The following is a 72,089-nucleotide window of genomic DNA, read 5'->3' on the forward strand; positions in this document are numbered from 1 at the left end:
TGTTACGAGACAAGTGCATATCCTTGGTCATGTAAACATGTTGCACTTTAACCAACCACCCTTCATGCGTAATTTTGAAAGTAATGGCATGTCCCTTCTAGTGAGAAGAAAATTACAACATCAAATACAAAGGAAACACTTGGAAATCCCATACAATAGCCTTCCAAAATAGCCCGTATATGCATTAAATAACTTGAAGCCACCTTAGCTCTCTTTTAAAAAAAAAACCTTTATGAGGTATCTCCAATTATAACCACACAAACACTTTCAATTCTCGCCTACAATAGTAGATAAAGACATGTTCACATCTATTCCAAAAATAACCCCCTACATGCAGGTCTTCCTAGGCTAAAGGCACTTGTAAAGAGGTAGAATCACTTGTCTTTTACTTTATCCAATATTCTTGACAGAGCAATGGATCGCTTATCTATATGCCCAAACATGTAACAATGGCTCAAATCCCTATTTATAAGAATATATAGTAGCTCAAGCTTACTTTCACAATTGATTTTCATACTTTTTGCCTTCCAAGCTCTTGCTATTTGTTTTTCCTATATTCATTTCTTATATGCTTGGTTGCAACTTGTTTAAACCATAATTTTGTCACACTGACTTAGAATAGGGTCACCTGAGTACTCAAATCAAAGCGAACAAACTTGATTAGCAAACCCATACTAGTAGAATTGTGAAACGGCCTTAGAATAGCTGAAAATACTACTTTTTGTAAACATGTCCCTTTTTGATTTTTTAAAACTTGGAAGACTTTGTTCCACTCACAATAAATCCTTGTATGTGTTTAAATCCACCCAAATATCTCATTAAGTTGTTAAAACTTAATAACAGATACTCGGATAATCTGAAAAACTAATTTTGCTCCTAGAAAACCCTGTAAAGACTCCCTACCATGTATCTTTATATAAATGGTATTTCCTATGGTTTTTCTTCATTGAACATGTAACCACATGACATCCACCCCCTCTAAACTTGCACATCCTCTAACATGTGCCACTTACTCTTTTGCAAGTTTGAGGTCTTCATCATCTTCCATAAGCTCTTAATCTTCTTCTCCTTTAATATCCTATTGTACATGTCCATCTTCAAGCTTTGGCTCTTTGTATTCCTCTAATTCTCTTCTCTTGAATATCTTCATTCTTTTACTTGCAACAATCAAAATCCTAAGCTCTATCCCATTTAGTTCACACAAGGTATATATAGCATTGTCAAAAACCTACATCACTTGTTCAGTCCAAACCACCTCTTGGATACCTTCTTGAGTGTACTATACTGATCATCTAGACTACTATCATATACCAACACCCAGTCACCCTTTTCAATATCCTTGGGTCTCAACTTGTATCTTATGTCAAATATCTTATTGTTCTTCAACCTTACATCTTTTAGTCTCTACACTACAACTTCAACATCTTCTAATCTCCTCTCTAACTATCAGATCCTCAAAGCTAAGAGCTTTTCTCTAGTCAAACATTATTTCCATGGAATCTTGCTCCATATAGTCGTCACTTTATAGGCATAGCTAGCTTCTACCCATACATGAACTCAGTCAGCATATAACTTGTGGCAGCACTATGTATGGTACCATCTGCCCACATAAAGCAAAAGGCAATAACTGTGGCTACTCTCTGACACTTCCTTTGCAAGCCTTTGCTAAGGCCTTCACTATGGGCTAATGGCCTTTCTCACACTTTCCAATACCCTTGGATTATAAACTAAAGTCAATGCTAGTTTTATACCCAATCTTAAAAACAACTATTTGGTTTCTTCTACATCTAACTCTCGTATGTTTGCACTTAGTTTTCCTATATATCCATACGTGTAAAGGGCATCTTGAAGAGGAATCTTATATACTACACTAGTAATCTTTGTCCTTAATGCTCTCCCTTTAATCTAGTTAATCAGATCTTCTCTCCTAAATGGCCATCTAACATTCACCTAAGAAGGGTCACTTTGTAAACAATTGATGCGAGTGCAGTAGCACTGCACTTGGTTTAAAGAGAGTGAGACAGGAGAGAGTGTAGCTCGATTCACCTTCCCATATGGTAAAATCTTAGCTCCAATCCCCTAAGATAGTATTAAGTTGGTTAACTATTCTACCAAATTGGGAGAGAGGGGGGTCACATTCTAATAGCTTTATCTAGTGTTTAAGAAAGTTATCTAATTGATGGGATCCACCCAACCATAGACTCTAATCATAAGGGCAGTGGCCTCCCACTTTCCTTGATGGGTTTGTTTTAGTTATCAAATTAGCAAAGCATACTACCACACTGTGAAAACATATAAAAAGAAGCTTCCTCTTGTTATCCTATTATACAAGGTTCATTGCACATAATTTAGACACAAGACATAGACCATCAAGAAGAAAAGCAATTCCTTTTAATCAAGGTTCAATTTATTTATTTTATGATCGCTACAAGCATCCCCAAAAGTTGTCTTAGTACCCGTGAGGACTCCTAACCCCTCAAGGTCATCCCACCTCTTGACTAGTATTCAAGGTTATCCTACCATCATGAAACTCTACATCCCTATCGTAGGTTTCCAAGGGATTTACTAGCTCAAAAACCCTCTGAGATCCTCTACCTAAGGTGATGTAGCAACAACATAGTTGGCCTTTTTCACCACTTAGCTCTCGGTCTTGGTTACCAACCAGTGCCGTTTGAGGTTTATTTGAATCACTTTGACATTCACATTGTACCTTAGGGCTAGTCCAAGTATAGATGGCTTTGTGTGTTCTACAAATCCAATAGCCGCATATCCTCTTTGTTTTGCTCGTGAGGATTCAACAACCACATATTTTCTTATTATTTCATAAGCAAAATCATAAAACGGACATATTGAAGTAAGGAAAATAAAATTTTACAATAAATAAACAAGGTCAACTAAAGAAATAACATTAAACTAAATAATTTAAAATAAAATATTAACAACTAAAATCTGATTATCTTAACTCGGTATGATATTATCTACATTCTTGATATCATCTTTTAAGTTCTTCATCGGAATGTCTCTCTCGAGCTCTTTAAAAGTACCTTCCCTGACTCTTGTTCTTCATGACATCTCTTAGGGGACATTGTTTATAGTAGATTTGATAGAGCTTCCACACAATTGTAGAAAAGAGAGAGAAAGCTAAGTGAATTTCAATAGAATTTTGACATGGTTTTAGAGAATAGAGAAAAAGTTGGGTGGATTTTGATAAGCTTTCGCATGATGGAGGAGGAGTAAAAAAAATCTCAATGAATTTCAACAGAGTGTTCACATATGTGTGAAGAAGAAGGGAGAAGCTCAACAAATTTTCAATAGAGGTCTTTTGTGCTCATATAGAGAAGAGAGAAGAAGCTTGTGGAGTTCCGATAGAGATCCTTCATATGTATGGAGAAGAGGGGGGGAGAGAAAAACTAAGAGAAATAGTTTCTTTAAAGCTTCATCTGCACCCACAAAGTGGCCTCTCCTCTAAGAGAGTTGCGTGTCTTTGAGGCTAGCCATAGGCTATTAATATAGAAAAAGAGGGGAGGGGGGTTATCTTGAGCTAGAAGCAAGCCATTTTGATAGCTTTTGAGTGGTTTAGCTCAAATTAGTGACCATCCATATTTTTATGAATTTAGGAGTCCAAAAAAAGAAAAAAACATTATCTTTTTGCTTTCATGCTAAAATGGCTTTAACTTTTGATTTAGAACTCAAAACTTGGATCCATTTGAATCATAATGATTGTGTATCGAGCTCTATGATTCTATGATGTCACTTTACATTTTGAGAAACTTAAAAAATGGCAAAATTCAATCTTCATGGTTTTTCATTAAAAACCCCTACTAATATCTCAAAAAAATAAATAAAGGCAAGGTCTTCAACACTCCCAAATGTTATTGCTCTTGAAGATATTGATTCACATCAAAATACATGACATCTTTTAGATAATATCTAAGATACCAAGGTTGGTACATTGCATTGGGTGAAAAGGAAAACCATCCAAAGGATCATAAAATTGTTCATTTCTATCCACAAATTCATCATCTTTGGCATGGTTATATGAATGTGGAACCTCTTTTTCATCACTTGATTCTTTGATATAATAACATTGTTATTTACTTTGCCCTTCTTATGGATGTATCTTGTTTACTATGTACTTTTCTGCATACTTGAAACAAAGGCCTTTTTCCTTTTGCTCTTTGAAAAGGTCCATAGGTATAAAGTCTATATTGACTTGAGATGAAGAGATTCTTAACTAATTTTCAACTTGTTTATTCTCTATTTTAGGGCTCATTGTAAGCCTAAATTTATTGACTTGCTTTGCATCATTAAAGGAAGAATATTGGCCTTGCTTTACAATAGTCCTTTGCTATCCAAATGACTACTTAAAATTAGTCTCTCTTCTATACTTCCTTATATAGCACTTTGCAAGATCGATTTCTTTGAAGAGGTTTGTGCAGCATTGGTCCATTACATCAATTGAAAAACTAAGCTCTAATCCATAGATCTACTTGTGGAGCTTTATCTCATTTGCTAATACTTTCAACATACACAATGAGGTTTAGGGTTTGGTTAGTATAATCACGTGTTGTGATATATCTTTGCTCCAAACCATACTACCTTTGTGCAAGCTTCTCTTTCTCAATGGGAGATACAAGTATGTGTACCCTAGGATCCTTCAAAGATTCCTAAGTCTCAATAGGCTATTTTTAAAATTATAAATACTAGCATCATGTATGCATGAATCCCTCTAAATGTAAGGTAGCAAACTGAATCTTCTACTCATCATTTCTAAGGAATATATCAAAATATGATTCTAGCTTTGATGTCTGCTTTTCTATGTTGGACAAAGATGGAACATTGCTCATATAGTATTGAGGTGGCAAGATCAATAGGTGTAGACATTGATGATGAACCGCTTGGTTAGATGAGTTGCATGTCCACACTTAGCACGTCGATAGTCATTGTGACTCTCACATGGCCATTGATTCATCACTTGTTGTATTTGAGTAGATGGGTTTGCATGCCTACACTTAGTACATTAGTGATCATTATGATTCTCATATAGCCACTGACTCATCATTTAATGTATTTGGTTAGTTAAATGTACTTACATTTTGCATAATTATATCCCCAGTTAATTAGTATAGTTGGCTATATATTATTTGCCTTAGTAGGCCACTTTCCTTTATGTTGTATTTTATCTATACTTTGTGTACATTATATAATGTGTGGAAGAAAAAGGGAAATTTAGCAAGAAAACATTTTTTTCCTCCATCACTCTTCTTGTTTTCTTGAGTGAGTTTCTCCTTGCATGTATTGTTTTTTTGGTGTAGTAGTTTGAGCAAGTTCCCTCACAATGCAATTCGTGATATGGTATTAGAGTTGTACCATTATCAAAGGTTGTTGGATAGCTAGAGTGAAGAAAGACGGAGCATAGTTGAGCAAGTAAGCAATAGATAATAAGCTTTCCCATTCTCTTACTTGCTCTCTTGGTTAGTGCCTATGAAGGCACCAAAAGCAAGGTAAAGAAAAAATCTTAGATAACTATGAGATCGGGTGTGCAAGTAGAATGGTGTATATTCTACAAATGAGCCCTTAGGGCTACCCATTGTGTTTTTTCCATCATTTGAGGGACTGTTTTGGGCCACATTCAAGCTTCACACGATTGCAAACGATAGTTTTAGGGTATGTTGTAATTTTGGTTATGTCAATTGTTTTCCAGTGCCCATGCTACAAATTTCAAATATGCAATCTTTAAGGTGTTTACTACGAAGAAAACACAATATCTATCTACAAACCAAGGCATATCATATATATTAGTGAGTAGTCAATTAAAAAGATTCTTGGTTTATTGATATATACTTCTTATATGAAAGATTATAAAAGAAATGCTTACTATGTAATACTTAGATGTGTTAATGAAAAAGGCTACCAAGTTTATTGCAATGCACTTCCTATGAAAGATTCAAAAGACGTGCTTGCTGTTTGTCTGAGAATAGTGAAAATCCTATTATTGCAAAGCTATATAAGAATAACTATCCATCATAGAAGTTTCCTGTGAGGAACTTATTAGAAAATATATGTATAAGTTTGCTTTAGGTGAAGAACAACAACCAGAGCTAAGTGATCTTCTAATTGTAGAAGAATAAAAAGAATGAAAATAATGGGATTCAAAAGATTAAAAATTGACACATTGGTTGTTTGCAATCATTTAACACTATGCTAGGGCATATAAAAAATGCAAAGAGTTCATATCTACCTTGGACTACCTTCAAAAATCAATTTTCAATAAATACAAAGGTACAAAAGGTTTACCTCAAGCTAAATAATTTTATGAAAGGCAAGATGTTTGTAAATGAGTATGTTTTGAAGGTCAAGAGCACGACAAATGCTTTGGTAGCTATTGATACAATGCTTGATGATGATGGCTTGGGCCTTCAATTTTTTATGTTCTTTGCTAAAAGAATCAACATTCTAAAATATTAGGTGTACTTTGAAATGCATTAGTGGAGAAGATTCCAAAGTTTCATGTATAAAAAGCTTTGTGTGTTTCGTTGTTGATATTCTAACATAGAGTAATCAAACTTATGAATTTATAAAGCTAGGAATTTGGGTGGCCTTAATAATGAAAAAGCCTAGAAGTCTTTTGTTCCTTCTGTATACATATGGAAGCCATTTCCAAATTTTGATGATTTGATCTCTCTTACGATTATTAGAGCACATGGGCCTTATGGGAAAGATGGGGGATGCCCAATCCACCCTCTTCTACTCAAGCAATAATGAGTATCCATGAGATAGGCTTCCACCCTCTGTGGCTAGTTTATTTTTCCCATAGCATGCCAACAAATATCATCTCTATATAAGCCTATGCAATGTGGCTAAAGTTGAGCACCATTGCCAAGAAGGTGATAGTGAAGATCAGTAAGGTCTTGATAACCGATAGTTTGGCCAAGAAGGAGAGTTGCTTTCATCTCCACATATCTACTTTAGACCTGATCCTTGACTCCATCTAATCAGACCTCTACTTTTCTAGGTATTTGAATACTTGTCCATGATTGATAAGCACAGATCCTAGGTCCATGAGCCATGAGGGGGGTTCATCACTATCCAGATGTACCATCTCAATCTTTGCTTGTGTCTCACAATCGAGTTAGAGACCTCACAAAAAGCCTCATATCTGTGAGTGGTTCTATGAGACTGACTACATCTCTACCTTCACAAATTTTAAGTTGTCATCCATGTAGAATTGTGTTACAAAGGCCCCCCCCTCTAAGGATTGGGAGAGCTTTGATAGCACCCCTTTGAACCTTCAAATCAAGACACCTTATTTAATGAAGGGAGTGAGTCGCGAGTGAAAGCCTACGAGCGGAAGTAAGAGCTATGGTGGAAGGAGCAAGAGACACAAGATGTAGAAACTCCAATAATCACCATGTGTGACCGATCTTCCCTTATTCAAATGTCACTAAAAGAATAAAGAATGAAGTGATTGTGATGGGTGTCTACAACTTGTAATGTATAGATGTGTGGGTATTGTCAATGTAACTAATACATAGGTGACTAGGCATAGGCACTTTTACCCCAAACAACCTTCCACTTAAAGGTGAATGTGCCTTGAGTGAGGAGTGAAAAGAAAAAAGAAGAAGAAGTAAAAAAGTACAACATGTACATATACTACAATAGGATAAGGAATAAACATCATCTCATCCAACACCCATCAAAATCCTAAGAATCTTCAAGATTCTAGTCAATTGAGATCTTGATAAGGTCAATAGACACATCCTCAATAACCACACATGCAATAGACATAAACATCATGTATAGGGTAGGTCTCAAGAGTAAAGGAAGAGAGCTACTAAATGCATAACCCACTAAGCAAAGCTCAATACAAGCCTAGAAGCAGATAAATACCACTAACAATACACTAATACACATAAGTACTAGGTCCAAGTCAAGAGATCAAATCAGTCCACGATAGGGTCATTGCATCCAATATATATCAAGAGAGCGTGTACATGTCGCAATGAGTCCCACCGTCTCACTATAATACACTCAAGCTCAATTGCAAATATCAAGTGCTCTATGTAACATCTAAGTGTCAAGTATAGCGGCTCCCACTGGAGAAAAAGTTGAATGCCAGACAAGCATAAGAAGCTCAAAACATCATGTGTGTGGCATCTAGACATGCAATACATCCGAAAGCATGGGATCCAAGTAGTCTACAAAGTTCTTAATATGGCATCTAGGTAGCATCCATAACAATGAATGGCAACCAATGTCAATAAAACCAAGCTCCAATCTTAGCTCAATAGCATGTTATGAGCACAACCAAGCATGTAACATCAATGGTGTACATCAGTGTAGCATCCAAAGTCGTTATAGGAAGCATCCAATGGCAATAGACATACAAAATTGTTGATAGAATAACATGTTCATTGTTATTCTAGTAACGAAACAATCTTTGCAAACTAATCCAAATGAGCTCAATGAGGCTCATAAAGCATCTCAAAGTAATAATCAAACATCTACTAGTGTGCCAACGCTAGTAGAGCAATACAAGAGCCATAATCTCTGAGTAGATAGTGTTTTGAGTCTATTATAGCAGGTGTATTGTTGTATACAATAGTAAGCAGGAAGTATGGAGCTCAAATGGTGCTCAAAAAATGCAAGACCAATGTTGAGATAGTGGCCAGAAGGATTGCCAAGTGCCAAAAGTAATGCCACAGGCTGGAATGAGGTGAGATGAGGTAGTAGAGAGAGTAGGACAACCATGCACAAAACACACTAGTTGTTCCTACTAGCTTTGCTATTACTATTAGCTTCGAGGGTGGCTTCTCAATGCTAGGAAAGATCCAATGGAGCCCTAGAATAAGTCTCAAGTGAAGGGAAGAAGCCGGGTAGAGGGTGGAGCTCAATGCATACCTTGGTGAAGGAACCATGGCTACCTTGAAAATGAACTATTGAGGTAATCAGGGGCTCAAGCAAACTAAAGGGGAGAGTTCCTTGATCTCAACTCTAATACTAGTTGAAGGGAGTGAGCCCTGAATGGAAGCGTGTGACTAGAAGCAAGAGTTATGGGGGAAGGATCAAGAGACACAAGATGTGGGATCTCCAACAATCACAATGTGTGACCAACCTTCTTTTCTTCAAATGTCATTGAAAGAATAAAGAATGAACTAACAGTGATGGTGCCTACCACGTGTAGTGTACAAATGTGAAGGTATTGTCAGTGTAATTATAACATGGACGACTTTTACCCCCAATAAGCAATGGGTTTGTGATCATAGCAAACAAGAGCAACATAATTGGGCATCCTTGCTTGACATAACTCTTTATGTTGAAAGGGCATGACAAGACGCCATTGACCTACACAATAGTTGAAGCATAGAAGAAAAGAGCACTAATCATATTGAGGAAGACTTACCAAGGCGCATTACCTCTGTAACATCCAAAATGAACGTCTAGCTAATGCGATTATATGCTTTGTCGAAATTCATGTTGATGAGGATAAAGTCTATGCTTAAGGTAAGGACATGGTCCATTAGTAGAATAAGATTTAGGGTGGCATCATGTATCCTTTACCCTTGAATGAATCTGTGCTCTTGAGGTGTAGAACACTCCTAGTCAAAAGAAGAACAAGACTCCTATTAGGATCTAAAATTTTTGCAAGCTTGTGACTATAGTTGGAAAGCTAAGCTGATTCAAAGCCCACAATAGTAGAGAGATGCTTGGGGAAGGTCTAGGTAGGGTCTGCATTGCCTTTGAGGAATTGCTTGTGGCCATCCTTGATCATCGTAATAGTCTCTTGATGTTTCTTGGTCTTCAATTCCGTGGAAAAAATAGTGTTAGGTGCATCACCCAAAACATATCACTCACTTTTTAGTTGTACCTTTGTAGCCTCAACTCTATGTTTCTACAAACTCTCAAGCAAATAATCCACCTCCTTGATAACATGATGCAATATGCCATCAGTAGAGCACACACTAAGAGTTAGTAGGACACATTTCCTTGTGTATTCATATCTAACTTGTCTTTATCTCCCAACAACATCTCAATCTACCGTGTTTCTTAGCCGCTTCAATGATTGCTTCAATGCAACAAGCCTAAGTAATAGCAAGGTACTTGCCTAGCTTCCTATTTTGACTCCAAGCCAAGGTAAGCTTATTATTGAAGCATTGCTTGCTCAGGAAAGAAACATTGAACCTAAACAATGGAGGCCATCTGTTCTCCCCATGATTTTCACCTAGCCATATTATACATAGCAGAGGAAAATGATGGGAGAGAGTATGATTAGTAAGCATCATATATTAGACATCTAGGGGAACTGATGGACTAAGTTTGGCAACCTCCACCAAATGTCATGGCAAAATCAATAAGATCTTGTGCAATCTCAAATGCATGCCAAAGGTCCCTTTCTTGGATTAGCATCATACAATCCCCCACGAGATCAATTTGATGCTCAAAGAGTCATATTTTAATCCCCCATGAATATGGCATTCTCTTCAACTTCTACTTTTGCCAATTCACTCCCAAAGGTAGACCTTTTGGTAGAAGCATTGTGCCCATAGACAGAGGCCACCACTAGCTTGCCACCTTCTATCTCAATAGAGCCTTCAACTAGGTTGCTCTCACCTTTAGCCACATATAGGTTTGGGCTTTGACAACCAAGATACCACCCCTATTGCTTTGCCTGCAAGATCCCCAAAAACCACATATCCCTTGAAAATGAGTTTCTAGCCCTTTTCAGGGCCAAGCTTCACTTCCTAAATTGCTAGGACATCCAACTTCCTTTTCGTTATTAGGGCATAAGCTGCGTATTTCTCTAAGTTCGTGCCTTAGGCATTCCATATTACTATTGTTACTCTCTACATGGTTGGTCTATTTGTAGATAAAGATTGGCCACCTTGCTCTTGTCGACTTCATCAAGCACAACATAAAAATTCCTATCCACAAGTGGGTTATGAGCCAACTTTTTGAGAGAAATCTTCTTTTTCCCAAATTTGCCCCTTTTTTCTTTGTGGAGGGATATTTTCTTTCTCATCACCATTGGACATGGAGTCTTAGGGGTTGGTGGTGGTTGGCTTGCTTTGTGCATGTCCATCTTCTCATCTTTAGTTTCCCCTCTTCCTTCCTTGAGGTGCTTGCTATCTTTCTTCTCTTTCCCAACAAGATCTGAACCAAGTTTCACTTTTGCTTTCTCTACTTGGCTAATCTTGGTATGCTCATTCCCTCTTGAGTCCTTCTTAGGGTAGTCCCTTACATAGTGACTAGATTCTTTGCAAATAAAGCATGCATTTGAAAAGGATGAGAACTTGATGTCCACCTATAAGTCTATTCTATTTGGGTCATAGAGCTCAAGAATCTCAAGAGGCTAGTTTCTTCTATCCTACATGACACAAGGCTTGTGTCCTCTCCCATAAGACACAAGCCCCCTTCTCTACTTTGATTGCTAGACGGGGTAATTGTGGGGACATGCAGGACTTTCATAGCCCTCAAAGCCCATTGTTGACACAACACAAAATCCCTTTTGAATTTTGAGGGAACCAAAGCTTAAAAAAAAAAACCCTACCCACACATGTGTATTGCACTAAATACACTTTGGCCCACTAGTTCATAGTAAACTAGCTCGCATATTCCTCTTCCAAGGGGGGCTTCCCCACAAAAAACATACACAGACCACATAGAGCATACTCAATGTGCCTTTGCTTCACCCAACACAAGGAGAAGGCCATCGAACTTGAAGTACATGCTTTTCATCTACACTAACACTTTCTTCATATGATTGATAGCTTGTTGATCCTCTCAACGCTTGTGCTCCAACTGAGTGCTATCATTCCATGTAGCCACAGTTGTGGCATAGTTTAGTTCCATGGAGTCATTAAGCTCCTACACATTAGTTGCACTCACCTGCTTGCCTTGCTTGGGGGCGGGGGGGGGGGGGGGCTTAGCTCCTTGCATGCATTCAAAGGAGTTGGACACCACGTGTTAGGGTGGTTAAGTGTTACTTAATTAAACCTAAATGCACCTTTAAAGATGCCTACCATGTTTTAGGGTATCAAGTAGATTGCAACCCAAAAACCAACTATCCTCTTCTAAGGATAATATTTTTTTGTGGAGCCATGTTGAGTCTTAGCCAAATTTCAATTGTCATATTAATATTTCCATTTTATGATGATGTTAGGATATTTTTCTTTGTAGGCTTGTTGATTGTTTATTTTTACGAAGCACCCAACCTTGGATTTTTATGTTTACTTAGCTTGTTAAATATCCATTATATTTGTTATTACTAACATCCAAACATCTAAACATTAGCTCAAGAAATTCGCATGCAACTATATTTTATTTGCATGCATTCTATGAATTTAAAGGGGCTATTTTGGGCACAAGGGTCAATCAACACACACATGTGCACACATTGTGTGTTTATACATACATACATACATACATATGCATGTAGGCACACGTGCTCATAAATAACATCAAAATTTAGATTCATAGAAATGAATGCATACATAGATATATACACATAGACATATACACGTGTGTACATAACTTGCTTGGACACATGAGTTTGTATGTTCTTAGACATGTACTTGACATGCATATATGCACATGTATACAAATAAAATTTTTACCACCACATGTCCATATTGACAAACAAACATATACTCATCACTCACATTATAATTTTTCACATACATCTAGCTTGTGGAGTACATTGCTATAAGCTTTATCACACTAGATATCAATAGTAAATCCTTATAGAGAAAACTTCTAAAAGGACAAGTTGTCAATGTGGTAGCTCAAATTGCAAGGGGTGTGTGTGTGGAGGTTGTGGTGATGAGTTCAAACTTTAGATTGAGTTGTCATTGACATTTGACCCAAATTTGGATGAAGAGATTGGACGAAGCCCAATCAATGTTTGTACAAGAATTGCATAATTAAGAAAAATTTAAAGGGCAAGTAAGTACATATATTATCATTTAACTTCTACCATAAAAACTTAAAATTGATAGGAGAGCCTTGTGCTTAATTTGAGAAAATGCATTTTGCAACTCTATCCCGAAATTGAAGGTATTATGTGTTGTTCAAAGTGCCCATTATGCTCAAAATATTAAAAGTTGTTTCTTTGTGAGTTGAGATCTATAATAGGAATTTGATGAAATTGAAGTTTTGTCCTAGCCACATTAGAGATTTAATGTGTCGTCATCTATAGCTAGTATATTCCATATTCTCTTGTGTATATGATTAGACAATTTTGTCATTTTCATCTAAATCTAGCCTATAAAAATAGTTGTTTACAAAGTGCTAGCAAAGGCATGAGAAATCAATAATCAAATTGCATTATATAATTGGAGTTGACATAAGGAGAAATATTTAATTAAGAGAAAACAACCACAATTGGAGCTCTTAGTCATCACTTGTTAAAGGAAGTTCAAAACAAAGAAAAAGCTATTAAACATCCCATAGTGTTCTTATGGAACTCCTTGCAAAATCACTAATTATTAGTAGTCCTTAACACTTGGTCTAAGTGGAACCCCTCAAAGTCCTATGGTGTGAACTTGAGTCTATTATAATAGTGGTGTTATTGAGTCACCGGTTCCCTTGGGGGTGGGAAGGCCTCGACAATGTTCAAGAACAACATTTTTTGTAGTAAATACAAGAGCTTTTAACTTGATGTTCGCTAATTAAACATAGATGAAAAAGAAGAGAAATGGATTGTTGAACGAAATTGTTAGGCAACTTTGCTTGCCACGCCTGATGACAATGTGAAAAAATTCACATTGCGAGTGGTTGTGTTGCTTACAATTATTAGTAAAAGCTGATAACCCGTACCCTATAGGGAACAAGGGAAAGGAGCCGTGTCTCACATGGGAAAATGTTAGAAAAGAACTTATTTGATCGAATTATGGCACAAAGGGCATGTAAGGATGAAACGTGTAAGGGTGCGAAGTAGGTAGATTAAGGTCGGGTGGCCAAAAGAGAAATATCTTTTTGTCCGAATGATATTTCAAAGATATTTTGCCACCTCGTCCTCTACCAGGAATTCCAGTCCCGACTCAGCCCCTCCCCTCGTATTCCAATCCTCTCTCCCGCCATGGCCGATAGCACGTCCATCTGCACCGAGAAGGGCTAGAAAGACCCGGATTCTGATCCCGCATCCAAGGTTTCCTGCAGATATTGAGAATCCAGACATACAAATTGCCTGGTCGTGCAGGAATCTCCCATCAATCCTGCGGGATGATGAGCTATGCCGACGATGAGGAAGATGCAACATCAATGGAGCTCGATGATGCCGCCACTGCTGCCACCGCCGATGACGATGAACAAGAGGAAGAGCAGCTCTGTTCTGAAGGAGAGAGCCACCCTTATCCCCCTCTGTACAATGCGCTCCTCCAGGCTAGCCCTTGCAGCTTGATTGTGTCGGATGCCATTGATTTGGATCAGCCCATCATTTACGTCAATAAAATGTTCGAATTTGCCACCGGCTACAAAGCTGAGGAGGTTCTTGGAAGGAATTGGTATGCGTCGCTTCTACTCAAATGTGTGCCTGCCTTGGTATCAAGATAGGTTTTCTGTCCCAACATTCTTGAAGCACTTCAATATGATTTGGGTGTGTGGATTGGGGAAGGTGTGAAATGGCGGGGGAGCACACAGTTATGCTTTTATAAATTCCGATTTTGACAGAAATTCTGTGAGATCTGCCTTCGTTTATGCTGTGAAGTGCAAAAAATATTGGATGCTCTATCTGACAGCTGCAAGTGAATGTTTTGTATTGAAATCATGTGTATACTCAGCAAAGATACTGAAGCCATCATGATTGGCTTGAATTGAAAATTTCCTTGATCTAAGTAACCAGGACTAATGGTTTTTTTTCATTTGAGCTGCTTCATCTAATGACTGTGTTTCTGGCTTAAGATCGCAAGGTTCTAATTTGTGTAGTTTCATGTTCCAGGTGTGATTTTCATCTTGCAAGGCATAATCACTAGTTTTCGTTGTATTGCAAAAATGCTCCAGGTGTGATTTTCATCTTGCAAGGCATAATCACTAGTTTATGTTGTATTGCAAAAGGCTGGAAAGGTGCTATTTCTGCCTATCTTTTGAACAATAGTGTTGAGATGGCATTTTCCTATCTTTTGAACAATAGTGCTGGAAAGGCGCTATTTTCCTTTCAGCCTACTTAGGCTAGCTTGCCCTTGGGTCACAAGTCTGTGTTGAGAGAGATCTCCAGCTGGTTATACTCACACATGTTTTGAACAATAGTGCCTATCTTTTGAGATGCCTATCTTTTGAACAATAGTGCTGGAAAGGCGCTATTTTCCTTTCAGCCTACTTAGGCTAGCTTGCCCTTGGGTCACAAGTCTGTGTTGAGAGAGATCTCCAGCTGGTTATACTCACACATCCCTTGTATATATCTGCCTTCAGTATTCAGCATTTATTCTTTGCAATCTCCAGCTTTCTATTGTCTCTCTCTCTCTCTCTCTCTCTCTCTCCATGTTCGCTTTTTTTTTGCAGTATGGTCATATGCTTCCACATTCGTTGCACTTTGATAGATTGGAGTGTTGAGTCAAAACATGTTTTACAGCTGATTAGCAGCTTTAAACAGCCCCAAATTATGCTTAATTAATGAGAAATGCAAAATTGGTGTGCAGTTTGAGAGAGTTTCAGTGGTTTTCCTAAATCCTAATTTTTTGGAGCACCTTTCTACATCTATAAATAAACAAGCTGACCACCATTCAACCTCGCTCTTCTTGTGCAGATTTTAGCCATCAGCATTCACCCACGTGGCGGTCTACTCTTCACAACTGCTATCACTCGTTGCTCAGCTCCTACAATGCATGGTGCCTTCTTTCTTAGGTATTGTCCATTGTCTGGCGCCCTCCCTCCAGCTGTGTTCGGCATCATTGTCATCGCCAGTCCCTTATACTACTTGCGTTTGGAATCTATAGTCCCTAGTGATAGATAGGTGGCAGCCCTTCTCCATCCATCAAGCGACCTTCTGTAGCTCACATTTGGTCTTCTCCTTGTCTAGCGGCATCTCGTGTACTTCTCCATCCTCCTAGCAGCTCCACCATTGCTGTGTTTGCAGCTTTCTGCTGTCATCTTTCTCCTTACGCACCATCTTAGCAGTTGTCTTAGTCTCCTAACTCTCCAGTGATCTGCATTTGGCGTTTTTCATTGTCTTTCGTACTGTGACTAGTGGTCAGATTTGTTGGGATCCATCTTTGGTGGACGTTACTCTTTGATACTTCATTACTCTACCCTTGGGCATTTTGTACACTCTTACATTCATTTAAAACATTCATTCACTCAAAGTTTCTTCTCTCTGTGTTTTTCTCTGTGTTTGCGTTTTACGTTTAGGATCTAAGTTTTTCTTATCATTGTTTGAGTCTTTATGTTTCAGTCTTGGTCATACATGCTATGTTTTCTCAGCACAAATCTTGGCATATCTTTATATGGTATTAGAGCTTGTGGAGGCTAGCCTTGTGTATGAGACTTACACGCGACTCGATTCTAACTTATAATGTCTTAGACACCTTCTTTTGGGGATCCTATGATGCTCTATTTGGCTTTTCCATCATTGGAGGCTTTGAGAAGGTATTATGGTCTCGAGGAGGAGGTAGATATACCTTTACCTTTACTAGCTTCTTCTCGTTTTGGTTATCTTACAGATGAAAAGTTAGAGGAGTACTTGCATATCACGTTCAGTTAGGTTTACACCCCTCCAATGGAGTCCTACTACTTTGTCTGGACTGATTGGTAAGATTGGCCATCTCTTTGATCTTGGAGGGACTACGACATTCGATACCTTTGATGATCTATCTCCTTCATCTCATCCAGGCCCTATGACAAGTTCGTATAATCCTTTTGAGTTGTATGAGCCAAAACCCTCTCTTGTTTTTTCTTTTGTTGTATAGGAGCCGGATAATTTTTAGTATGTTAACTGTAGTAGAGGAGACTCTCAAAGCAGATACCCTTCACTAGGTGTATCTTTACTATCTCTTTCATTTGAGTAAGTAAACCATACTTCTCAACTCCTCCTCATCGTTGTTTAGAAACCACTTCTTCAATTCAAACCCTTCATTTAGGGTTTCACTCTGACAGCCCAATAAGAGCTAGTGTCCACATGTTAGTTACTTTTTCAGTGGGTGCTCACATACTGTTGTGCTACCCTAGACGAGTTATGTCTATAAGTAGGCAGTCACTTCATTCATTTTTTACCACTCTTTTTAGTCATTTTTCACCACTTTTTGGTCACCACAATTTCTCTTCTCTCACCAATCCCTTCCACTGCCCTCACACTCCTTCAGGAGGACATTGCGGTTCATGGCTTATGGCTATTTTCACCCTTCCTTTCCTGCTTCAGGCGTCCTCTTCCATCATCGGGCCTTGCGTTTGGCCCATCCTCCACTTGGCGTCACCATCATTTGCTTGGCGTCAGTACTCCTCCTTCAGGCTCGATCTTCATCTGCGTTTTTTAGTTTGGAGGTCTTCTTCTTGCTTCACATCAGCATCCTAGTCCCTAGTAATAGTCTCCATCACCAAGCATTAGTGATTTCATCACTCGTCTATCATAGGGGCTGTTGGGACTTATGTTTTTGCAACGTGACTCCTTCTCCATCACTTGGTATCACTCGTCTATTACAAAGGCCACTAGGACTTGTGTTTTTGTAGCACGACTCATTTTTCATCATCTGGTGTCATCATTATCCACCAAGCGTCAGCATTTGGGCTGCTCTTTTTGTGTTGACAGCTCCGACACTTTGGGATTTGCGTTTTGCTGTCCAGGTCACTCCCCAACTTTAGAGGACTATGCTACACTCCCTCGATAGTCGGTGATTATCTTTCACATCTCTAACGGCATCACAAGATTGCAGTCTGCGCTCCCTTGATAGCTATCTTTCACCTTTCAGCGATCACTTCGATAGCCCACTGCTTCAAGGACTGTCTTTTGCTCCCTTGACTACGCAAAATTCCCATATGTGCTGCTGTCCGATTTAAACAAGACGGTGCTGTTATCTTTTGAGATTTGGCTTTGTTGTATTAGCTTTTCTTCTTAGAGCATGATTTAGTGCATCGTCACTGTGTTCTTATGTTTCTAAGTTTCTCTTCTCTCTCAGTGTCTACCATACACACTGTGTTACTCCTTGTAAATCCTCCTATCTCTTTGCAGTATTACTTATTTTGACATGGTATCAGAGCGCAAGAGCTTAGAGAGCTAAAGACCCTATTCATTAGAGAAGGCAAAGACATGTTGCAGGTTCGGTATCATCTACTGATTTCCCCCTTCGTTTTTGTTGCGCTACCAAGAGACAAAGGTACTTTTCCCTTGCTCTCCCACCCACCCATCCTTTTATAGGTTGACACTGTGGTGCTATGACTTCTCCATAGGTAGATGGATAGACCATTGGGTGCTCCTCTTTTGGCATCAGCCGCACCCCCGTTGTTGCTTACCACCATGGACCTTTGTAAACGCTCCGAACAATGTAGTATGGTTAACAAGTATGATATTCGCTTGTTTTCGAGATTTAATATAAAAGAGAATGAACACTTAAAGCTGAAAATGAAAATTACTCACAAAATTACAGCCATGAAAATGTAAAAGTAATGGAGACAAGATTGAGGGTTGAAGATGGGCAACCCCCCCCCCCCCCCCGGAAGGAATGTATTTCTGCTCAACCCAAGTCTCTTAGGGAAGAGCTCAGTTACAATCAACTTGAGAGTGAGGAGAAGTAATTCTCACTCTCACAAGATTATGCAAAGATGTACAAACACACATGCATTATCTATTATGCAATGATAAGAACTGATTTCTTTACAGTATGAGAGAAGAAAGAGGGAAAATCAGCCTTTGTTCATCGTTGATCAGCAGTACATGGATAGGGTTTGCTTCTTGTTGCTAAAATGGAAGAAAGAGTTTAAGAAGGAGATGCTGTAATGAATTTACAGGCTTGCTGTCCTGCAAAACAACAGTGATAGAAGAGGGAATATGAAGGAATTTGATAATGGAGAAGTGGGGGATGATGATGGGGATGGATGGGGCCAGTTTCTGGCTATCTGTGGGTGTTGTACATGAGTTTACAGCAAAGAAAAATGATGCTGAATGAAGAAAAACGAGCTCTTATTTATAGGAGAGGGAAGAGCTAGTACAAAAGGGGAAAGTGGAGTAGCACAAGACAAGTGTTCAGCCCTATGTCATGAGATGTGACAAGTGGTGGGACACTTGGAAACTTGTGTGACAAGTGTCTTGACACTTGTCTCTTCTCTATGGCCTTCCTTTTTGGGCTGAATATTGTCAAGAATAGAAACAACCAAATTTAGTAAGCACAGTCAGAGTACAGAATTTACTATTTTTAGAATAACATCCCTATTTTTTAGGACTAGCATTTTTAGACTAATTCGAGGCTTCTAAAATTTAGGGATCCCCCCAATATGGGTGTCATATGAAAGCTTTTTCCATGTACATCGCAAAAACGGTATCAGAATCTTCATGTGACTTTCCTATGCAAAGAAATGTGCATTTCAAGCTTTCAGCCCAGACATGCACATTGTACAAGCATTTCATGATCATGCCATCTTGTTGATTGTAAATGTCTGTTCTGGCAGATCTAGCCCAAACTTTAAGGCATCTATCCTTTCTGTGTGCGAGTCTAATCCTGATATGCGTGAGTTCTGGTCATAGGCGCCCAATCGGGCCATATAGGTGGAAGTGTGAACTATCTTTTCTCTAACCCACTGCGTGGGTCCACCATAACCTGTGACCACTCTCATCAATGGCCAGCTCAAATGCACTTTTCTTTATATCTAATTAGTGCAAAGGAAACAAATTTAATAAATCATTATATAGACAAATTAATGAAAAAGGATACAAATTCTGTTTCTACAGAGTTGTGACGGCTCTTTGGCTTTTATTCAGTTGTCCTCAGCTGAAAAGCTTATTGATATGGCTGAAGAATGTTTGGGTAATCCTTCATGAATTTTTCATCTATCCATTGTGCATCTGTTGTGGGTAGATTCTTGAATTTTAGTAAGAATTTTCGTGTCACAAGGCCACTTCTCGTGGTTCGATCCTTGTGAAACAAAATCTGTTCAGGTTCCAAGAGTTGCTCTGTTTCTTCAACTTCTGGGGATCTTCAGTAATGGGTTCATTTGGTTCTGGTCCTATGTAAGGTTTTAGCAAACTTACATGAAAAGCATTGTGTATTTTCCAATGAGCAGGAACCTCAAGTCGATAAGAAACTTCATTTATTTTCTCAATCACTTTGAAGGGTCCAAAGTATCTACTGGAGAGCTTTGGAAAATATGAAATTTGACCGAAACCTTGTTTGAGCTTGCTTTTATCAAACTTTAGTAAGACATATTGACATTTTTCAAAAGCCAAAGGTTTTTTTCGTTTATCTGCTTGCTTCTTTTGTCGCTCTTGGGCAACTTTAATAGTGGCTCGAACTTGATCCATTGCTGTTTTTAAATCTGAAGTAAACTCATCAGCAGCAAAAATCTTATCTTTAGTGTGAATAATTGGAGGAGGAATCACTTTACCATGTACTATTTCATTTGGAGCTTTGCTTGTGGATGAGTGCATTGTATTGTTGTAAGCAAACTCCAATAATGGAAGATATTTCTTTCATTGTGACTTATGTTCACTAACATAAGCTTTCAATATATCCAAAAGAGTGAGATTCATCACCACTGTTTGGTCGTCAGTTTAAGGATGAAAAGCTGAGGAGAACTCTAAAGTGGTTCCCAAATTCTCAAATAAAGCACGCCAAAAGTTACTTGTGAATTTGGAGTCTCTATCTGAAATGATCTCAGAAGGCATACCATGTAATCTAAAGATATGTTGAATGAAAAGTCTTGCAACTTGTGCGGATTTCAATGTTTTATGACATGGAATAAAATGTGATTGCTTGTTGAATCGATCAATTATGACCCAAATCATATCATGACCTTGAGGCGTTCTTGGAATACCTGAGATGAAATCCATTGTGATAGATTCCCATGGATCTTTGGGCACTAGAAGAGATTGCAACAATCCTGTAGTCTTCTGTCTATCATACTTGGATTTTTGGCATACTAGACAAGCCTCAATAAAGTTATGTGTATTTCTTCGTAATGTTGGCCAATAAAAGTAGCGCTCAATTGCACTTAGAGTGGCTGCCCTCCCTCTATGCCTTGCATAAGGGGGTTCATGACTTTCTTTAAGCACCTTTTGTCGAACAGGAAGAGTGACACAAAGGCGATTGGTCATGAGAAGGTAACCGTCTTTGATGGAATAATCTGGATGAGAACCTCCTTGCTGTAAATTTGACCAAATTGCTGCAAAATCAGTATCTTCATCATAAGTATTCTTCATCGTCTGAAAATCTTCATGATGAGCCACTGTAATAGTTGCAATGCGAGGCACTCTAGAAAATGCATCAGCAATTACATTTTGTTTCCTTGAAGTGTACATAATTTGAAAATGAAACATAGACAAGAAATTTTCCCATCTTGCATGCTTCTCTTGCAAATGCTTTTGAGTCTTGAAATACTTCAAGCTCTGATGATTAGTTTTAATAAGGAATTCATTGCCTAAAAGATAATGTTTCCATATCGTCAAAGCATGAACCACTGCTAAGAGCTCCTTTTCATAAATGTCATACCTTTTCTCCACATCATTTAGACGGCGGCTTTCAAAGGCTACGGCATGGCCTTCTTGATTTAGCACTGCACCAATACAATCACCGCAAGCATCTGCTTCCACCACAAATGGTTTTACCAAATCTGGAATGATAAGAACAGGTCCAAAAGTAAGAGCTGTTTTCAGCCTTGTGAAGGCTGCCTTCTTTTTTTCCTTCCATTGGAAAGAGGTCTTCTTCTTTGTAAGGTCATGAAGTGGAGAAGCCATATGTGCAAAATGCTTGATGAAGCGGCGGTAATAAGAGCATAAGCCAAGAAACGATCTCACCTCATGTACATCATGAAGATGAGGCCATTCTTGGATTATCTTGATATTTTCAGGATCCATCTGAATCCCTTCAGAAGAGATGACATGCCCAAGGTAATTTATTTTATGCATGAAAAATTCACTCTTTTTACCATTTACCAAGAGTTGATTTTGTTGAAGTAATTGTAGAACAATCTCCAAGTGCTGATGATGCTTCTCTTCATTCTTGCTAATGACAAGAATATCATCAAAGAAAGTACCGACATATTGTGGATGCTCTCTAAAAATGCACTCCATCATTCGATTAAAAGTGGCTGGTGCATTGGTTAATCCGAAAGGAACCACCAAGAATTCATAAAGACCGTATGAAGTGTGGAAAGCAGTTTTGTGTACATCTTGTGGTATTACCCTAATTTGATGATAACCACTCTTTAGATCAATGCGGCTGAAAACCTTTGAGTCTCCTAGACGATCCAAAATGTCGTCAATTCTGGGAATAGGAAACCGATTCTTCACAATGATTTTGTTGAGGGCTCGATAATCAATGCACATCCTGAATGTGCCATCTTTCTTTTGAACAAGAAGAACCGGTGAACAAAATGGTGAGCTACTTGGCCTAATTAGCCCACGGTTGAGTAGGTCTTCGACTTGCTTTCTGATTTCTTCTTGTTGAGAACGGCTCACACGGTATGGTGCTATATTAGAAGGAGAACTGCCCGGAATAATATCAATATGATGGTTTTCTGGCCTTTTTGGGGGAAGCTGATAAGGAAGATCTTCCGAAAAACAATCTTTATATTTTTCCAAGAGCTGAAGTCTCTCTTGGTTTTCAGCATTCATATTATCTTTTACATCAGTGACATAAAACAAACCACATTGAACACAATCCTTAATTGCTCTAAAGACTTGCATATGGCTTACCATAGGTATGGTGTCTCCAGAAACTCCAGCTTGGATCTCGTACTTCTTGCCTTTGTTGGTGAGTTCTACCTTCTTTTTCTGAGAGAGGATGGTTGAATCTACTCTATGATTCCAGGGCATGCCAATAATCACATCGCAACCATCAAGGTCTCTGAAACAGAAGGTATCTTCGTCTCACTGTAGCCTTGAATTTGAAACTTGAGCTTGCCAATGTAGGGTGTCACAGTCTTCATTGTGTCACCTTCATCGGCATTTAAAGCTTGGCGAACTTCTGCCGGAGTGTCCATCTCTTCATTCTTTAATCCAAGCTCTTTAGCTAATTGCAAGGAAATGACATTTTCATTCGCCCCAAGCTCTATCAAGAATAGTGCTTGCTTACCTTGCAATTGTCCCCAAGCTTTTAATAATTTGCGCATCTTTGGAGTGTGAGTTGTGTTTGCAACTACATCATTGATAGCATTGATTTTCACTGGCGACTTAGGTTGTTGTCAGAAACCTTGCTTTGTCCTTTGTTTGGACATTGCTTCGCTATGTGGCCTGTTTGTCCACATTTAAATCACTTCCCTTCTTTCATGAAGCGCTACTTTTCTTCTTCGGAAAGTTGCTTTGCTTGTGGGTATAGATTGGAGCGAAATTGAGGAGCATTAGGAGGTGCATAGGGCTTCATCTTCTTTTGATTTGATGGCTGCTTTTGCCGCTGTTTTTGTCCTTCATTTGGGGCTGAATACTCCTCCTCATCAGCTACTCTCTTCTTATCATTCTTTTGGAATGATTTGTTGCCATTGTGCTCCATTTCCCATGTCTCAGCATGGTCAATGAGTTCCCTGAGACTAGAACAATGATAATGATTAAGAGCAGTACGAAGTTTAAAATGCAAACCTCCTTGAAACTTCCTAAGCTTTTCCGAACTGCTGATCTTCTTGAAATGTTGGACCTTCAAAAGTAGCTCCCAAAATCTCTTGGTATAGTCACCAAGTGACTCATTTTTCCTTTGCTAAAGCCGATCCCACTCCATTTTTACATCTCTTTTGAAATGAACAAGAAGAAATTGGCTTTGTATCATGCGAACAAAGGACCGCCTTGATTTTGGGGCCGCATGATCATATTCCAACCCCGTCCACCAAGTATGGGTTAAGTCGGTCAAATATTAAGTTGTAAACTTAATCTTTTCTTTTTCTTTATACTTGTCACGACCATACAAAATTTGAAATTGACGAATAAACTTTAGAAGAAGATCAGGATTTTAGGAATCATCATACATACTGAACTTGATCTTCTTTTCAAGTTGAGATAGTGACTTAGTTTTCTTCTTCTTCTTATGCCTTCGTCCATGCCTGGATCTTGAGGTTGAAGATGATGAAGTGCTTGATGGGGATGAAGATGGAGACAAGGGTGAAGAATGTCGACACTTTTGAGGATGATGAGGTCTTCCACGAGAAGGGTGTGACTCTTCGTCACTAGAAGAGGGTCCATCAGAGTAGGCGCCAGATGACTTTGAAAAAGAGGATGAGCTTCGACGCGATCTCTTTCTTCGTCTTGAAGTAGAATGGGACTACCTCTTAGAAGTAGTTGGACTTCTTGATCGGCTCCTTTCATTGGTATGGCTTTGTCTCCTTGAAGCAGATGGGCTTCTTTCCTTGAATTCTTTGGGATTCTCAACTTTTTTTAGTTTGAGAAGTTGCTCACGAATTTGCTGATTCTCCTCTCTAAGACTTTGAATGGCTTGCAGGATAGCACTTGACTGATCCATTGAGACTCTAAGAAAAATATGCTCAAGCACTCAATGCAAGGGCTGAAAACAAACAAACTTATAATTGTAAGCACTACCAGTGTTGGGGTGAGGACCGAGCCAAAGCTCTGATACCACTGTAAACGCCCCGAACAACGTAGTATGCTTAACAATTATGATATTCGCTTATTTTCGAGATTTAATATAAAAGAGAATGAACACTTAAAGCTGAAAATGAAAATTACTCACAAAATTACAGCCATGAAAAATGTAAAAGTAATGGAGACAAGATTGAGGGTTGAAGATGGGCAAACCCCCCCCCTCCCCCTGAAGGAATGTATTTCTGCTCAACCCAAGTCTCTTAGGGAGAAGCTCAGTTACAATCAACTTGAGAGTGAGGAGAAGTAATTCTCACTCTCACAAGATCATGCAAAGATGCACAAACACACATGCATTATCTATTATGCAATGATAAGAACTGATTTCTTTACAGGATGAGAGAAGAAAGAGGGGAAATCAGCCTTTCTTCATTGTTGATCAGCAGTACATGGATAGGGCTTGCTTCTTGTTGCTAAAATGGAAGAAAGAGCTCGAGAAGGAGGTGCTGTAATGAATTTACAGGCTTGCTATCTTGTAAAACAGCAGTGATAGAAGAGGAAACATGGAGGAATTTGATAATGGAGAAGTTGGAGATGATGATGAGGATGGATGGGGCCAGTTTCTGGCTATCTGTGGGTGCTGTACATGAGTTTACAGCAAAGAAAAATGATGTTGAATGAAGAAAAACGAGCTCTTATTTATAGGAGAGGGAAGAGCTAGTACAAAAGGGGAAAGTGGAGTAGCACAAGACAAGTGTCCAGCCACATGTTATGAGATGTGACAAGTGGTGGGACACTTGGAAACTTGTGTAACAAGTGTCTTGACACTTGTCTCTTCTCTATGGCTTTCCTTTTTGGGCTGAATACTGTCAAGAATAGAAACAACTAAATTTAGTAAGCACAGTCAGAGTATTTACTATTTTTAGAATGACATTCCTATTTTTTAGGACTAGCATTTTTAGGCTAATTCGAGGCTCCTAAAATTTAGGGACCCCTCCCAATATGGGTGTTATATAAAAGCTTTTTCCATGTACATCGCAAAAACGGTATCTGAATCTTCATGTGACTTTTCTATGCAAAGAAATGTGCATTTTAAGCTCATGCACATTGTACAAGCATTTCATGATCATGCCATCTTGTTGATTGTAACTGTCTGTTCTGGCAGATCTAGCCCACACTTCAAGGCATCAATCCTTTCTGTGTGCGAGTCTAACCTTGATATGCGTGCGTTCTGGTCACAAGCGCCCAATCGGGCCATATAGGTGGAAGTGTGAACTATCTTTTCTCTAACCCACCGCGTGGGTCCACTATAACCTGTGACCACTCATCAGTGGCCAGCTCCAATGTACTTTTCTTTATATCTAATTAGTGCAAAGGAAACAAATTTAATAAATCATTATATAGACAAATTAATGAAAAGGATACAAATTCTGTTTCTATAGAGTTGTGACAATCTTTGCTCCCTACCCTATTGAAGTATATACGTCCACCCTCGACACTTCCCTTTTGGGCCACATAGTTTATTTTGCACCATCTTTCAGATGTTTATGCTCAAGGCAATAAGACGCATCCAATGCGTACTAAGCTCTTTCTAGCCACAGGAGGATGGATTGGTACCACGGCCTCCTTGCGACCACTTGAATGCGCCATGGAGATTGCTTCTACCTTTTCTAGGGTTTCAAGAATGCCATCCGATAACCCACGGTTCTGTAGTCCCCTCCCTTGAGAGACAATGATTGTTGGCTACCATTCCCTTAGTAGTCCTCTCCTTCAAGAGCGAGATTGTTCAACATCTTTCATTACTTTGGCTCTATAGTCTGCTCCATTCAGAGACAACAATTGCTGCCCATCAGCCCGAGTCTCCCTTTTTCCCATCCTCGACTACTCAGGTTCAAGAGGCCACGTATGGGAGTTTTTCAATATCTTCGATGCCCTAGATACCTTCTTTGGCATAGTCGGCGGTACTCCCTTTGTCATCGGATTCGGAGTCTGTGATCCATAAGTTTTTAGACTTATTTTCTCTCATAGAGGGGGATTCAGAGGGGGCTATACTCTTTGCCCTCAAAAGGAGTTTCTATTTGTTCGGCTTCAGAGGGGCCCCTTATACCTCCACTTTGAGAGGGGGTATCTCCTCATCATGAAGTTTGTCAGCTACCCTTTACTTTTTTGGGATGGCTATTCTCGAGTAGCCATTTCTCCTCCTGATACCCAAGATATTTAGAGACTACCTAGATTAGGGCTTTGGAGATTCTGTTGCAACTCGGTGAGGAGACCTTTAAATTTCTTTTAGCATGAAGTTACGGAGCTAGTGGCTTCTCTCTTGAGGTGGAGTCAGGTTCTACAATTCATCCCATCTCCTCTGATTCCATACCACAAGTTACATTTTAGGTGGAAATCTTGGATCTTCGGGATCCTCTACCTCTTCATCGAATCTCTCTTCGCTTCTCTTTCTTTATTCCTTTGGCTTGAGAGGGGTGTTGAGAAACCACTTCTCTAGTTTAAACACTTCATTTAGGGCTTTGCTCTAATAGCCCCAAAAAGGGCTAGTGTCCACATTTCAGTTACTTTTTCAATGGGCGGCCACACATTGATGAACCACCCTAGATAGCTTATGCCTAAATATGGGCAATCACTTCATTTATTCTTTACCACTCTCTTCAATCATTCTTCATCACCTTCTTGGGTCACCACCACTTCTCTTGTCTCATTAACCCCTTTCATTGCCCTCACACCCCTTCAAGAGAACATTGCAATTCATGGCTCATGGCTGCCTTCACCCTTCCTTTTCTGCTTTAGTCGCCTTGTTCCATCATCAAGCCTTGCGTTCGGAGCATCTTCCATTTGGTGTCACCATCATGTGCTCAGCGTCAGCACCCTTGTTCTTCGGGCTCCACCTTCACCTACGTTTTTCGATTTGGAGGCCTCTTCGCCTTGCCTGGTGTCATCATCTCCAAATTCACATCAGCATCCTAGCCTCTGGTGACAGTCTCCATCATCAAGCATTAGTGATCTCATCACTCTTCTATCATAGGGGCTATTGGGACCTACGTTTTTGCAGCTTGGCTCCTACTCCATCACCTGATGTCACTGGTCTATCAAAAGGGTGCTAGGACTTGCATTTTTGTAGCTCGGCTCATCCTCCTGTTAGCAGTCATGTTTGTCATGCCTTGTCATCTCTTGCCTGTGAGCCTCAGTCTGAGTCAGATGAGGACATTAGGAGCTCTGACATGTCTGTCATATGTTATGACGGGGGAGGCTAGTCACTCTTGACTGGTTGTCTTAGGATGTGTATTTTTTTTTTTGCCTCTTTTAGTGGGCAGCCATTGGCTGCCTGGTTTTGGTCACTGTTGTGGGGCGCCATTTTAGGGCATTTTTAGGGTTTGTGCCCATTTTAGGGTTAGGGTTAGGGTTTGTCCTTTTGCCTATTTATAGGCAGCCCCCCTCCCCATTTGATCACTTGTCTTCTTGTAGATTCCGACACTCCTTCTCCCCCGTGGTGGTGCTGCCATCATCATCAGTCTGATCTAGTGCCCTCATTGATGTTGTGGGCTGCGTGCAGGGACTGATTAGTCTCCTTCCGCCTTCCCGTTTGTATTCAGCATTCATTTCAGTCAGTGCAGATTTCTCTTCCTTATTTTCTGCTCTCTCTCTCTCTCTCTCCCTCCGTGTTCGTATTCCCTCTTCTGTAGCGCACTCTCACATGGTATCAGAGCCGAAGGAGAGTACACGGAGCTGAGATTTACGCGGGAGAACACCCACAATCTTTGTGTATGCTGCTGGTCTCTTCCCCAACAGCCAAAGTGGCCCTTCCAGGAGGTCACCAACCTTGCGTTTGCTGCAGGCAACCCCTCCAGAGGCTGCCACGTCATCAACCACCACTTCCTGCTTGCGTTTTTAGTCAGGGCGGCTACTCCTACAGCTGGGCGACATTCCTCCAGTCTGCGTTTTGCTGATTTGGCTGTCGTTCCATCTCCAGGCGGCTCTTCTCCTGCTGGAGACCTACTCCCAGGCTGCGTTTTTGGTGCTGGCGGCTTCTGTCTTGGTGATATTCATCAGATAACCTTGTGTTTTGCAGCTGCAGGTGTCTGTAGGCCTCCCCCGCCTGCGTTTTGGTGATTGGTGACCATACTGCTGGTCATTATTCGGCATCGGCAAAGTTTGCTTTGGTGTTTTGCAGATTGGAAGATGTCTTCTCATCAGTTTACGGGCTTTGATGACTCAGATGACGAGCTTTTGTCTCGACACTCATCTGAACGGAGGCGTGATTTCTATCACGAGGACCGTCGTCCGGAGTCTATTCCTCTTTCCCGTCCCCCTTCTATTCATGTATCTCGGCGAGCCCCTTCCAGTGGGCCGAAGATGCAGCCTTTGGTACCTCCTGTATAGGTATCCATACTTCCTCAGCTGCCCAAAGAGTACCGGTTGGATGGCTCCAACTTTTCTCTATGGTCCTGCAAGGTGGAGTGTATCTTGGACTCCTTCGATCTTTGGGAGCTTGTTTCTGTTTCTATTCCCCGGCCTAAGGTGGATCCCGCAGATGGGACATCTATGGATCGTGCAGCCTTATGGAATCGGCTCAATTCTAGAGCCAGATCTTTCCTCTTTCTGAGTTTGCAGGATTCTGTCCTTGTTCATGTTCACAGGTTGAAGACTGCAGCAGACGTGTGGAGAAAGCTCGCGTCTCTCTATCAACAGAAGACGTTTGCCCACCGGATATCTCTCAAAAAGAAGTTGCGGACGCTCGCTATTGATGATAGTCCTTCCATGAAGGACCGCATCAACAGATTACAGGATATGAGGGATGAGCTTGCATCCCTCGGTCGGACGATATCTTCTGAAGACATGGCTATGATTCTCTTGACTCAGCTGCCATCACCTCGGTTTGATGTCTTCTACACCAGCCTTCTTATATTGAGGACTCGTGAGAAGCTTCTATGGGAGGAGCTATCCCCGCTTGTCTTGGAGCATGACGAGCGACTCAGAGAGGTCAGTGCTAGTGGATCCGACTCCATAGAGCCTTTGTTGCAGGTTCGGGAGGACAGAAGAAGAAGAAGAAGAAGTCAAAGGCTAAGAAGAAGGACAGTTCTTTAGGCTCTGACTCAGATTCAGAGAGATCGAAGTGCCCACACTGTGGGAAAGGGACACATCCCGAGGAGAAATGCTGAAAGAAGTACCCTCACCTTCGTCCAGGAGCGACGGGTGGATCTACATCGAAGCCTTTTTCTACCTCTACACTAGCTGTTACCCATGAGTCTGTGTTCCTTCATATCCATGCTTTGGAGGAGGATCCTTCTTCCATGGCTGCAGTGTCTTCTGCGCAGCCTTGGTTAGTGGACAGTGGTGCTTCGAGTCATATGACTCCCCGAGGTGATTTGTTACAGGATCTCCGTCCATCAGAGGGTTCAGTCACTGTTGGTGACATTTTATCGATGCCTATTAGTGGTGTTGTCACATTGCCTTTGTTTACCGTCCGACCTTCGAGCTCCTTTTCACAGGCCCTACATGTTCCAGATTTGGGCCTTCCCCTCCTCTCAGTTTATGGCCTTACAAGGCTTGGCACACGAGTGATCTTCACAGAGCATGCCGTTGTTATTGAGAATTCTTTTACAGGAGCTGTCTTATCTATAGGTTGGCAGGGGAGCGGGCTTTACAGGCTCCATTCCCCTTCTCTGATGCAGGGTCCTCCCCGCGGCAGTCTATTGCTACACCCGTTCCCGCTTGTGCACCTTCTATTCCACAGGTTCCTTCCCATCCCCCACCTTCTCCTCCGGTGGTTCCCTCGTACCCCCCATCCCTTTCAGCGGGGGACGATCTCGGTGATGCGGCTGTGGATTCCCTGGTCCCTAGTGTTTTAGAGGGGGATTCCCAAGATCATGAGGAGCTTCTTCAGCCGGCAGTCTACATCGACGGACTTCATCGACATTGGCATTCCTCTTGCCACCCCAGGATCTATTTCCTCTTCGGCCTTCGGCCACATCCAGGATCTGAGAGGGGGTGTTAGCAGTCATGTTTGTCATGCCTTGTCATCTCCTGCCTGTGAGCCTCAGTCTGAGTCAGACGAGGACATTAGGAGCTCTGACATGTCTGTCATATGTTATGATGGGGGAGGCTAGTCACTCTTGACTGGCTGTCTTAGGATGTGTATTTTTTTTTTTGGGCCTCTTTTAGTGGGCAGCCAACTGGCTGCCCGGCCACTTTTTGGTCACTGTTGTGGGGCGCCCATTTTTTAGGGCATTTTTAGGGTTTGCGTCCATTTTAGGGTTAGGGTTAGGGTTTGTCCTTTTGCCTATTTATAGGCAGCCCCCCTCCCCATTTGATCACTTGTCTTCTTGCAGATTCCGACACTCCTTCTCCTCCGTGGTGGTGCTGCCATCATCATCAGCCTGATTTGGTGCCCTCATTGATGTTGTGGGCTGCGTGCAGGGACTGATCAATCTCCTTCCGCCTTCCCGTTTGTATTCAACATTCATTTCAGTCAGTGCAGATTTCTCTTCCTTATTTTTTGCTCTCTCTCTCTCTCTCTCTCTCTCCCTCCATGTTCGTATTCCCTCTTCCCGCAGCGCACTCTCACACCTCCATCATTTGGCATGATCATTATCAACCTAGTGTGAAACTCAGAAACACAAGAACATGATGATGATGCACTGAATTTTTCTATGAGAAAAAAAGTTGATATAACGGAGCTGAAGCTCAAGAGATAACTGCATTGTCCTATCTAAATTAGGTGGCAAAACCTATGGGAAATCTGCACAGTGAAGGGAGTGAAACACAATCCTTCAGGCAATAGGCTATTGAAATAATCACCGAAAGGTGAAAGACAATTGTCGAGGGAGCGGATCACAATCCCATGATGCTGTCAAAGATGTGAAAGATGATCACCAATTGTCAAGAGAGTGCAACCCAGTCCTCTAATGCGGAGGAGTGATCTGTGCAGCAAAATACAAATCCCAGAGTGTCGAAGCTATCAATGCAAGGAAAGCAGCCAAGTGTTTGCCGTATATACTTTGTGTTACTCCTCGCAAACCCTATTGTCTCTCCGCACTGTCGCTTATTTTGACTCCATCCCACCGTTATCTTCTCCATATTCTGATCTCGTTCCATCTTCATCCCAAAACCTTGAATTACACTCCACTTCCGCTCAAAGTATACTAGGGCTGGGATCTTTCATCTCAGCTCCTAGCACTTTCTCATTTCCCATCCCATGATCTGCTTTGCCTCCATTCACTCCACCTCTTGGTGCATCGTTAGAGGCAATGCTACCCTTTATACCGTACCTTCCACATGCCACCACTTTTTCACATCCTTACACTTTGGAACGATTGTGATGGGCATCCCCCTTAGTACCCCCAGATACTCAACCAAACCCAAATCCAACCCCTCTCGCCAAGCATACAACCTTTCAGACGCAAGGATTTCTATTCGTTGCTTATAGATTGTCGTCACATATTCCTTGGGTTACTCCTATGCAGGGATTTCCATCCTATATTCTACGTGTCCTTATCCCTCCACCATGGGCTCCTCAAGCGGCTACCATGCCCATACCTAGTTTGCCCATGCCCAAATTTGGATCCATTGATATCACTTCTCATATGTATGATGGGCACTATGGGATTACTTTCCAAGTGTACTCCTCTCCTCCACTCTATTTTCCCTATCCCCTCTATCCACCCTATCTCCATTACACTCTTGTATCTCCTAGTGCTTCTACTCTTGTTGCAACGGCCAAGAATGCCTTGATGGATAAGACTCGTTTTAACGGGTCAAATTTCACCACTTGGTCTAACTTCATGCAATAAGTGCTTGAATCTCAAGGACTTTGAGGCATTGTCATTGGTATCGAGCTCACCATGATCACATTTGTCAATGGAGTGTCTGCAATGTCACGGCCAATGTCAAGTTAATGCAGGGATTGCTCAGTGAGTTTCACTCTCAATTACAATATTTTTCCCTCACATTTGAGCGTTGGAGTCATCTCATTGACCAATGTCACACTTGACATATCAATCTCAATTTTGAGCTTCAAAAGTTTTTCATTAAGGAAGGGGATGATCTAAAAGTCAAGTTGGACGAATATTGGTAGTTACTCTCTGAGTTTGCCACTACTGGCTCCCCGAAGTTAAACAACAGGTCACATTTTTCTTGAACAAGTTGCTCGATAAATACTTCCATTTTATCCAGCACATTGTCTCACTATCTAGATTGTTGATTTTCTATGAGTTGGAGTGCTAGTTTTTGCATCATGTGAGGCCGCATGATTAAGTCCACAAGTCCTCCACACACATTTCTTCAGAGGAGCGAGGGTTGGTTGCCTCATCTTCGGGAGGGAAACCAATATTGGCAAGAACTTGCAAGATGTGAAGGTAAGCCAACACAATGGTGACACCCTCCTTTCTTTGACGGAATCAACCAAACATGACCCCTTTACTAGCAATTTCCTAAAAAAAAAAGGTTTTGCACACATCGTCAGAGGTCGGGCCATGTGGATGATGAGTGTCATACCAAGGCTCAAGGTCTCCCATCTAGAAAACCATAGCAGATTGTTGTGTTTGCCTCCACTTCGGCTAGCCAATCTAGTGGTGCTACACCTTCCATTGTTGCACCATTTGCTCCATCTGTCCCATTGGATATTGGATATGTGGCACGGAGACAGCCTCAACAGTCTATCTCCTTCACTACTCTTGACGGCTTAGTTGATTAGTCTATTAGTGGCCTACCTATTGCACTTTAGGCATCCATTCCTAAGTCATCCATTGCATCTTCTAAGACCACTTTCCCACCTCGCCATACATGATGGTGGCCACACCCTTCGTCTTTTCCTTTTTAGATTTCTGCTACATATCTACATACTCATTGCATTGCACTTAGATCTGCTTTCCTTTATTTTTGGTTTTGTTTTTTCGAGCATCTTACTACACACCTCTATGCTTGTAGATTTTGATCTCTTTTGTAGGGTTTTGTATTTCAGTGTAGGGCTCATATGCACATTTGCACCGGTCCTTCCTATGTTGGGGATAGGAGCCGTGCACCATTTCTTTCATGGTTCCATCTACTTGGAGTTTTGCTCTTCTTACAGCATGGAGGCTTCCCCCCTTGTCAGGGATCATGCAACATCTCTCTTGATGCTATCATGGCGGTGTCTTCTATCCTTGCTCTTCGAGTAGTGATGCTTCATTATCTTCATCCACATGGCTCTTAGCGCCACGTAAAGACGACATCTTGAGGCTCTTCTTCCGTCTTCGGTCTTGCTATCCAGGTTGAGAGGGGATTTCTACCCTTCTTGTATTCAGTAGGTTTCGGCACTTGTCTTTGACATTGGCCTTTCTCCTTGTTGTACCTTTTCTGATGCATTGCATGGTTTCATCATCTTTGTACTAGGGCGTTTGGGCAAGTGAATAATTTTTCCATGAGGGACACTGTCCACGTGGCACTTGTTACATGAGCATTCTTTAGTATGTAGTATACTATGCATCCCATTGTGTAGAGTACCATTGGACGGATCCTAAGTTGTTTTCCCTAGCGGATTATACCACCATCCTTCTTCACATGATACTTCATCACCTTTTCCTTCTCATCAACATCCTTGAGTGGTTGGGTTAGCTTGTACTGTTTTGTGATGTGTTGGGTGTACCATCTCTACTCCCGTCTTCTAAGTCATTGCTACTTAATCGGTTGCCACCTAATAAATGAACTCTCAACCCACAAAAGAAAAGAGGAAAAACACAAATTTCAATGTGGCTCCATCTAACTTTGTAGGGCTTGGTAGGTTACTGAGCAATCGACGAGCACCCTTTGTCCGATGTCCTGTCCTCTTTGGGGTGACTACTTGAACTTGGTAAAATTCATCTCCGGTAGATGTCATTCTTTGACACTTCATTGCTCTACCCTTGGGTATTTTGTACACTCTTACATTCATTTATAGTATTTATTCACTTTAGAGTTTCTTCTCTTTGTGTTTGTGTCTATGTTTGATCTTTACATTTTGCATTTTGGGTTTTGTAACAAGCGGGATACGTAGGAACTAGGGGTTAGACATCCAGTCACACTGATCGGGGTATATAAGGTGTAAGAGTCCCAGTTTAGGGCAACCAATTATTATGAAGAACATACTCTTCACCTTCATCTCCAGCTTCCATGGCTTCCTCCTCCTTTCTTTCCTCTTTTTTGTCTCTCTCTCCTCTTTTAGTCTTTCTTTCTCTTTTTCTCTCTCTTTTTTTCCCTTCAGCTTATTCTTCTGTCTCCCCTTAGCTTCATTCATTACAAGTGGTATCAAAGTATTAGGCTCTGGTTCTTTTTTTCTTTCCTCTTTTTCCCTTTTTAAATCCCAAACTCTAGTGACTCAGGTTATGGGTACAGGTATAGCAGGAAGAACCACATTTAGTCTCAGCTTTTTTGGAGCAAGCAAGAGCTATGGCTAGAGACTCAGACACATCTAGAGGTAAATTGGCTAACTTAGTATGTCGTCACTTTTTTTCATGCAAAATTTGGGGATTTTAAATCAAGTTTAGAGACTCAAGAGTTAGAAGAGGGTAAAAATCTCAGTTACTTTTTTGTCCCAGTCCTCTTTCTCTCTCTTCTCCTACAAGATGCCATGGCTGCGAGCCCCAAAAATCTCCAAGAACTTGCTCCAGCCTCTGCCCCAAACCACCATCCAGCATTGAAACATTGTCCTCGGCACCCTCAGCTTGCATGCAATTTTCGGCGCATTTTGTGCTGGCTGTCTTTGCCTGCCCCATCCCTCTTGTTGCCTTCTTGTTGCTCTTTGGCACTCTTGGCCACCCTAGGGCTCTCCTTTAGCACTCTCTCCTTTGCCCTCTTGGCATTCTTGGCCTTGGAACAAACCGTGGACAGCAACTGGACAGTCGGACAGCCATGGATTCTTCACTGGAGCTATCTCAACTATTAAAACTCACCCCAAGCCCTCCCACTGTTGAAATCTTAGCCTCCAGGAGCTCCTTCAGCCATTCTTGACCTCTCTTACCGGATTGAAGACATGGAGATTAGCAAGCAAAGATTTCTTGGGGATAGCCATGAAAGCTCTCTTCGAAGCTTTCCATCATTGAAGGTTAAGCTTGGTACAAGCTCGGGAGCCCCCATTATTAGTGGAAGCATTCGAATGCTTGAAGGCTTCATCCATTGGAGTGCTCTAATCAATCGGGCTTGGTTGATGGAGCAATTGGCATCATGGTGGAGTATGCTTCAATTATCTTTCCTCCATCACTGAAGAGATATGTCAATCTGATCTTAATCCACTCGTTGAGCTTAATTTCTTTTGTTGGAGAGATTAAGGTTGCATAGGCTTCACTAGTTCAATCCATTATTGTATACATGAGTCATTGAAATTAATACTCCGTTTGCCTTCTAATGTATCATGACGAATCCCAAATTAATTGCATTTGTTGACATTAACTCTTTCTTGATCTTGTGTGCTTTGGATTAATCTCAAGTGAGTAATAAGCCTTTGTAAACGGGTAAGCAGTAGCCAGTGAGTCACTGGACTGCCAAGTTTATCCCTATCCAAGCTCTTGTTCATCCTTGCATCTTATGAAACGACCCAATGCTTCCTTTCCAATGCATCTCGTGGTGATTGCTTAATAAAATATCTGCCATGTATATTCCAGTTGAGGAAAAGGTCGATGCTAGGCGAGGTGGTAAGCTAAAAGAGAGGTGACCCTCCCTTATCACTTAAGATCTTGAAGGGGTGCACAACCCGGCTCGGAGGAAACTTTGCCCACCTCTCGGTGATCCGGAGCTCGATACTTGTATGTAGGTGTATGTACTCTCCTATGGTCACCACCACTCTTGATGAAATAATCCCCTTTGGACACCCTCTCAATGCTTATAGTGCCCTTGTATGACACTTGAAGTGTATGCAGTGAGAAGTGATGTATGGCATTAAGCTCCACTTATGTAGTGATGACAGAGCAGATGGTCATGTAAATGTGCTTGGGATTGTGATCAGTATGCTTAGGATGCTATTTATGATGTTGCTCAAGTCCCTCAATCTATAAGCCATTCATACAGTGCATTTGCATCAAGGGATAGATAGTGTTTTTAGTCATTGTCAATCAGGATAGTCATAAAGATTCAATTACAAGAAATTTTGTATTACACCTAGGAGTGAACCCTACAGCTCATCTTGAAGAAGGCTTCGTCCCCTCCAATTTGAATAAAAAATCTCCCCAATCGGAGCTACGATCTGAAAGTTATAGCCATTTTTGTGCACCGAAGTTACTATGGACAGGGTGCAAACCACTCTAGAACAGACACAGAAATTCAATTTCGAAAATTTTGATTATTTTTTGTCACAAAGCTTAATAGTTCGCTGCTCGTCTCAAAGAGGGCTTCCTTTTCTTTGATTTGAATAAAAAATCTCACCGATCAGAGTTTCTCACCAAAAGTTACACCCTATTTATTGACAGAGGGTCTTGTGGACTGCATCTTGATGGCTGGCTAGAAAGGCAAAAGTGAGGCCCATGAAAAACTCCAGAGGGAGATTAGAGACTCTTGAATCTCCATGAAGGATGAACCTAGCTCGGCACAAGATTACCATGGTGATATGCATGAGGAAGTGCCCAATATGGATTCCTACAGTTTGATCAAACACACTTTATGTTAGCATGAGCTTCGTCACATGGAGAGGCATAATGTCATTGTCACCAACCACTGCTAAATGATGCTCAAATTCGATGAACCAATTGAGCAAATGGCTCTCTCAAACTCTAGGACTCAGCAAACCTTGGAGTAGCTCACCACTCTCGTAGCTCAGCTGGCTACAACTTCATTCCAAGAGAATGCAAATGAATCCAAGCGTGAGTCTTGACGGCCCCTCCACTAGAGCCACTGCATGGTCGACAGGGCATTCTTGGATCCAAGGGTATTCCCCCCTCTAACTATGAAGTTGGTGAACCCTCTAATGCTCATGATGAGTCTTTGTTGAGATCCCCCATCAACCATGTAGCCAACTCTTCAGTGAGGCCCTCTCCCACCATTGGTAGAAGCTTCCCTACTCTCCCTCGGGGCTCCAATGGAACTTATTTGAATCAACCCCATCATGGATAGTATGGTATTAATGGCCATCATGGCAATCATGGGCAGCATGGCTATAATGGGTAGCATGGGATAAATGCACAACATGGTATGTATGGGCAGCAAGGTATGTATGGCCATGATGGTATGTATGGATAGCAAGGGTTTCATCGGCAACAAGGCCCTTCTGATCTCTATGACAAAATTCTACTCACTAAGTATAATGGGCAATCTCCCTCCCCATCAAACTTGGAGAAATGGACCTCCAAACTAGAGTCCTACTTCAATATCTACCCTCGCATTGATGATGAGAAAATTATCTTTGCTTCTCTCCACTTGGAAGGATTTGCCCACACATGGTGATGCTATATCAATCGAGAGAATCATTAGTTCATTGATTGGGAAGATGTTAAAATTCATATGGTTTAAGTATTTGTATCCCCATTCCCCATGGAAAAAGAGTGGTTGGCAAGCCGATGGTACACTCTTGACCAATGTAATCTCACTGTTCAAGAGTACACAAATCAGTTTATGAACTTGACCATGTATATGGAGAGTGTTAGTGATGATGCCAAATTGCATAAGTATATCTATGGGTTTGAACTGAACCTATTGACGGATATCATGGCTCAAAAGCCTACCACATTATTTGATGCAATTGAATTGGCTGAAAGATATGCAAGGAAGTATCATAAGAATAAAAGTTTTCAGCAAGCTTATGGACAGCCCTGTACCGAGATCAGCCCCATAAGAAGGTGGTTTTAGAGGCAATTCCATGCCTAATAGCAACCCTAAAATACCCACTTATCCCCTCTTCCATGCTAAAAGAAAACATGGCACTTTTGGGATAGCATTTGGCTCTAATACTGAGAGTAAGTATGCTGAAAATAGACGCTTCACTGCATCACCCTCCAATGGCTCTAGTGGCCAATAGTTCATTTAACCGGATGTTGTGAAGGAAGGGAAGGAAAAATGCCTATGTTTTAAATGTGGGGATAAGTATATTGTTGACCATGCCTCCAAGTGCCCTTACAAGACAGCCAAGGTCAAGGTTTGTAGTATGTATGCAATGGAAGATTGGCACAATGATTAGCATGACTTACCTGTTGACAATGATGAGCATGTTGAGGATGTGGATCACGAGCAGTTCTATGACTTGGAGGATGGGTTTCCCTTTGACCTGGGCGGTTGTCCATCCTAGGCATTTGAATTGACATCTCACCTAACTACCACCTCCCTTTGTTCCATCTCCTTGGATGCTTTGATGAGTTCTCGGAACCCCAACACCTCGCGCATTCAAGGCATTATTCATGGGAAGCATGTCTTTATCCTTGGATAGTGGTAATACTCACAGTTTTGTCAATAAATCAGCCATTGATTGGTTGAATGCACCCCTATGGAATCACAACACCCCTTGAAAGCTCTAGTAGCAAATGGAGAGGAAGAAATCAGCACACGTATGTCGTGCAATTTCCCTATGCTTGGCTGAAAATTATGTGGCATTGGTTGTCCTAATTGCCTTAGATATGGGCCCCATTAATGTATTGTGTTGTGATTGGTTGAAACAATTGGCCAAAATTGCTATGGATTTCTCTTAGCTCTATATGGAGTTTTTGATGCATGGACTACTCATCTGCTTAGAGGGAATTCAAGATAATGCTGATTTTCTGCTCATTACAGCAAAGCAACTTAAACGGGAGTTTAAGAAATGCTCACATATCTTTGTCTTGCATTTGAATAAGGAAAATTCAGATTAGCCCTCCAAAGCATCTAAGGATTCAGTCTTGCAGGCCGCCTTACTTGAGGAGTGTAATGATTTATTTCAGATGCTTATAACCCTCCCCCCTAAGAGGCAAGTGGACCACCCACTTGATTTAGAGCGCCATTCCAGGCCAGTGAACAAGCCACCTTATAGACTCTCCAAGTGCGAACATGAAGAGGTTGCAAAGCAAGTCAAGGAGTTGCTTGAGATGGGTTTCATTGATCTGAGTTCTTCCCCTTATGTATCCTGTAACCTGTTAGTAAAAAAGAAAGATGGTTCTTTTCGCATGTGCATCGACTATAGAGACTTGAACAAAATCAGAGTGAAGAATCGCAATTCCATCCCATGGATTGATGACTTGCTGGATGAGTTGAAAGGGACATGCTTTTTTACTAAGATTGATTTGCAGTCAGGTTACTATTAGATCCGTGTGAGAGAGGGTGATGAGATTAAAATGGCTTTCAGGACTGATCATGGACTTTATCATTTTCTAGTGATGCCTTTTGGGTTAACTAATGCCCCTACCACATTTTAGAGCCTTATGAATAAAATTCTTAGTTTGTGCTCGTTTTCTTTGACAACATCCTCATTTACAGCAAGTCACAAGAGGAGCACTTAGCACATGTCGGAACAGTCTTTGATATATTGGGAGAGCATTGACTCTTTGCTAAGGAAAGTAAGTGTATCTTCATGGACACATTGTTAATAAAAATGGCATATAGGCTGATCCCTAGAAGGTGCAATGTGTCAAGGACTGGCCCACTCCATCCACCACTACTTCATTACGTGGTTTCATTGGTCTCTCCTCATTTTGTAGATGCTTCATTAAGCATTATGCTACCATTGCAGCACCTTTGATTGATTGACTAAAAAATGAATTTTTCTTTTCGGATGCCACTATTGATCATAGCTTCAAATAGTTGAAGAAAATGCTTATTTTGAACCCCATCCTCGTGTATGCCCTGATTTCTCCAAGATGTTTACCATTCAGTGCGATGCTAGTGGCAGGGGTATTGGTGCCATCTTGTTGCAAGAGCATGGTGTGATTGCTTTTGAGATCCGCAAGCTTGACGACAAGGTATATGACTAGGAGATGTTGGCTATTCTCCAGACTATTAAGAAATGACACCACTATTTGTATGGGAGTCACTTTCAAGTAAAGAGTGACCATTGAGTCCTCCAGTACTTTCTGACTCAGTCTACTTTAACTCCTAAGCAAAGGAGATGGGTGATGACATTGCAAAACTATGATTTTGACATTTCTCACACTCAAGGCAAAGATAATATCGTGGTGGCTGATTCATTCTCTTGGATGTGGGCATGCAGAGTATCCTCCATTTTAGAGTTGCATAGTGATTGGATTGAGGATCTTCAAGAAGCTTATCTATTGGATGAGGACTTCAGCCACATCTTCCAGAAATTACAGTATGGGGTAATGATTGAAAACTCCCAATATGAGCTCAAGCATGGCCTTATTTGGTCCCATGGCAAGATTGTCACCCCCCGCACTTCTCCTTTCAAACAAAAGATCATGGAAGAGATGCATTTTTGCCCCACTGTTGGTCACTTGGGTGTTTTCAAAACATATGATAGGATTTCCAAGAGCTTTCATTGGAAAGGCTTACGGAGGGATGTTAAGGATTTTGTGACCAAATGTGTTTCATGCCAATAGAATAAGGACAATATGCTTCGGCCCCTTGGCCTCTTGCAGCTCCTTTCTATTCTTGAAGGGAAATGGGTACATATCACCATGGACTTCATTACGGGCCTCCTTGTTACCAAGAAAGGATAGAACAGTATATACGTGGTAGTTGATTGTCTCACCAAAGCTGCCCACTTTATCCCCACTAAGACACAATACACTGCCTCTCAGGTGGCCACTTAGTTTATGGAGTATGTCTTTAAGTTGCATGGCTTACCACAAGTCATAGTGCACAATCGAGATGCTAAGTTTATGAGTAACTTTTGGTAGACATTTTCATATCTATGGGTACTAAGCTTGCTCTATCCATTGTATACTATACCCAGACAGATAGACAGATTGAAAGAGTAAAAAAATGGCTTGAGACGTACTTACGACACTTTTGTCATGATGTACAACACAGTTGGGATATGTGGCTCCACTTGGCTGAGTTTACATATAACAATTCCACCCACTCTAGCATTGGGGTTTTTTCTTTTGAGGCATTATACGGGTATAAGGTGATCCTTTCTATAGTCTTATTCAATGATAAGATCAACCCTCAGAGCAAAGCCGAGTTGGATCGGCGATCGCATGCAAGCCTTGCTTAAGCAATGCAAAGTGAATCTTCAAAAGGCACAAACTCACATGAAACTCTATGCTGATGAGAAAAGAAGGCATTTGGAATTCCAAGAAGGGGAGTTGGTCCACTTGAAAGTACCTAAGTCCCGTTACTCCACTCTCAAAGAGAGTAGCAGTAACAAGCTGACCCACCGTTTCTATGGTTCCTATCGAATCCTTAAGAGAGTTGGTGAATTGGCTTACTGATTAGAGCTTCCCCCTACCATGAAGATTCACAATGTGTTTCATGTCAGCCAATTGAAGCCCTTCATTGGCACCTTAGTGGACTATGTGGAAGAACTTCCCCCCCATAGATGAATAAGGTATCATTTAGTATATCCTTGAGGCAATCATCGGGCAATGAGATAAGCACTTAAGATCTCGATCCATCAAGGAGTACCTCATCAAATGGCAAGGCCTAACCCAAGAAGAAGCCTCTTGGCACCCAACCACTATTGTCATTGAATTTCCTCACCTCCAAGATGCCCAATGGGCTAAAGACTAGCTAGTTGCCCCCTTTTGAGCACATCCTGCTTGTAGACTGCACACTGTTTTAGAACAGTTTTGTACTTGCCCAAATCTTAACAATGTACTTCCTACATGAGCTGAAAGTACACATCATAAGCTCCATTTAGACATGTGGCACGTCCCATTTGGAGCAGCCTATCAAAAGTTATGACAAATTTACCTCAACAAGCTTGTCATGGACAGCATGCTGTCCCTAGTCTTTACCCACCTATTTTCATTGTAATGTGGCTCAGAGTAGTACTTTGCATCCCACTTCTTAAGCCCATCTATCACTCCCCTCCAATTGTCTTCGTTTTTGAGGGCAAAAACTTTCAGGGTGGGGATGGATTGTAACGAGTGGGATTCATAGGAACGAGGGGTTAGACATCCAGTCACATTGATTGGGGTATATAAGGCGTAAAAGGCCTAGTTTAGGGCAACCCGTTATTATCAAGAACACTCTTCACCTTCATCTCCAACTTCCATGGCTTCCTCCTCCTTTCTTCCCTCTTTTTTGTGTGTCTCTCTCTCCTCTTCTAGTCTTTCTTTCTCTTCTTTTTTCTCTCTTTCTCTCCCTTCAGCTCATTCTCCTCTCTTTCCTTAGCTTCATGCATTACAAGTTTGAGTTTTGCTTGCCACTATTTCAGTCTTTGTGTTCCAGACTTGGTCTTACATGCTATGTTTTCTTAGTGTAAACCCTAGTATATCTTCACATTGATTGCATCCTACTTGTGTGGATAATATTTCAGGAAAAAAGAACAGTGTGTGCACTTATTGAAACCACTTTTATTGTGATAAGGCTTAGTAGTCTGTTTTTGCGTATTTTCTAATTATTTGCATAGAAACACCCTTTATTTCACACCCCACCCACAAAATTGTGGCATACTGATGCATGTACTACCAAAAACTCAAACTAACACTTCGACACATAACATATATTCTTTACAAAGTATTTCTTTCCATACAAACACCAAAAACACCCTTTTGTATGTTTCTTTGTTTTTAGGTACTATGGACTTCGTGTATCATCTTTCTTAATACTTTTTATATATTGTTTTCTGATTTTTAAAAATATTTTCCACAATTTTTGTGCACAACAAATAACAATTATTTGGAAACAAACCAATGAAAACTACAGAAACCAAGCATGTGTGCAAGAAGAGGGTGAGGAGAGAGAAATGAAAGGATGAATGAATTGGAGAAAATGCAGACAGCTGGTTTTACAGTGGTCAAAACTGATTGTTATGGTCAAGGAAGAGCACAAGAAAATCAGTGCATCTCTCATTCTCACAACAATGCAAATTCAAGGAGGCACTAGTCACTTTTTAAAGAGAAGTGTGGCTTCTTTAAGCCTTACCAAGGCTGTACAACAACCACCATTTAAATCCTTCTCTTTTCCCAAGGTTTGTTAGCCTTATACTAAATTCCTCCAAAGCTTTCACACTCAGCTTCACGTTCTTCTGTTTGATCTTTTGCCATCTGATCTGACTGTTGGAAAATGACAGCCAGTTATGGAGGAGAGAAGAGAGAATGAGAGTGTGCTGAAGCAAAAAGAGTAGGGTGTACTTGCTGAATTGAAAGAATGAGAATGAACCTAGCTCTAACTCAACTAGAGTTAATTGACTCTTACTACTCTAAGAGTGGTGACACAACTTATAACTTAAGTTGCGTTCACACTAAGAACTGAAAAAGAACTAAAGACTAAAACATCGGGCACTACCTATAGAATTGGCAAATTCTAACACCCCCCTGCAACGTCAATGTGGTAAGGTACATGAATGATCAATCACGAAGGGTAGCAAGTTTAAGGACTTGCGAAAAGCCTCAAACTTCACGAGATAGTGCCTTGGTGAAAATGTTTGCAACATGTTTCGTGCGAGCATGAAATATAGGATTTCGTGCCATTGCAATAGCACTTTGACTGTCAGAAAGAATGGGTGTAGGACCCTCCAATGGTAAATGTAGATCAACCAACAATTTGCGCAATCATACACATTCCACTGTTGTTGTGAAAGTTGCCTTGTACTTAGTCTCATAGGATGAGGTAGCCACTGGAGGTTGTTTCTTGATTAGCCATGAAATGCATGAATGGCCTAGAAAGAAATAGTGTCCACTAGTAGACTGCCTAGTGTCTATATTACCAACCCAATTTGAATCACTGTAAGCTTGTAAGTGCAAGTCTTGCCTCCCCAGGAAATAATAATGCATATGATTGAGTACCTTGCAAGTATTTGAATATCCACTTAACAGCTTGCCAATGTATAGTCTGTGGGCTATGCATATACCTGCTCACCTAAGATGCTGCAGATTAAATGTCAGGGCGTGTGTTGTAAAGATAAATAAGACAACTAATAGCTTGGCTGTAAATTGCAAGATCAGATATCTCTTCATCATTATGCATAGACAGCTTTAAGCTTTGGCTCCATAAGAGTGCACATAGGTTTGCTATCTTGTATATTAAACCTATGTAACAGCTTATCCACATACTGTGATTGTGACATGATGATACCATGCTGATTTTGGGTGAACTGAATCCCCAAATAATAGTGTATTAAACCTATGTAATAGCTTATTCACATACTGTGATTGTGACATGATGATACCATGCTGATTTTGGGTGAACTGAATCTCCAAATAATAGTGTAGATAGCCCATATGTGACATAGCAAATGCACGTTTTAATTTAGCCTTGAAATCTGCAATTTTTGCTTTTGAAGGGTCTAGTGAGCAGCATGCCATCTATATAAAGAATGATAATCAGCAAGTCCTCCCCTTCATTCTTAATGTGTAGAGTGAGAGTAGTTTGTGCTTGAACCCTTCGCTGGCCAAATATGCATCAATTTTAGAGTACCATGCACAAGGAGCCTATTTGAGACCATAAAGAGCTTTGTTTGGCTTGCATACCATGTGCTATTTCCCCTTAACCACAAATCTTGGAGGTTGTGACACATAAACATCCTCATGCAAATTCCCATTCAAGAATGTTGTCTTAATGTTCAACTCGTGTACTTTCCAACCATAATTTGGAGCCACAACAATTACATATCTCACCGTACTCATACAGGATGTAGAAGCAAAAGTCTCTTCATAATCTATGTCCTTCTTTTGTGCGTAGCCTTTTTTTTACTGATCGTGCTATATACTTGTCAATGGTACCATTAGCCTTGTATTTGAGTTTAAAAACCTATTTTGTGCTAATGGCCTTCTTGCCAAGTGGTAAATCCACAAGACTCTATGTAGGGTTAGTGGCAATAGAGTCTAACTTATCCTGCATGGGCTAGATCCAATGTACATCTTGTTGAGCTTTATCCAAGGAAGTAGGCTTATCATTATTCAACAGTGAGCTCATAAATACATGCTCATCACAATCATCTACTTCTGTAAAATCAGCCAAATGGGCTCCCCTTGCATCATGTGCTACATGTCTAGCAACCCTTCTAGTGCGTTGAGCTAAAGAAGTAGCTATTTTACTCTCCTGGAGAGTTTGTAACTGCCATCTCGGGATTGTTTTTGCTGCATTTATAGTAGCCCTTTCATGTTGTGTTGCATCTTCCATTGTATGCGGCAAACCATCATCAATACCCTATTGCTTAGGCGCATATGGTGCAACAACAGCTTACTATATTATATCTGTCAAGCCATTTACAGCAAGCACAGACTCCAAAGAAAGTGGCAAGAGACCCTCAAATGGTACAGCAACAGCTTGCTGTATTATGTTTGTCCAGCCATTTACAACAAGCATAGACTTCAAAGAAAGTGGCAAGAGACCTTCAAAGACATCACCAATGTCATGGGTGGTTTCAAATGCCAACCACCAATGTCATGGGTGGTTGGCATTTGAAACCGATCATGTGAAAATGCAGCATTTTCAGCCAATGTAACATCCCTATTGACAAAAACTTTCTTTGTGCGTGGGTCATACAAGCGATGGCCCTTGCTTTCCGAATTGTAGCCAGTAAATATTCATTGTACAGCCTTGTCATCAAGCTTTGCACGAAGCTCTTTTGGAACATGTGTATAGGCTATGCGACCAAACACTTGAAAGTAGTCAACCTTGGGTTTCTTGCCATGCCAAGCTTCAAATGGGGTGATAATCTTCAGTGCTTTAGTGGGTGCACGATTCAACACATGATTTGCACATTGAAGGCCTTCTAACCAAAATTTATGAGGGTGCCCCTTGCTTTTGAGCATACAATGAGTCATCTCCATAAGAGTGTGATTCTTCCTTTCGGCAATACCATTCTGTTGAGGAGTCATTCTAACAGTGCCTTGATGCGTAATGCCATGATCAAGCAAATATGTCTCTAATGCATAAGACATATACTCCCCCTCTCTATTTGTGCAAAGTGTCTTCATTTTCAAGCCAATTTCAGCCTCAAGCTTGCAACAAGATGTTTAAAATGCATAAACACATCAGATTTTGCTTTCAGCCCATATACCCATGTATATCGAGAGTAGTCATCAATAAATGTAACAAAGTAAAGATGACCTCCGAGTGCACATGTTCTCATGGAACCACAAACATCAGAGTGAATAAGCGATAATTTTCGGACAACATGCATTGCACCATCCTTTTGGAAGGTAAATCTGTGCATCTTGCCCAAGATGTAACCGGCCTGTTCACTGGAAAGGGCGGTAGTGTACAACCAAAATACAGAAATGCTTTCACCCAATTTACAGTCGTCCACTTTACCTAAACTTAAAGACACAGAAGCAAGAAATACAGGAAGCTAGAATGCTCCTGTTGCATCATAGACACCCTGTTGGCCCCTAAGTTAGGCACCCCTTGCGGTATTTCTTTATTCATTAATAAAGGGATAATCCCACAATAACCTGCCTACAAGCTGTCCCTGTACAAAGTGGAGAAGGAAACACAGTTCCAACCCGATTTTGACACCATAACGGCAGTACAACTTGACCTGGTCATTATCCCTACTCAATTGGTGCCTCCATACACCTAAACACACTCAATGAAGTGCTTGGTAAGAAATTCAGCACGCTGCATTTTCTGGTTTTTGTCTTTTAACTGCTCCAAAATACATGTACAGTCCCTGGAGCTTCCTTGAAGCTTCTGGAGCAAATAGACACCAAAAATGTCCAAAAACCCAAACCTGCAAAAATATACAGCAGGCTGTAATTTCCTGTTTTGGGCCCTGTTTTACTTGCCAATCACTTGCATGCGTAGCTAGCGGGCTCCCGCACCTTATGGGCCACTTGCCCTTTGAATCCTGCGAGATTTCACGCGAGAAATCTTAGGAAAACAGCGTTTTCCACACAAGTATCTGCTTGGGAATGCAATTAGACCTGTACCTGTTCAAGAGGCTCTTGCCTCGGCAATTATGCATAACAATACAATTATTGACCCAAAACAAGTTGACCAAGAGGGGAAACTCTGCCCAAGTCTGAAACTTCTGATTGGAGTGCAGAATTGACCATTTCAGCCTGCTGAAATTACTGGTTCAGACCTGCAACTCTGCTGTAATCACTGGTTCAGACCTGCAATTCTGCTGTAATTACTGGTTCAGACCTGTTCTGAAACCTGATTACAACTCTTACTGTTCCCTGTACTATTCAGCCCTCTGTAATTACTGGTTCAGACCTGTTCTGAATCCTGTTTTCAGTTCATACTGCTCCCTGCACTGTCCTGCATCATCTGGGCCAAATGCCCCTTGATTCTGGCATCAATTGGGCTCTGAAATTGCCTCTGAACAGTCCAAAAACAGTACTGATTCAGTGCTGTTTCAGACACTTACTTGGTGAGATTACCACCCTTACCTGTCCCTGTTGGGACAACATACAACTGCTCCTGTTCCTGGAGAAAGGAGGCTCTTGCCTCATGCAAAAACAACATATTCCACACAACTGTACGTGAATTAGAAGAAAAGCCCTTGATTCTGCAACATAACCATACTGTCAGGGAGAGAGAGAGAGAGTAGAGAGCAGGCTCAAGCCTCTGTGCATCATTGACAAGGAAGACCATCTCTCAAGAGCTCTCCATCTGCAGCTGTCCTCCAATGAGCCCCCAATCTGCCCCTCATGCATTGAAACTCGTTTTTGTGCTGCTCTTTCTCTCTCTTTTGGGAATTTATCCCCAAATTGTGACACATGGCATACATGTAGCAATTTTCCTGTTTAAACCTTTCGGTCTAAAATTCTCTATGATTGGTGCAAAATTTGACCTCGGCACAGACCAGAGAATTAATCATCGTGCAAAAACGAAGATAATGACGCGAACAGATTCTGTGGTCCAAAAATAGTAACTCCCTAAATTTTAGGAGTTGCTTCCATTGCATCCCCACTAGTCTTCTGACCATCTTTGCAGACTATGGCTACATCCAAATTTGTAATGTAGCTCAATTGAAAGTGAATTTCCACTGATGACCCCACATGGGCTAATCTCTTGCAGATTTGTCCATCTTCCCTTTGAACTAGTCTCTTCCAGACTTGTCAATCTACAGTGCCAACAGTTTCTTCCAGACTTATACTGGATCTTAACTGTCCAGTCTTGACTCACTAGACATTCCTGTCCGTTTCACATACTGGCCATGCAACTCAGACATTTAGATTTCAAGAGGGATCCTTCCAAAAAGAAAAACCAAATAAAATATGTAATAAAGAAATCAACAAAAAGGTACTAGTTGTCACAGTCTTGTGACATACCTTCCTCTCGAAATCGCAAACGTTCTTGTTTGCATGAATGTTATACATGCTATCAGCTAACCCTGTGAACTTACACCGGGTAGCACATGTACAACACATACATGCTATTAGTCAACATTGTGTACTGAACACACTGTTAACACATGTATGTTCTAATTGTGAAACATGGCAGACTATCATCATGTGACTCCACATCACTGTTTCCAGATATAGTGGCCGGTATATCACAATGATATTCCCATAGTGGCAGATTCTCATTTGATGACTCCACATCACCCTGACTAGAGATCTAGTGGCCATGCTTATTAAAAGCCATGCTTATTAAAAGCAGAGATAAATAATAAGTTCTTTGTAATGCCAAGCACAAACAAGACACCTAGAAGCATGAAGGTAGAACCATCTGCAGTAGTAATAGTGAATGTCCCAATGCCATAAACATCATAATTGCTATTGTTCGTATATGTAACACTTTCTAGAAGCGATGTGCTTTGAAGCTCCATTGTGAAAATACCATGTTTGTTGCGTTTCAATATAGCATTAAATGCTGGATCAGCCATTGAAGAATCGTAACTACAAGTAAAAAATGCATAGTTTTTCCCCACAAAGTTGGCTAAAACATCACCATCAGTAGATTTGCTGGCTGATGTCTCTTGATTAGCTGAATCGAAGTCTTTTTTCTTCTTTTGGCGAAGCTCTTACGGCATTCATCAATGTAGTAACTTGGCTTTTTGCAATAATGACATTTTTCCTTCTTTTTAGACTTTTCTATGTCTTGGACAGCCTTATTTGATGGCTTTCTAGCATCACCCTTTTGCTGATTTTTTGCATTTTGCTTGACTTTTCCTTTACCTTTGAACTTGGAAAGCATAGCCACATCTCTTAAATGTAATGCAACATTCTTCGGAGTCTGTTTCTCTTGCAATAAGAGATCTTCCAACTCCACAAAAAGACAATATCAAAGAGGTGTGGAAACCAATATACGACTTTGGAAGAGAGTTCAGTGTGATGTTTACTAGTTCAACATTCTGAATGATTTCATCCACATTGAGTAGCTGCTCATGCAAATCTTGTACGTGAGTAAGGTGATCATGCTATCACTCATCTATGTTTACATTGGCCAACTCTCTACGGAGAGAAGATGTTTTGGCCTTGTTACGTGCTATAAACATACGCTCAAGTATATCCCATGCTGATTTTGAGGTCTTACAAGACTAGATGCTCGGAATGATCGATCTTTTCACTGACAAGGCAATCAAAGAAAGTTCCTGTGTATCGTTTGAGATCCCATCTCCTCTGATTCTCAGTAGGGGGAGGAGGCACTAGCACTAGTAGCCTGTCCTTTAGCATTATGCTGAGGTATTTGAGGTGTAAGACCTCCTAGTCGTTGCAAATCACTTGTAACATAGTTCCACAAGTTCTTTACTACAAGAAGGTTGTGGACCATAAAACTCCACAATGGGTAGTTTGATCCAACAAGTTTGTCCTCGTGAGTGAGGATACCAAGGGTGTTGCTCTGATCATTAGTCCCTTGACGTGCTATGCTGTCAATAATGGACAAAAATTTGCAGCCAAATATTTCTCTATTGAAGTATAGATTGTACTCCTCAGAGCATCAAATATCCCCTCAGGATTATGCAACAAGTATCAAACTGTCACACAAATGCCAAAGTGTGTCCAATTTGACCAGAATTAGCACTCAATCAAGAAATAACAGCAATGCACTAGTGTACCACACCTGCCTCGTAATGTGCGTCCTCAAAAGTACAAGTTACAGCAACTTAATGCCGACTCTTATCAAAATCTAACGAATTTTTTCAAAATTTTTGCTCAATCTAACTATAACAACAATTAAATATTGCAATACTGCTTGTTTGCTGCCTTGGAATGCGTGTAAGGAAAAATGCCCAAATTTCTTTCTAAAATCTCAAAGAAATTGAAGAAATTTGTATCTTACAGCTTGAATTTTTGCAGTAGTGTTACCTTTGGGTGCATGTCAACCGCGGATAGCAGTCGAAATCTACCTCATGATGCGTGCCAGAGTCTCTAGGACAAAAAGCCCCAAATTTCTTGCACAAATATCAATGAAATTGTGTAATGTTGGCATTTCCAACAAAGATTCACACATGGAACTGCAAATCTTGCAAAAGCCCCAAAATTTTTGGCTGGAATGTTAAAGAAATTGTGAAATTTCTTCGAATTGGTTGTCAATTTGAATTCCGGGAGCGAAAATTGACAAAAGCCCCAAATTTTGGGTAGCACGAATTGAGATTCGGAAAGAGATGGTCAAAATGGATGGGAAATTGCAGAAATTTTGAAAAAACCCCAAATTTGAAAATTAGGGTTTTGCACTTTTTAGGATCTGCAGAAAATTGCAGGCAGGGTTGAGATTACGGCAAGCAGAGGTGAGAAAATAAGGGGCAGAGCTGAAGATAGCAGCAGCTCCTCCAAAATAGTAGCTCGTTGGGCTTCGCACGGGCTGTGTACAGGACTGTGCGTAGCGCTGCACGGCGCACACGGGCTGAAAATAGTAGCAGCTCGGCCTTCTCTTCCTCAGGCAGAGAGCTGGTTGATAGCAACAAGACCTTAGGCAGGGCGGTACCGGCTGACAATGGCTAAATTGAATCCGCGCGTAGAACCTTGCTTTGATACCAAATGTTGGAAAATGATAGCCAGCTATGGAGGAGAGAAAAGAGAGACAATGTGAGTGTGCTGAAAGAGTAAAATATACTTGCTGAACTGAAAGAATGAGAATGAAAGGTACAAGATAGGTCTAAGATAGACCTAGTTCTAACTCAACCAGAATTAACAGACTCTAACTCAACTCTAAGAGTGGCGACACAACTCATAACTTTAGTTGTGTTCACATTAAGAACTGACAAAGAACTAAAGATTGAAACATTGGGCATTGCCCATACAATTGGCAAATTCTAACACTGACCTAGAAAATTGGCATCAACGGGCTTCTTCACATCTTAGAAAATCATCAAAATTAAGTTCGGACTTTTGTAAAGTGCAGAAAATCTTCGAAACAAGGTGGATAAATTTTCCCTTCATTGAACATTGACGAACCTTGCAAAACCTTCCAATATGTCATCGGTTTTCAGAATGTAAAATTGATTCTTGATGGTGTTCTTGTTATGTGCACGGTGATTAATATATGTGTGCCAAGATCCATCCTAGAGAAAGGGAATGAACTGGGCTGAATCAGCCCCTTCTCCAGCCCTATAAGGTGGTCTATGTTGTGGTGTACTAGTAGGCACTAGATCTATAGCATCATCCTCATGCCTCTCAGGTGGCAAGGACCCAAAAAAACAGTCCTTAAACTCAGTAAAGAAATCTGTCCGCTCTTTATTCAACATATTCGCATGAGAGTTCAGGTTATCATTACTAACATCTTTTGCAAAACCAAGTACACAGAAAGATGATTCTTCATTATTGATGCATAGGTGAAGCAAAAAAAAGAGGGACGTATTCGGCCCTTTGGCTTTACATCTAATATATGGGTCTACCCTTTTTGTCAAAAGAAATTTTCCTGTTGTAAGCATCCACCATTGCATAAACTTTGTGACACAAAAGCATTTTCAATAGTGTGTCACAACCCTCAAGTGGCATGATGTGAAACTCAACTGTATCCAAAAAACCTTGAATATGCTGTGCTGCTTACAAATGAAACACTTGTTTGCATCCTTAAAAGCAATGCAGCTGCCACTATAGATTATGACTAGTAGAGGAGAAGGCAGGACAAACCAAAACATAACCACTGGATGATGTGAGAGGGGGCAAGCACCAGTGTGGATAAAGGCCAAGATGAACATGTAGTTGTTTTGAGTGATGGTGATAGCAACAGGAGGTTGGTAATGACTGGGAGAGGTCAAATACCAGCAGTGTTACCAGCACCTGTAGGCCGTGGACAGCAAGGCCACAGCAGAAAAGTGATGGTGATGATAGTGAGAGTGAATGTTGATCATGATGGTGATGAGCATGACAGCAGGAAGAGCTAGGAGAGTTGGCACTGATGTGACATGGATAGGGATGAAAGTGGCAATGTTATTGATTCCCTTTTATAGAACTTTGAGAGCAGGAAGAGCTAGGAGAGTTGGCACTGATGTGACATGGATAGGGATGAAAGTGGCAATGTTATTTATTCCCTATTATAGAACTTTGAGAGCTAGTTGTCGTACCAAAGTCCTAGAAATTTGTAGTCAATAAAATAATTATTTTTGGGATTGTTCTGAGAGCTAGAAAGATGTGTCAATTCAAGGCAATTTCAGTCTCTTAAAAAGTGGGACTGAGAGAAATATTTGACTTGCAAAATTGATTCAATTAAAACTAAAAAATTAATTCATGATTGGACACTCAGCAGCTGCAAAACTTCGAAAGATGACGTAAGTCATGAATGCAGGTCTATGCACCATTCATAATTTGCATGGCTGTCTTACAAGAAATGTAATCTTTGATGGCCTGAAAAATTCAGGCAATGTCCACATCTCGAGGCAAATACACAGAGATCTTGTGTGTTATTGCTGAGTGCATGAAGCTATCAAAACCGTACTGACAGATTTTGGATGGGGTTTCCAGGATCTAACAACATTTTAGATCCATCGATAATGCTTGTAACTTGTTTTTCAACAAATCGGGAATAAGCAAACATTTTTTGTGAGCATATTTCTTTGGATCCACACAGAAATTGTGTTGTAACGCTGTATCTCATTAGTTCATGAAGACTGATTTTGTTGATTCATGAATATAAATGTATGGATTGTACACTGTAACTGCTGTTATAATCTTACAGTGTGTAGTTTAAAAATGTTCATGAGCAGCTGATCATTGATTATTTTGATGCTTGAATAGAATTTGAGAATATGGTACATGCTTGATTTGCTTGATTGTCACTTTTAAAAGTTTAATCTGACTCCATAAAACCCTATCGATTCTAAGGTGCTACTTAACAAAAATAGTTGTCATTGTTCTTTATAAAGCCAATTTCAGGAATGGTTTTTCTGAAGAAATCTGAGGTTTTGGGAGGCCTTTTCCTTCTTCAGTTACTAGTTCTTTGTGTGTTGCCATTTTTTCAGTCGCTTTCTCCAATATAGAGGGCCTTTTGCAAAAAGAAGGCACCCATTAGTGGACACAACAGTCGTGAGTGAAATCCGAAGGTGTCTTGAGTATGGTTTGGAATTTCAAGGAGAGCTACTTAATTTCAGAAAAGACGGTACACCAGTGATGAATAGGTTGTGTCTAACTCCTATTCAAAGTGAAGATGGAACTATTTCTCATGTTATTGGTATACAAACATTCATAGAAGCAAAAATTGACCTGGGATTGTTGGCTTACTCATCATTGAAAGAGTCATTCCGTACCCTGGATTGGCCCACTGAAGAATTCAACCCTCACAGAGTGAAATCATTGGGAGCTGACCACTCTTTCAGGCATCGTTGTGGACTTCTTGATCTCAGTGATGAAGTTTTGGGTCAGAAAATCCTGGCACGCTTATCACCAAGGGACGTTGCATCACTAGGATCTGTCTGCAGACGATTTTTTCAGCTGACCAAAAATGAAGACCTGTGGAAATCTGTCTGTGAGAATGCATGGGGTGTGGAAACAACATCAATTCTTGAAGCGGCTCCAGGTACCAAAAAGTTGGGCTGGGTAAGACTTGCAAGGGAGCTGACTACACTTGAAAGAGCTGCCTGGAGGAAGCTGGTTGTTGGTGGGGCAGTTGAGCCTTCTAGGTGCAATTTCAGTGCTTGTGCTGTTGGTAACCGGTTGGTGCTGTTTGGTGGGGAAGGCATAAATATGCAACCTATGAATGACACATTTGTTCTAGATTTGGGTGCAGCATGTCCTGAATGGAGGCACATGCAAGCAAGGTCTCCTCCTCCTGGTAGGTGGGGGCACACTCTAACTTGTCTAAATGGATCTTGGTTAGTGGTCTTTGGTGGCTGTGGTCGTGAAGGGCTTCTCAATGATGTGTTTGTGTTGGATTTGGATGCCCAGCAGCTGGTGTGGCGAGAAGTTTCAGGAGGGGCACCTCCTCTTCCTAGATCCTGGCATAGCTCATGCACTCTTGATGGGACAAAGCTAGTGGTATCTGGAGGCTGTGCAGATTCAGGTGTTCTTTTGAGTGATACGTTTCTGTTGGACTTGAAAATGGATGAGCCGATGTGGAGAGAGATTCCAGTCACTTGGACTCCACCTTCTCGACTAGGTCATTCTCTATCCGTATACGAGGGCTGTAAGATTCTCATGTTTGGAGGTTTTGCAAAAAGTGGATCCCTTAGGCTGAGGTCAAGTGATGTGTATACTATAGATCTCAGTGAGGAAGAGCCTTATTGGAGATATTTGAGCAGCAATCCTGGAGGTTGTGTTCCCCCTCCAAGACTGGACCATGTAGCTGTGAGCCTTCCAGGAGGTCGAGTGCTCATCTTTGGAGGCTCAATGGCTGGGCTGCATTCAGCCTCTCAGCTCTACTTGTTGGATGCAACAGAGGAAAAGCCAACCTGGAGGAAACTTGAAGTTCCTGGTGAAAAACCCAAGTTTGCATGGGGACACAGCACATGTGTTGTTGGTGGAACCAGAGCTGTTGTCCTCGGGGGTGAGACAGGTGAAGAGTGGATTTTAAACGAGCTTCATGAGCTGTCACTTGCAAATGAGGCAGAAACTTAGAGAGAGTACACTATCATAGTACTTGGGTGTGACTGTCAAGTGTGGGACTTCATGTGTGCTTATACGAATACTGCAGCACTGACTGAACATATGAAACTTTTAGGATGCAACAAAAGGATATGTTTTACATGTCAGTTCAATATTTTAGCCTTTAGTGATACACAGCTTAGCCCTTCACGCTTGGGTGGGCTGGTTCTTCAGGCTTTTATCTTTCGTGGTACGTTTGTTGGATGAAATTTGGGAGCTAAAGGACATAATTTAATAGGTCATGTCTAGATAGTGTCATATGCATCATTCAGTTTAGATTCAACAAAATTGACGTTAATCAGCCATGATGAATCCTCTATGATGCCTTAAAAGACTGACTAAAGACTGTTCTGAGCAAAGAACATGGGGGAATGGCCACTGTTTTGGTGAAATAGTTTCCAATGGTTCATGCTGCAGCTCATCTACTATGCTAATGCAATGCAGAAAAACTTTGTAGTTCAAGACCAGCTGTAAGCATTTGGTTAGTTACTCGTAAGATTATCATCTCTTTTGAAAAGAGTAAAGAATGAGGTGAGAACCAAACAGTCTGATGTTACACTCTCATAGGACTTTATCAGCTCTACTGAAGGCATACTTTGTTTTTTTTAAAATCTTATTGAGAGTTTGCAATCTCAAAACTACTTAACTGCACTTAAGAGTACAGTTTGCAGGCACCTCGTTTGGAATGGGTGCATATCAGTTTTATTTTGAGCCAATTGGACATCAGAATCATGGCAACCAAAGTTGAAGCATGATGATTTTGTTGATTTCAAGGAAATGTGTGTTTCCCAATGAGGAATTCTGCTGGCACAATCTGCAGCATGGAAAATGTTCATCTTCCCTCGCAGGGTCAACTGAGGAAGAGTCAGGGAAGGAAGGAGAACAGAGAACCTGGTGTTCTAAGCCTGATGTTTGATGGGAATCAAGCAGGTCTTTTTACCTTCTTGCACATCAATCACATGTAAAAACGTCTGATATCCCATGAATTGCTTGTGAAAATTTGTTAGCCTATCAAAATGTACACCAAACACTCAGTGAAAACTTGTAGATTTTGGTTTCTTCTGTTCAGCGGTAGCAGTCACCAGTGGTGTTGTTCCACAGTGCATTTAAATCCTTACAGGAGACATTGAATATTACTTTCCATCATCTCTTAAAAACAACAGAAATGCATGGACATGCTTACAGAGCATGTCTAATGTTTTACACAATATCCATCAACTGCATGGATACCCTTAGAGCATGTCCAGACTGTACCCAAAAACTTTTGAAGAACAAAAACTGGTTAGGGCCCAGGTAGTTGATGGACAAGTTACCCTTTCAACTTGTTGACAGTATCCAGATTTCATTAGCAGGGACCTCAATACCTCCTGTATCCAGATTGAGGACTTAGAATCTGCAGATGCATTGTGTATTCAACTCAACCTGGAGATGCATCTTGTTCCTTAAACAACAAGGGAACGAGGCAGTTTCCTGATATCATCGGAATGGAAACCGGGTAGGCCCCATTCTGGGAATGCAGGCAGGAAACAAAATAGGTCATGTTAAGAATTTTTCCTTGCTTTGAAATAAACACTGAGCACGTGTGCAAAGATTCTTTCTTTTCTGTGAAAGAGGCAGTTAATTTGGAAAAAAAAAGAGAAAGTTACAGTGCTGTAGAGTGGATATGGTTCGGTGTGAACCAGAAACCACTTTTTAAAAACAGCCATGCCCATGTTTTATCTATCCATGTCCTCAGCTATCAACTCCATAGTTGACTTCTTGAATTTTATACTTCTTTACATCAATTTTCAAGTTCAGATATGTACAAAAGCTTAATGTGGGAACCCCCAGCAGCCCAGATATTGGCATGGAACAACTGATAACTATGAGAGTAAGATTGTTGGGCCTTAGTATCTAGCTGCAGCATTTTGTGACGTTGGAGAATGTTAGAAATCTCTTTATCCATGTCAGCAGGGACCTCTTTGTGTTGTTTGCCAGCTTCACTCCCGGGCTTTAGCTTCTGCCTCTTTCTCAGCTTCATGGTTTAGTTCACCAGCCCTTGCTCCACATTCTCCATCTGCTACAGAAAATTCCACTCAGACTTTGTAGAGAGAGAGATAACCAGCCATTGACCAGATCTTCATAATTCTCTGTATCCCAATACACCCTAGTATGTGAGCCTTTAACCGAACCCATATTTTAGTGTTGGCTTTCACCAAGGAGTTCTTTCCATGTAATGCTGAAGCGTTGGGAGTCTCTGATTAGAAGTTCAGTATATCTGCACTACTTGAAAATGTGAGAAAGAGATTCGTTGTATCCTTCCCATCTTGGACACAACTCATTGCCTATTCTTAGCGTCTGTGCCTTTTCCCCTGTCCAAGGTGCTTTATATAAGATGAGCCAGAGGAGGGTGGACCAGTTAGGGAATAGCGGCACGGTTCAAGAAAGTGTAGGTAGCTATGTGAGAGTGAGTGATGCTGTGGTAGATCAAAGCTCTTGAAAATAGAAGTGTGCTATCAAATGTCCCACTATTGCGCTCATGAGACAACATTTTGTTTCTGTTTTGCCAAGACCACGGAGCAATTTGATCACCAAAGTCCTTTCTTGCTGTGTGACGGAATAGGAGCTTCCACTCCCAAACTGTACATGGTTAGATTTGGAAAAACAGATCAAGAGGGTATTATTTCATTTGTTTGTGACCCAAAGGCTCCTAAATATAGATTCCAACTAGTCAAGATCCCTTGGCAATTAACTTGTTAGTAGGAGGAGAGGAGTTTGGCAATGGAAGCAATGGCTGATCAAATTCCCATACGAAAGATCTAGTATTCAACTGTCCTCTAATCTCAGTGGCTTTAGTAAGATTTGGGTTGCATTTGTTGATTGTTTCCATAACTGAATCAAGTTCTCTTGAGCTAACTGAAACTTCATTTTGATGTTGTGAAGGCTTAGCCAGCATACACCTCGGAAGTCCAAAGGTCTCCTCACCCTTTTTGGAAGATCTTGTATCCCTCTTGCATTAGGTTTTCAAGGGGATTATCGCATATGAAGTTGAACCACACAAAATCTTGAAAGTATCATGGTGTTGTGACATTCATCTTCCTAGTTTTGTCCTTCAATTTGAACCATGCATTCCAAATGTTTTTGCCTTGGTTAGAGACCTTATCTAGATAGATTTGAGTCTTGGAAAAGGTTGCAATTAGAACATTATTTTTTCCACATTTATGGCCTTTAACATGGAAATTTATTTCTCCTCTTTACCATAGAATAGTCCAATCTTTTTTCTAATGTGTGTTATGAAGAGAGAGAACTTTTAACCCTTTCAAAACTATGAGTATCTTCTCCCTAAGTTTTAGCCACGAGTCCTTGGGTGTAAGTGCTAGTTTTGTTCTAGCAACAATATAGGCATTCTTGCTATTTCCAATTCTAGGCAATAGCAATTGCTCTTATGACGCTTTAAGCCTTGATAAAAATTTCATCAAGTTTTCCCCCTCTCAAAATTTTGATGCTTCCAAATCCAAGCAATAACCGATTGCTCTTATGGCATTCCAAGCCTTTGATGTTTCTTCAAGTTTCCCCTCTCTCAAAAGAGAGCTAATTTTAACATTAATTCCATAATCAAAACTTGCTCTTTTTGACCCATTCTTGAACTTGCCTCTGGACTAGCTTCACTTCTCTAGACCTCCATACTATTATGTTTTAACTTATTGGTCTTCTCTCTTGCAAAACACACATATGGAAGAAGCTCCCATTGTCTTCCCAAGCCTTCCTTTTTGTGGGGAGCTTATTCATTATTACTCTCTAGAGCATTAGGCTTAGCTTGAAGGAGGGAGTAGCTCTTGACACCCCTATAATCCCCCTTTTCTAGGTCCTCATCTTAGAGCATGGGTACTACATCCTCTAGTGTACCATAACTTTACATATGTGGATTGTGTCCTTGTAATAGTCACCTTTTTTTGCATTTCCTCCATAGCTAGACTCGTTAGAGACTCCAGGTCTCTCATTATATTGTCTTTGTTAGCCCACCATGATACAATGGGTTAGTTTTGTTGGCTTTTGCCACTTACTTACTACATAAAGGTTCCCTCTTCATTAGATGGGGCTCTATCTTAATCTAGGCTTGATGTTAGTAACCTCTAGGTAGTTAGGTTTCCATATCTCACACCATCTCAAGCTACTCTTCATAACAATGCTCTTTACCAATTTTTGACTTTCATTTAGTGGCCTACAAGGAGCGTAAAATGAATGCTTGAAGCACTACATTACATACAACAATGATTTGGTATCAAGTAGAATGCCTTGTCGTGCTACAGGCAACCTCTTCATAGTAGATGTTTGCCAGAACTTAATCCATTGCCTTGCATAGAGAACATCCAAAGAGTTCAACCTTGTGAGGTTGTCTTTTTTAAACTTCACTTTTTCTAGCAAGGCTTTGATGAGTAGAACCCATGACTGATTACATTGCACATGCTTAAACAAACACAAGATTTGTAATTATGCTTTCTAGGTCAACTTTGTGACATTGAGGGGCCCCTTCATCCCTCCTTGCAATGATTATTAGCCAATAGATAGACCTCTAGCCTTTTATCACATCTCTTGGTTCCAAAGGAAGGCAACTAACTCCTTGTTAGTGGGCTACCCAAGTTGACCCATTGAAATTTAGAACCATTGCTAAGAATACAAACAGAGATGTTAGGATGACTTTTATCACTACAACTCTACAATTTGCCTAGAAAAATTGAGTGATTGCCCTTTCCATACCCTTGTCTTATCCTTCATTTTGCATTCCATCCATTCAACTTTATAGTTCATAGTAACTCCTCCCATTGGGTACCTTGTTGAGCTAAAAATATTACCCATTGATTAGATCTTTAAAACAACCCCAAAATGGTAAATTACCAGAAGTTTCATTAAATGCGGAGTAGTTCTAGAGAGTTTCCGTGCTCCACATGCAAAATCTTAGTTTGATAGGATCCTTCCACATCTACAAATAGATAGGCTGCCCACCATTCAACCCCATTCTTGTGTGTACATTTCTCACTTCCATGTGCAGATTTTAGCCCCCATCAACCTTCGACTTAGGGGTGGTGGATGTCCAACCGTTGCGATTGTTGCCGCCTCTCCATCAACCCTCCCAACACTTGGTGATAGCTCTCTAGCTACCACCTTGTTGCTTTGCGACTTCCCTCTATTGTACTTGGTGTCGTCTTACCATTGCCAACTCCTTGAGCATCCGTTTCTACTTGCGTTTGTTGCCCCAACACTTGGTGTTACATTTTGTTGGGGGGAAAGGCGCTTGTGCCTAGTCGCCTATGTATTAGTTACACTGATAGTACTCACATACATGTACACCTGTACACTGCAGGTGGCAGGTGCCCATCACTACCACTTCATTTTTTATTCTTTCAGTGACATTTAAATAAAAGGGAAGGCCGATCACACATTGCGATTGTTGAAGTTCCCATATCTTGTGTGTGTCTCTCTCTTGCTCTTGCTTCTTCCACCCTAGCTCTTGCTTCTGCTCCGTCCTTTCACTTTAGGGTTCACTCCCTTCAACTAGTATTGGAGACATCTTCCCGAAGAGCTCAAGCCTGAGTTGGCATTGCTTCAGCTTGTGGAGAAAAGCTTTAGCTCACAATTTTAATGGCAGCCATGGATTCTTCATCTCGAGGTATGCATTGAACTCCATCATCTTCCTAGTTTCTTTCCTCCTCTTAAGGCTTGATCTAGGGTCTTGCTAGAGACCATTGAGCATTCCCCCAAGACCTATTGAGACCACAACACCTGAGGCAACTTCTTTAGCAACATCCCAGGTGATTGTGCTTGTTGGGTTGCCCACTCCCTGAGAGTCTCAACTCCATCCTCTAGCTCCTAGCCTTGCTCTTGGCACTTGGTAACCTTTGGAATCTTCCCCGATATTGGTCTTGTCATCTTACACATCATTTGAAGCTCTCAAGGTCAGCCATTGATTCATAATTTGTGACAGTTTTCTGTCATATAGTTCATGACAACATTTCACTCATTGTCTGGAGGTCACTTTCCAAGATGTCTATTTGATGCCTGATCATCTGGGGATGTTATGCCAATGTATTGGAATGCTATGGGACTGATTTGAGCACTCTTTTGCTAAGTTTTACAAAGGTTTTTCATTGTTGTAATAAGAAACACTGAAGCTAATTTGGTTAGTGGAATACATATCTATTGCTTCTTAGGTGCTTACCGACTACTTGGGTTGATATATTGATGCTTATGGTTTGTGTTACATGCTTTGTCATGCTTCCGACTTGCTTTTGAGTGGAGATTGGAGCTTTGAATCTTGATATTGGTTTTCATTCCTTGTTATTTATGGCTATTTGATGCTCCAATAAGAGCTTTGCAAGTTACATAGGTCGGATGCTCTTGGATATATGCTACTTGGATCTTGGATGTATGGATGCCTTTCACATGATGTTTTGAGCTTTGTTTGCTCATATGGCATTCAAATTTTTTTCTAGTGGGAGCCACTACTTGACACATGGATATTACATTGAGCATTTAGTTACATAGTGAGCTTGAGGGTCTTCTAGTAAGACCGTGGCACTTGGTGACATGTACATGCCCTTGTCATGCTTTATGTACACAATTGATTCTTAGTGGGCTTATCTGGCATTCCTCTTGGACTGGCACCTATCTCTGTCATGATATTTTCAGTGATGTATGCATCTTGGTTGGTTATGTATTGAGCTTCTGATACATTGCTCAATCCGTCGTGCCTTTAGCTGGTTCCTTCTGTTACTAGTGAGATCCACTCCATGCATGATGGTTATGCCTATGGGATGTATCTCAGTTTGACACATTGATTCTTTGATAGTTCTCGGTGCTAGTTGCATATTCACTCCTCATTGCCAGTTCACCTATTTCCTAGTAGTTGCAATTTGTCTTATATCAGTGATTGCCCATCTTTGGCATTGATCTTACTATTATACTTCATTTTCAACATGTTGTAATTGTAGTTTATTGCACTGTTTATACAAGTAGTCATCTCTATTTGATAATTCTTTGCATTGAGTTTGTGGACAGTTCATTACTTGGTCAATACCCCTTGTTTTTAGCCTAATTTAGGAATGGTTTTAGGATTGTATTATGTAGTAATTATAACAGCATGCTTTGACAATTTGTGCACTTGTTTGCCTTCATTATGGCTGGTGGCTCGAGTGATACTGCTATAATATTGAGAAAATGGATGGAAAAAACTACAGCTACTAGAAGGTCCAAATTTGGTAAGTTTTAGTGTAGAAAATGCAAGTTAGGCCTTTGAAACATAAGGATATTGAGCTCGAACCTGTTGATACAAAGGATTGGGTTAAATTAGATGAGCTAGTAAATCCACCATCCTATTATCCCTCTCTAAGAACGTGTTCTATAATGTTGTCTCTAATGATGGGCAGTTTGCACTGGACTTATGGAAAAATATTCACAATGTTTATGACCAACAAAACCCTGCTTCTCAGATATATTGGTTGAAGCAACTCATGGACCTTTGTTTGAAGGAGGACACTTTTATGTCCGGTCACTTAAATGAGTTTCATTCCATTACTAGTCATTTGTCTTTGTAGGGGATTGAATTCAAGGATACTCTACTTCCCTTGTTCCTCTTAGTTATCCTACTTGAGTCATGGGATACATTTCATACTGCTATATATGTCAATATGCCTATTGATGGGATACATTTGCAAGATGTAGAGGATGTAGTCTTGACTGAAGAGGTTAACAAAAAGAATGTCAATGCTTCCCGTACCTCTCATGCTTGATGGTAGGGGCAGTAATGCCCGCCATGGGAGAGACTATCAAGAGTCTCGCTCTCAGTTATGTGGACAATCTCATAGTAAGAACCATAGCTGTCAATCCTCATTGACTTGTCATTATTGTGGGAAAGCATGACATATTCGACCATAATGCCATAAAATGCACGAAGACACGCACAAAGAAAATGACAAAGATAAAGTATATGATAAATATGATTATTGCAACATTGTTCATAGCAATTCATCGTAGCAAGTCATCCATTAATATTAAAGAGAGTAATGTTGTGCACGCTGATTCTTTTGATGATTTCATACTTGCAACTTCTTCTCTCTTAATACTTCACAGCTGACTAATGCTTTGTCAGGCTATACTCAATGTTGCTGATATATTCAAGGGCTTCCTCTCATGTGACCCCTCATCACAGAGAGTGGTTTCATTCCTATCATAGTATGACTAGACCTATTCCTTTGGGTAATAACCAGGCATTGGCAATCGTTGGTATTGGTGATGTCTAGCTACTTGGTTTAGGTTGCATGTTTACTCTTCATGACGTACATCATGTACCGGCTCTCACGAAGAGTCTCAACTTTGATGGCACTTTGTATGATGCAAGTTGTGTAGTTTGCTTTGGTGATTCCTCATGGAAGATTATCTATGGAAATCTTGTCATTGTACGTAAAACTAAGTCTAATACTCTCTACCCCTTGCTTGTATTTGGGTTAGTTGACCATATTTTGGTAGTGGATGTAGTTCCACATGTATCTTTGTGGTATCATTGCCCTGGCCATATGTTCTTGAAAGAAATGAAAATGCTTACCCATTTGTAGTATCTTTCACTCCTTGACTATAAGTACTTTGAGTCTTGTGATCATTGTTTATATGGTACATAGACACATAATACTCATAGAAAGTTTGGTATGGCACGCATGGGTGAGTCATTGGTTCTTGTTCATTTGGATGCATGTGGTCCCATGCCCTACTAGTCTTCATGTATGAAGTATTTCGTTACTTTCATTGATAACTATATGCATAAGGTCTGGGCATATTCTATTAAGTAGAAATTGAAAGTCTCGACTACATTTTAGCATTGGATTGCTTTGGTCGAGAACCAATCTAGGTATAGGAAAAAATGCATAAGGTTAGATAATGGGGGTGATTATGTCTCTAAAACCTTTGAGTAGTTTTGTGATGAGAGGGGTATTAAGCATCACTTGATCGCCTTATACAGCCCACCCTAGAATGATATGGCTAAGCACATGAAGAGGACAATTCAGGAGTGAGTTTGCAGTATGCTTAGCTAAGCAGGCTTACCACAATATTTTTGGGATGAGGCAGTTAGTACTACTATCCACTTGATAAATCGGTCTCCATGTACTGCTCTTGACTATCAGATTGCAAAGGAGGTATGGTCTAGAAAACCTCCCTCATATGCTCATTTGCATGCCTTTGGTTGTGAGGCTTTCTCCCATGTATCCAAGGACAAGCACAATAAGCTGGATCCTAAGTCTAGGAAATTCCCCTTTCTTGGTTATGAGAATGTAGGTGAGATAGGCTATTGCCTATGGGATTTGTAGGCTCGGAAGGTTATTCCCCTGCCCCCCCTTTGCCCTCGCCCCCAAGCCATGATATTTTTTTCCACGAGGAGAAAATGCATAAGTAGCCTAAGCATGTTGTTGAGGCACACAAGGTGATATTTTAGGAGGCCTTGCTATTGTATAGCCAGCTAGATAGCTTGCAACAATGTGGCTGATGCTCTATTGGTCCAGGTTCTTGATGCTTCATAGGATGTATAGACCCCACATCCTAGCCTTGAGGCGATCTACTAGAGATAGACGACAGCCTATGTAGTTTCAGCCCTCTATGGATTATGTTATGGTGATAGATGGTAGTAAGCCTTTTACTTATGATGAGGCAATGCATAGAGGTGATAGCCGTTCTTGGGAGAGGGCCATGCAGTTAGAGTATGACTCATTGCAGAAAAATCATATGTGGGATTTGGTTCATTTGCCTAGTGGCATGTATGCTTTGCCATGTAAGTGAATGCATAAGTTGAAAAGTATCCATAGATGCCCCAAGCTAGGATACAAGGCCAGATTGGTTGCCAAGGGCTTCAAGCAGGAACATGGTGTGGACTTTGATGAAGTCTTTTCTCCTATTGCGAAGATGACTACCCTATGCTTGATAGTAGCTTTGGTTGCTCTTAGCTTGAGTTGGATCTTTATCAATTGGATGTTAAGACAACTTTTCTTCATGGGGACTTGCATGATGAGATTTACATGGAGCAACCTAAGGGCTTTATAGACATTGGCAGCAGGGAACACTTAGTGTGCAGATTGCAAAAGAGTCTTTATGGCCATAAGCAAGAATGGTATCACAAGTTTGATACCTTTATGCATTCACATGGATTTTTTCGCAGTGATATGGATTCGTGTTTATATATGAAGAAGGCTCGTGATGGTAGCCTTATGATTTTGATCCTCTATGTGGATGATATGTTGATTGCTGGGAGTACTCATGATGAGTTGTATACCTTGAAAGGTTAGTTCAAGAAGAGCTTTGAGAGGGAGGATATGGGACATGTCTCACATATTCTTGGGATGCGCATTACACGCAATTTATTTAAGATACTTCTCTACTTATCACACAAGAAGTATATCTCAAAGGTCCTTGAGCAGCTTCATTTGCAGGATGTTAAGTCTATTGATTGTCCTTTACCTTTTCAAGTAAAGGTTAGCTAGGATGATTGTCCATAGTTTGATGAGCAGAAGGCCGAGATGGCCAAGGTCCCTTATGCATTCGTAGTGGGCCACTTGTCCTAACATAGCATTTGTAGTGGGAGTTGTGGCATGCTATATGGCTATACCTGGCAGACGACATTGGGATACCGTCAAGGGTATCATGAGGTACCTGAAGGGCACAACAACTATGTGTATATGTTATGGTGGCTAGGATATAGGAGTCGTGGGATACATTGACTTTGATTATGTAAGACATATAGGTAGTAGGAAGTCCACCTTTGGCTGTGTCTTCATCTTTGTTAGAGAGGTATTGTCTTTTGGATATCCAAGGTGCAGAAATGCATGGCCCTATCTACTACTACAAAGGTAGAGTATGTTCTAGCCACTGAGGCTTGCAAGGAGGATCTATGGTTAGGACATTTGGCGGTAGACCTTGGCATCATTGATGTGGTTCCTACACTGCATTCGAAATGTATGAGTTCTATTCAATTGGCCAAGAATCCGGTCTTCCATGTGAAGACGAAGCACATTGAGGTACGTTACTACTTTATATAAGAGGTCATTGAGGAAAAGTCCAATGAGCTTGTCAAGATCTCAACTGATTAAAATCCTGTAGATCTGCTCACTAAAAGCCTCTCAACAGAGCGCTTTGCATTCCTTAGAAAGTTGATGGGTGTTAGATGAGGTGATGTCTTTCCTTATCCTGTTGTACTTATGTACATTTGTACTTTGTAACTTTTTCTTGTTCTCTCCTCACTAGGGGCACATTCACCTTTAAGTGGGAGGTCGTTGGGTGTAAAGGTGCCAACGCCTAGTTGCATGTATGTTAGTTACACTGACAATACCCGCATACTCATGCACCTGTACATTGCAGGTGATGAGCGTCCATCGTTATCACTTCATTCTTTATTCTTTCAGTGGCATTTGAATAAAGGGAAGGCTAGTCACACATTGTGACTGTTGGAGTTTCCACATCTTCTCTCTCTCTCTCTCTCTCTCTCCTTCCACCATAGCTCTTGCTTCCACTTTTCATGAAATTTTAGTCATTAATGCTTCATCAATACTCCTAGATCATTGATCCAGCTATTCTCTTCAGTATTAGCACTCCATTGGTCAAGTAAGAACTCCATTTGCTCTCCATTTAGAGATTAACAATCAATATAGAGGCCTTTAGTTTGTTGAAGCTTGAAGATCAATATATAGAAGTTTACTTGTTTGTAATGCTTGGAAGCATTGCAATAGACCGTTGATCTTCAAGCGCATTGTAGACTCTTGATAACATGAATGTATAAGTGATATAAATAATAATTTTTAATTTTCTGAGTCCTTCTTAAACTTGATCACATATGATCTCAAGTTATATCAAGTGAATACAAACAAACAGGTGGAGAAGGATATGCTTAAATAGTAACAAAGAAGTGGCAAGTCAACGAGCTATTGAAGACCTAAATGACATAAGTGAGACAAAACTATAGGATTCTTAACAAACTCCAAGGGAATGCAAGAAGAAAAGCCATGCTTCCACTTTAGGGCTTACTTCCTTCACTTTCTCTCTCTAGCGGCCCTCCACAACTACATTTTGCAGTGTGAGATACTGCCTTCATCATCTTCCATCACCCCTATTGTCACTTAGTGCTCCATAGCCTCTAGTGATCATGGTTTTCATCTTCTCTACACTCCAATAGCTCCTATTGTTGGTTACAATACTCATGAATTGTCTTTGTAGATGACATACCCCGACACTTATTGCTCTCTCCTTGAGCATTCTATACCCTCTTAAATTTATTTATTACATTGATCCTTTCACTTCAAAGTTATCTTCTTTCTCTGTCAGTATTTGTGTTTTTGCATTTTGAGTTTTGAGTTTTGCAGATCACTATTTGAGCCATTGTGTTTGAATCTTGGTTGTATATTTAGTGTTTCCTCAATGCAAACCTTGAGATGGTAAGCTCAATACGTATGGATATTGATGATGGACCACCTAGTTAGATAGGTCTACACATCTATACTTAGCACGTCAATAGTAATTATGATCCTCACATAGCGCCATTGACTTATCACTTATTATGTTTGGTTTGTTGCACCTACCTACAGTTGGCATAGTTATAGTGCCGGTTGATTAGTATAGTCAATTATACTCTATTTGACAAGTAGACCACTTTCCTTTATATTCTATCTTATTTATACTTTGTGTATATTATATTGTGTGAAAGAAGAATAAGAAACCAATAAAAAAACGTTTTGGTCTGCACCTCTTTTCTTGCATTCGTTAATGAGCTCTCTCTTGTGTATATTATGTGTGTTTGGCATAGTATCTCAAGAAAGTCTCCCCACCATGCGATTCGTGATATAGTATCAAAGCGGTACCACTAAGAGAGGCTGGTTTTGAAGGTTGAAGTGAAGGAGAAGAAGCAAGGATTCAGGCAAGCAAGCAATGGGTAAAAACCCTTCCATTTTTTTACTCTTTCTCTTGGATAGTACATGTGGAGGCATTGGAAGTAGGGCAGAGCAAAAATCTCAAATTGCTGCGAGATTTGGTGTGTGGAAAAAGCATTGTATATTCTATAGACCCCCTAAAAGGATTACTTATTACTTTTTTGGCCATCTGAGATCATTTTGAGCCATGTTTTAGACTCGCAAGGTTACAGATAGTAGCTTCAGAGTATACTGCAATTTTAGTCGTACTGATTGAAAGTGGATACATATGTTATATATTTTGACGAATATGTAAGTTCTGAGATATTTTCTTGAAAGCAAATACATGTTTCAGTTGCTAACAGGTTGTAGATTGTATATAGTATTGACAATCAGTTAAAAAAAAAAGGATACTTGGTGTATTGTTGTGCACTTGTTGTGAAAGATTATAGAAGATTTGCTTGCTATTTTATATCAATTTTGTGATAATGCCAGAGAACAATGGAAACCCCATCATTGAGAAGTTAGACAATGATAACTATCTAGTATGGAAGCTTCATGTGACAAACTTCCTTATTAAAAATGGCATTTATGAGTTTGTTTCAAATGAAGAAAAGAAGCCATAGCTAAGTAATCGTGTGCAATTGAAGAATAATTAATGGCATGGAAAGAATGGAATGTAAAAGTAAAAAATGTGATATATTGGCTATCTATAGTCATTAATAATACTATGTTGGGACATATTAGAAATGAAAAAACTTCACATGCAACTTGGTCAATTTTGGAGAACATGCTTTTAGTGAATACAAAGACATAGAAGATTGAACTTAAGCAAGAAGAAAGGAAAGATGTCTGTAAATGAGTATATTTTGAAATTGAGAATTATTGCAAATGGCTTAGCAAATATTAATACAATGCTCGATGATGATGATTTGATTTTATCTACTTTGAGAGGCCTCAATAATGAGAAAGCTTGGAAATCATTTCACACACACACACACACACACACACACACACACACACACACACACACACACACACACACACACACGAAAGCTGTTTCCAAGTTTTGATGAGTTGGTCTCTCTCATGATCACTAAAGGGATCAATGTGTGGGGTGAATCATCTAAAAGAAGTAGTGAAAAGTCCAAGCATCAAGTTCAGAAAGAGGATGTGGTAGATCCTCCTCAAGAGGCTATGGTATGGGATGTATTGGTGATAACTAGTAAAAATAGGTTAAATCAGCAGTTTAGTGAAATACAGGTTTCAAGAGGCCATGGAAACTTTAGAGATAAGGGATATCTAGAGGAAGAGGTGGATAACAGAACAAAGGTTCTAGCAATTCTAGTATTGTTTGTCATTGTTGTGGTAACATAAGTTATATTGTAATCCACAGTTATGCTAAGAAGGACAATATCCACAATGGTAAGTTGTACCAAGGAAATTGTGCATAATCTTCATGGGATAGAATGAAGAAAAAAAATGAGAATGTTGTTATAGGAAAGAGGACACATGATGATAAATGGTATGTTGATTCAGGTGCATGTAATCATATGACTAGCCATACTAAATGGTTTGGAGAGTTACATGATTTACAAAATTCAAGTTATATGCAGATGGATGATAATTCATGCTACCCAATTTCACACATTAGAAAAGTTTCCTTGTCCTTGTATGATGGTTTCAAAAAGAGTGTGTCAGATGCATTATATATGCCATCAATCGCAAATAATTTAGTATCTGCTAAAAGGCTATTTTGTGAAAGACTTTAATGATAAGTACATGTTGGTCACAAAAGAAAGTAGAGTTGGTCAACTTAGATGCTAGAATTTCTACCATGAATGCTACTATGCATGCTAAAGGCAAAGGAGTGGTTGTAGATATTAAAATATGGTACAAAATTATTAGACACGCAAATGTGCAAAGGCTGAAATTAATACAATCTAAAGGATTAGTTATAGGGTTGCCTGCTTTTAGATTGAAAAATTTCATAAAGTGTGTGAAGCATGTCAGTTTGGTAAGTAGACAAGACAACCTTTTTCACATGATAGAGATATGAGTAGGAATATACTTAATGTTGCGCATACAAGTGTTTGGGGGCCTACACAAAACTGTCTCTTGGTAACAATAGATATTTTGTCATGTATATTGATGATTGTTTAAGAAAGTTATGGGTGTATTTTGTAAAGGAAAAGAGTGATGTATATGAGCACTTCAAAACTTTCAAGGCTATTATTGAAACAAAAATAGACTTAAAAGATCAGATGGAGGCGGAGAGTACCTCTCTAATGAGTTCAACAACTTCTTGAGGTCTCATGGGATAAAGAGACAATTTACTTGTAGATATATCCCACAACAAAATAGGGTTATAGAAAGAAAAAATAGGCATATTGTAGAATTTGCACGGGCATTGATGACTAAAAAGAATATACCAAAATATTTTTAGTCTGAAGCTATTCATACTACTATCTATATTATGAACATAACTCCCATAACTGTAGTTCATGGGATGACCCTCGAAGAATGCTTTATATGCAAGAAGCTCGATGTATCATACTTGAAAGTGTTTAGTTATATTTCATATGTTCATGTGCCAAATGAGCTAAAAAAGAAGCTTGAACCAATGGCTAAAGAATGTATTTTTATTGGATATTCTTTAGAGTAGAAAGAGTAAAGTTGTTATAACCTTGTCACAATTGAGTTCAGAATGAGCATGGATGTTTATTTTGATGAGATAAGCAGTTGGCATGCATCTAGTGATAATGCATTGGATGATGATGATGATCATGATAGTTATGTGTAGAAAGAGAAGCAATAATCATGGAGCCTTAATAGACGAGAAACATAATTTAGTATTACATCTATAGTTAACCCTTGGTTTGGGAGACTAAGGAGTAGTCCCACATTTGCAAGTGCATCTACTTGTATTGCAAGTAATGAAAAAGGAAAGAAAAAAATATTAGATGGTAATAATGCATCTGCTAGTCATTTGGGGTTTGATGGAGATTCTAGTGGTTTAGAGAGTTTGGATAATGAACTTGGTATTACTTCAGCCTTCAGCAGGACACTATGTAGTGAGAGTACATGGTAATGTAAAAGCTTTACTAAGTGATCCAGTGGCATGCAAGTCTAGTAGGGTCATATACACTGTTAAAAGTTTTGGTTTTGAAGGCTATGCAACTCACCATTATGCTTATATGATAAAGGTGGTTGAGGATGTTGAGCCCATTTATTTTGAGAATGCTGTTAGTTATGCTCATTGGGATGCATCAATGGATGAGGAGATGGCTACATTAGAAGCTAATAAGACTTGGGATCTAGTACCATTGCCTAAGGGCAAGAAATCTATTGGCTATAAGTTGCTCTATAAAATTAAGGATAATGTAGATGGTTATGTTAGTAGGTATAAGGCTAGGCTGGTTGCAAAAGGCCATGCTCCAACATATGGCATAGATTATGAAGAGACATTAAGTGTAGTGGCAAGAATGGTAACTACTAGATGTGTGGTTGGTTTGGTAGTAGCCAAAGGTTGGAGTTTGTAAAAAATGTGTCAAGAATGCCTTCTTGCAT

At 40.4% G+C, this 72,089-nt stretch overlaps 1 protein-coding gene across 1 annotated transcript; it reads left to right on the forward strand.

The window, feature by feature from the left end:
- The first annotated feature begins 13,968 nt into the window (after positions 1–13,968).
- On the forward strand, positions 13,969–56,671 carry LOC148022966 (adagio protein 1-like). The gene is made up of 2 exons (XM_087695907.1): positions 13,969–14,501; positions 53,988–56,671. The coding sequence occupies exons 1-2, from the start codon at positions 14,221–14,223 to the stop codon at positions 55,576–55,578; spliced, it is 1,872 nt and encodes a 623-aa protein (XP_087552033.1). The 5' UTR covers positions 13,969–14,220; the 3' UTR covers positions 55,579–56,671.
- The last annotated feature ends 15,418 nt before the right edge of the window (positions 56,672–72,089 follow it).

The sequence above is a fragment of the Lygodium microphyllum genome, chromosome 16, assembly GCF_053477565.2.
Source record: "Lygodium microphyllum isolate KBCC chromosome 16, Lygodium_microphyllum_v1.1.10, whole genome shotgun sequence".
Taxonomy (NCBI): domain Eukaryota; kingdom Viridiplantae; phylum Streptophyta; class Polypodiopsida; order Schizaeales; family Lygodiaceae; genus Lygodium; species Lygodium microphyllum.

What these genes read in the sequence shown, in the direction of transcription:
- LOC148022966 (XM_087695907.1), top strand. Translation starts at nt 14,221, where the DNA reads ATGATGAGCTATGCCGACGATGAGGAAGATGCAACATCAATGGAGCTC. An exon ending in GAGGTTCTTGGAAGGAATTG is followed by an intron (nt 14,502 to 53,987) that starts GTATGCGTCGCT and finishes CCATTTTTTCAG; the next exon opens with TCGCTTTCTCCAATATAGAG.